Below are 71,625 nucleotides of genomic sequence, written 5' to 3' on the forward strand. Positions count from 1 at the left end.
GTTTATATGTACACGCGAATATCAACATATAAACTGACCTTCCCCTCAAACTTCAGCGGAAAAGTAGTGAATGGTGAGCTAACCACCACCATGACAGAAGTTACTTAGTAATGGTATAATCTCAGAGAAAAAACACAGTCACAAAGAGCACCTTAGTGCTGATTGATAATAGTGTTAATAAAAGATATGCAAAAATGTACATTATTAATATTCGGATGAATTAGGCTTGCGTGGGGTTCATGCGTTTTAATGATGACAGTATGGAACGGAAGTATATTTCAGCATATATAAGAGTGTGCTCCTCGATTAGTAATTGTATGTGAGAGCAACTGCGTTAGAAAGTGAAATGTTAGTTTGAAATACAATCATGATGATGTCCCGTTTCATCTTCATGTCGCTCAGTTTCATTATCCTCTTCACAGGGACTAAAGGTAAGAATGGTCTTCTGCTAAGTTGGTGCTTTTGTCTTTCAGGTTTTGTTCTTTTTCATGTTTGACTTCAACTGCCATAATTGAAAGAATTTTAGGTGTTAGACTTTAATTAATCTATATCACCATTTGTACTTCACGGTTGATATTATGGATATAATTTGTTTGAAACACCTTAAAAATTGAGTTCGTTAAACAACTATCAATTAAATGAGTGTGCATGGGTAAAGATCATGTGGGTCATACTCAGTGCTACTTAATGCCTATCTGGCTCTTCAATAGGCGTTTCACGGAAAAATAATGGACCTTTGAGCCTGACGAACAAAAATATGGGATATCACCAAGTGATCATGGGATTAGATGACTATGACGGGTTGTGTACAAGGACGGTTGCATTTAAGGTATCGGCCAGGAAACATGTATAAATTATATTGTCCACGGAATTTTGCAAAAGGATTTTTAAAATGGAAAATATCACTTGATGATGTTTTCAGATCATCACTGTACGACACACAAACTCTTTCGATATATTCGTCCAAAAATTCTGATACCTATGCCAAAGTCCAACCAATCCACACATGAAGATGTCACTACAAACAGGTGATCGGCAATTTACATATAGGTTCTATAACCTCTGATATTTGTGTCGATCAGACTTTGCCTAAGATGTACTACTAAAAAATTGAAATTTTGAAGACCTGATTGTAACGTTGCATTTTCCAAATGAGCCTCAAGCAACGGAGTCTACTGTGGTCGGAACTTAACTTCGCTTCCTTACGGTTGTATGGCTACTCACAAAATGAACAATCCTGACCAATATAGATCTTTTCAACCGACGGGGGTGCTTCTGCTCGAGACGAGGATAAAGCCACCCACCAGCTAATACACAAGATAACATGGGTTGTCAAGATTCGCACACAAAAGATACATTGCTTTGCTCGGAACACAACACAGATCTAAAAACAACCCAAGTTCAGGATAGGAAATAAAAACATGAACATGAAACAATACGTGCAATTCTTAAAAGTGCGCGTTGTAGGAGCTGTTAACGGCGAAGTCGTGCTTTCTTCAGTTCCCTCGGCACTTACAAAATGGCAGACAAGATGTCGTACTGCAGTTGCATGCAATTGCGCTGAGGGTAATAATTTTTGTTGTTTGTTTGTTGGGTTGTTTGTTTGTTGGCTTGTTGGGGGTGTTTGTTTGTTTTTTCTTCCACCACATTGACATGCATTTATTGTCAAAGTGTAGGGCTTTCCTTCCCAGGGACATAAATCTTGCTGGTCCATCGGGGCTGCAGCTCGCCGTCTTTTACCTCCCAGCCCCACTCATCTTTTTCTGGCAGTACTGGGCTTGATTGATCTGCACTCTGTAATAAATGACCCTCTACATAAACAGCCCTTTGGATATGCTGTTGAAGTACCCCACGTGATGGAGGCAGTAATGTGAAGGTGAGTGAAACAATGATGTATGAGTGTATCAAATCGAGCATTATGGACAGCGGCCAGCTCTTGGCAGCCGTAAACCTTCAGGTTAAACTTGACGATAACATCTTCTTGTGTTTCGGTTAACTCTGATGGCGCTGAGTTAAATACCCTGAAAACCTCATTCACACCATCTTCCTGCTTTTCTGACAAATACTGGTCCCACTTCACTTTCCCAACACCAAAAAAGCTACTTGTGCAGTCACAGCCAGTGAAAGAGTGGAAGAAGAGTAATTTACGGCAGCGGTTTAGTCCTACTTGGTCTCACAGAGATGATTCAAGTTCATTGATGCGGTTGAATTTCCGACACCAAAAATCAAGGTTAGCTTCATTTGTTGTTTCATTAAGAGAAATGCAGGCATGGAAGCCAAAAGAATGAAGAGGATATCTGTGTCACTGCCGGGGCAAATGAGACCATTGGACTGAACTGCCGCCGTAAATTACTCTTCTTCTACTCTTTAACTGGCTGGGATTGCACAACTACATGTAGCTTTTGAATTCCACATCTAATGTGGTAGTCTACCTCCAGAAGGGAGAATGGAAGCATACTGATGATATTAGTTACAACCTCTCTGCCCTTTTTGAAGATACAAATGGGGTCAGCAATTTTTGAAGGTTTTACAAGAAAGCATTGACTCATTATGTGATATGGGAAGGCTTTTTTGCGACCACTCCTGAGAAAGTCACCAAAGTTCCCAGGAGGTGGTCCATCAAGTGACAAAGGCATTACAGTTCCTAGGCCTCTGTTCTTCCGGGTCTGCACTTTAAGGGGATGGCTATCTACAGTTGTCTCCAAGTAAAAGTGCCAATCCCCGTTACCTTGTTCCACACCCTGTCGCAAAATCCCTGACACTTCTGCATTTTTTGCCTTGTGCTGCATGAGATTCACCAATGCTCCGATCAAAAACTAACTGTGACTGTGTGGATTTGGCATGAGGGGCTGGAGCTTGAGGCAGGGTTTGAGATGACTTTTGGACTGAAGACAGTCCTGCAGCACCACTGAAAAGGGTCCTACTGCTGCATCATTGATTGGAGATTGAGGCAGGGTCAAAGAAGACTCTGTGACTGAAGAGGACCTGCTGCATTAGTGATGGGAGATTGAGACATCGTCTTCAGCCGACGAAGGATGCTCGATTTGGGGGCTTGATACACATTACCATCATTTACAAAAGTTGGCAGCACGTTTTTGGCTCATATTCTGTAACTCTGACAACCTCATATCTGCGGTACGCAACCACCACTTTGAGGTTCTGTACCAGTTTTGTATCCCCTGGGCGATAAACACAGGATGATATATTGATGTTTTGGAGGCACTGATGGAAAGTAGGAGGACTCTCTTAGTTAGCTTGTCAACGTTGTACATCTAACAGGCACTCTGATAGAAACGTGTGGTAAAGACTTTACCTTCAGCCTCCATGGTCCTAAGCGATCTCGACATTTCATCTTCTCTCCCCATCGGCTGGCCGCAATTGATGTACCTTAAGTTCTTTGGGACATTGCCAAAGAGGCTAAAGTCGGCTCAATCATCGCTACAAGCTTCTCAACATCAGACTTGAAATTCCTCTGGAATGCATCATAGCCTTCATGGTGTTGGTGGTATCCAGCTTAGGGAGAACCGTCTTGCTGTATTGAGTGATCCTGACAAACTCAGGTGCCAACACGTTCCATCGCATTGCCATCGTCGTTGTAGGTCAAGTACTCCATGTGCAGACTTTACTGCAGCATTGTTCTGCTCGTGCGCCTGATCAAAGGCAATTGACGAATCCAAGCGATTTGACTTTGTTACCACAAAGTCCCCCTGCAGAAACTCATCAAATACTGATGGCGATGCCTTCTCACGTCGGAGTAGATCCTGAAGGTGTACAGCTAGCCACCAACTATAGTTGCAGTGATCAGCGATGAAGATGAATGGCACTAAACCTTGCAACACAGCGAAGTAGGTCACAAAGTCCTCCTGTCTTTGGGAACCACTGAGCAGGAAGCAAAGTTTCTCAAAATACAAAATTCCTGTACTGTGTTAGGAGTTACAATCTTGGCCTAATTAACATTAATTACCTAATTATCCAATCGATCCTCAGGCCAGAGAAGTTTGGACTTTAGACAAAAGTTGTTTATATTGAGTAGAGTGACAGTTTAATCCTAGTCCCATTGTTCTAGGACCTATGGATCAAAAGTTACAATTTTGCCCAATTGTCAATAATTAACTAATTATTTAATTGATCCCAAGGTCTGAGAAGTTTGGACTGTACATAAAAGTTGTTCGTTTAGTTGATTAGGCCTAATTAATGGCCAGCTAGAATTTTTCTCCTACCCTAAATTTGATCCTTGCATCATTTTTGACCTTTTCTGAGATTTTCAACATAGTGAGTCTTAATTTAATGCACGACATTGCCTTTTTTTAGGCTAAGAGCTCCTACTTAAAGTTTGCTACGCGTTGAGCAATCATAGTGCGTGAAATATGTCGACCCGATGCGCGTTTGGAAAGGGTCGACAAATTCGTGCACTGTGATTGGTCAGCGCGTTGCAAGCTCTTGGAGGCGCACCGTTGTGAGTCGCTTGTATTCACATGACGCTGACCCTGCGTAAAATTACATTTGACATGTACCGGTACAAGTATATCGATCAGGTTAGTATTAAGTTTGTTTTTCTCTCCGTCAACAGGGGGATCTCAGCAAGTCTTACCGTCGACACCATATCGCCCAACTCCCTTACCAGGTAGGATATTTTACGATTTTGGCCAAACTGTCAAGATGGATGACGATCTACTACACAACCTAAAGACAATTAGAAAATCAAGAAGAAAATTAATTTTATTTGCAATAATCTGTAGTTTTTTTGGTACACCACTGTATCATCGGCTGTGCTGCTCGCTCCTCCCTGTAGAGAGAGTTATGAAGGCCTTGGTAGTTAATCTGTATGACAGAAAATCTATGTTTGAAGTACGCAAATATCGGTAAATGTCGGGGAAAGAGCTGGACGTGCGAGGTGGACATGTTTTTGAGAAATACATTACTAATAACATATGAAGTGCGGTTTGTTGAGGAGCATACAGGTATAATGGTTGTGTTCATCGTCACGTACATGTAATCGTTACTTCTACTAGTGACTCTATACAAAATGTTACCCCTTAAAGGACCAGACGCTGCTGAAAAAGCCCAGAAACTAAAACGAAGAAAAAGGAGATGGTCGGTTTTAACACTGGTCTAATAAGGTATCGATGTTTTTCTAAAAACGAACTGCTCTGGGATGTAAGAGCTTTATTCCTGTACAGTTTAATATAGGTTTCTCGGTGAATTGGATATTTTCCAGGCAGAATGATGAAAGCGTAAATCATTTTCACCATGCAGTTTTTATTGAATGAATTGATTTACTGCTATCTGCATGTTCGTACAATCGAAATCATCTTGGTCCCGTTGCTTAAAATATTAAAACACTTTTTAGCATTATTATTACTATTTTTTTGGGAGACGGGGAAAAATACAAATACAACGTGACAAACATAAAAAAATAGGTGGATTGTTTTCAAGCAGATTGAGATTTCCACCCATTTCGTCTCTCTTATTTCATTTTTTTCTTTTCCATAAAAAAATCTAAATTTCAAAATTTGTTACACGAAGCATGTTCGGGTTGTTCTTGAGTACACAAAGAAACAAAATACACAGGTTGTGTAAAAGTTTACACAGCTGCAATGTGCTTTACAAACCTTCTGCTAATTACGTAAATTTTACAAAACAGCTGTTAGGTAAGTTTTTTCTTAAAGGTTTGGTAAAATTTTACTTTGAAAACAGGTACGTAATTTTACCTTATAACTTGGTAAAAGCAATTAGATAAAATTCCGCTGTTAAAAAGTACAGAGACTCTATGTAGAATAATTGGAGGTTACCTGGTTCTATCGTAAAGTTACATTTATTTCTTTCTAAATAATGGAATCAGTTTCTCAGACATTAAGTAACTCAACACATGAACAATTTCTGATATTGAAGTATAACTGTATGTTAATTCTCAGTCCATGAATATTACAATTTATGTAACACTAATCAAATATTTCCAATATACTTAAAACATAGTTTTTGCATAATATTTTTCCACAGTTGGTTTATGAGAACAGTACATGCAAACACAAAAGTAAGCTTAAGCAAAAAAAAACTTTTAAAGGGCTGTCATTAAACTGACATGCAGATATCTGTTTTATTTTATTAATGCATTGTAAAATTACAAATGGAGGAAGTTCAGTTTCTGTTTTCTAAAATGATAAGAAAAGCAGTCACATAAACATTTCTCATTGTTCTCTGGTAAATTAAGCCTTACCCCTAAATCAATGTGCAGAAAAAGCCATATTTATGAAATATGGTTGTCACAGTCTATGGGAACTTTAACAAGGAGATCACTTCACACAAAATTTTTATATTTACACCATATACATCTAAATTTATTCAAAACAATAATTATGCACAACTTGAAATTGCAGGGGAAATATCTGAAAATGTCCCTCAATGCAGAACTTGGCCCATGACCATAGAACAGCAAATTCATCAATCGTACTAGATTTATCTTACAATTAAATTTCCTGCCCAATTCTTATTTTACACAGTCAAATTCCGCTATACGAATTATTCAATATTTGCAATGCTCAACCATCAATTCACGTTAAAAAAACTGTCAGTTTCTTGTACATCCTTTCTTCATATGAACAGTTCTAGAATCCTTATTTTGCCGATCAATTCTCAAGGCTCAATGTTAAAACGTCTAACCACACAATCCGTCCGCACTGTGGAGGATATATATATAGTAAATTAGCCAGAGTTACTTCAAACTGCAATTCCTTACTTAATATCTAGACAAGTCAAATAAGTCGAACAATTTATACGTTTATAACCAAAATATCACAATACCACGAGTAGTTCACCACAAGGGGGACATTTATACAGCAAAGAATCAGTACATTTCCCACGACGTGTGACTTTTAAACAGGTGCAACAAACCAAATAAATCAATTTCTCGAACTTTCAATCCTCTTCACAAGATAAGGCCAAATACAGAGGGAATCAAAAAAATTAATCAGAATATTATACAACAATAAGAAATTATTTATGTAGGGGAGATTTGCAGTGGTGCTCGTCACAGCTACGGTAGTTCCACACCCATCGTCCAGATCGCCAAGGCTAGTTGAATTGCCAGAGCAGGACGACGCTGTGGAGAACCGCCTGTAGTTTCATTTACACAGGTTCGGGAACAGCGAGGCTTCACTCTGCCAATGGAGTTCCCGGCAGCTAAAACTCTCTCCAGGCTTCACAGATTAAATGGTTGCCTATAACATCAGGGATCCGCTGATCCATGTACATCATATAAAGACCATCTACAATAGAAAATCATCAAACTATGCCTTGCCAAAACGAGTACAACAACAACTCTGTCAAGATGGCACATTAAATCAATTCCAAGCAATTAAAATAGCAAACCATAAGGTATAACTTACGACTGCCGTTATTCCGCCGACATATGCTTGTCCGAGCCACCCCCAAGACTTCACAGAGCCTCAATCATCTGTGCCAATAGCCAAGGGACGGCACAAGCTAACCAAAATGGCTAAGTCAGCATAAATCAGAACACCGTGTTCCCTCTACCGCAACATGTAGCAAATCTCACACCACACCCTGTTTAATCAATCCTTATATACATTCACACCCACATTCAGCAAGTGCCAAGGGTGCACTCATGCACGCCCCTGCATTCCGAACCTGGGCTAGGGCTAACACAAAGGTGAACTAAGTTAATAAATACAAAACTACAATAGCCAACAGCAATCATGGTCCTGCCAGGGAAAGACTAAAAAAAAAATGGTTACTCTGATTCAGCTGTGACAATGGTCTTAGTAGTTCTGACGAGAATCTTATTTTGACACTCCTACTGGCACTTCTAACGAATGTATTTCCTGAAGTTCTCGTGGGCATAGTGAACACGTTTCCATGTCAGATGCATAATCTTCCCGGACGATCTTTCTTCGTCATCCTTGCAGGTTGAAAGTTTCAATGTCAAACCTCCACAAGTTAAATTTTTGTGACCAGTACAAAATCCCCACCTAGTAGCGCACCATGACCACAGCCGTATAGATCTTGTAGGCCTAGATTCAGTGACCCGAAAGGCACTTCATTTTGAGCACGTACTGTTGAAATGCCGAAATAGCTTAATCGAACAATTCTTAGGGACTGATGCCACATCGCAACAGCAGTTGTTTATTTATAGCAAAGATCACGGTTCATGATAAAGATGTGCAAAAAAGGGAAATTATTGCAAGACATTAAATTTGATTTTTATCCATTTAGGCCTACACGCAGTTTTACAGAACTGCATCATTTTTGCTTTTACAAACTGTAACCGAGCTTAAACGCATTGAAAGAACTCTTGTTCTCACGATGGGAATTTTGTAAAGCTAAAAGTAATATTTGTCTTATTTCCTGCTTTACGTATACCCTGAGACCCATCGATGAGCCTGTCCGGGTACAGTTTAAGGTCAAGGGCAGTCACCATGTAGCGATAGCCCTGGCAGAAGGGCCATTTGATTGTACCATCTTTGCAGAGATAAGTAAGGCCCGTTTCAGACGTCGTGCCTCTGCCGTGTCGAACTAAATTGCACCTGGCGTGGCAAAAGCACGGTGGTGGTTTCAAACGTCGAACTTAATGTAGGCCTACTTGTTTCGTTGTCCTCCGCCTGTGAATCGTGCGGGGTGCACCCTCGCACAAAGGCCAGAAACCTGTCCGCCGAGCTCATGAATAAAAGTTATACTCAACTATTCTATATTAGAGGGTCCTGAGAGCCATGGAACTGGGGAAATGAAGAAATGTGGCACTGAACCACTGGGCCGGATTCAGAGCTTCAAATTCTGAGCAATTTGGATGCAATCGGGTCCAAAAGTGGCACTATTTGAGCAATTTTGCAGGGGATGCATTTTCAAAATGGCTACTTTCCGGGGAAGTTAAATTTCCTTCATGTTTAGGGTGGTCTGCTTTAGGTGAGAATTTCTCAAAAAGTCAATGGTTAACCCAATAAAAATTGAAAGGAAAATGAAAGAGGACATGTGGAACATGAGCACCCTGAACACCTGTGAGAGTTGTGAGTATTTTAAAAATATTTTTGAAGTAGGACCTATGGGGATTTATCACTGCTGTCTATGGGAATTTATTTGCAGTGGTGCACCCTGCGTGTCCTCCATGTAAGTCGTCATGTTTGTTGATAGGGATAGTTTATTCACATTTCCTTCCTCGCGATGGTACGCTCGTTGGCGCATGCACAATTCGAATTAGGTGCCCCAACTTCGAATTTAAATTGTATCCGACACGGCAGAAGCACGAGGTTTGAAGCCGTGCCGTGCTTGTACCGTTCAAGTCGAATGGTTTCAAACGTCGTGCTTCTGCCGTGCTAAATTTAAACAAAATCATTTTTTTAAAGTTCGACTCGGCAGAAGCACGACGTCTGAAACGGGCCTTTAGCTGATTTAGAACTGACAAGCTCAGTACTCAGTTGCTGCAGACAGCTATGGCGTGCTAAGTTAAATTTAATCCGCGATACAGATATGTCTAATCTTAGTAGAGGTATCTCTATTATTCCGGGATTAAATGTTTACTTTGCACGCCATAGTTTTGGCGGCTATATGCATGCATTATGTCAACAACGCTCTTGTTCTTTGGATTTCTAGTCTTAGTCCGGGAGCTAGCAAGGCGAGGTTTACGTAACATGGAAGGTACAAAGGTTTGAGACGCTAGGGGTGTAGCAGTTGCCTACCCTTACACAGAACTGCCACTTCTGTTCCGCCAGTGGTGGGTGTTGGAGAGGGCGCACCTTGAAAATCCTCCAATGTAAGGTTCCATTCCATTTCTATGCTAAATGATTAAGGACACTTCTCTTAATGCAAATCAGCAACGTAAGAAAAACATTTTCGGTGGAACGACGCTAAATAGGGTTTTAATTAACATGAAAATTCAAGTTTGAAACCAAGTCAGGAAGTTAAAGGGTGGTGGCCTCATTCAGATTCACAAGTATAAGAATGAAAACAGTAGTGAATCTAAATTCAGGATAACAAGGTTTCTTGCTGAAATCAGTCTAATAACCATACTAATTAAAATGAAATACAAAAAAGCACTCTCGTGATTGTTGTCTCGTATGTTCACATGTAAATTACACAAAACATGAAGACCTTTCCTGTCATATTGATCAAACTGTTGCCTTCAGAAGCAAACGATTTACGGTACAAGTTGTCAAGGCAGTAACGCGTGGTAGGTTTGGGCTTAACGTAGCCCTCTGTAGTAATGGATAAGGTATGTTTTGCTCCAATTAGTCTTCCAGTTCTTTGTCATTGTCTGATGAAGAAAGCTCTTCGTCTTCATTTGAAGACGACAGCTGGAAAACACCATTATTTTCCTCATCATTGGTCGCCTCTTGGTACCAATGCGTCTGACAGCTAATGACCGCAGAAGCACACAATCTCATACAAATCGTCTTCCACTTGCCAATCATCATCTCCTGTAGGATGCGCTGCTGGATCTCTGTCGAATACGCCGCTTTGCCCACATTCTTGCAACAAACGACGTCCGTCCTATGTTGGGAAATTTCTGCAGTACAGGGTGGGATCACTGTCGCGTCGATGCCCTTTAGTTTCACCAGTGGGTCCTTGCTTGTTGATCGCTAGCGGTAAGTTAAAACAGTTTAATGAGTTAAAAGAGAAAGTTCGCAACAAGGCAGATACTCCGATGAGAGTCAATCCGAGATCGAAGAACGGGCTAAAACGCTGGCTAGAGGCATGTTTGAGAAAGAAAAGAAGCCATGCTAAAGAAGCTGAGCAGAAGCGAGTGAGTGGTTGGTCCTTGAAATTGGTCAAACACCAACATGGATGGTATTTGGGACCTTGAATTGCATGAGCGAGCGAGCCACCGGGGTACCAAGAGACTAATCCTGAAGCAAGCAAGTCAGTTGCTACGGCTCCACCCGAAAAATGATTAATATTAAACCATAAACGTTATTGAATCTTCATCCGGTGCGTTGTCTTTATAATATTCACAATTGGTCAATCCGTTGCAATTAACCCAATATAAACAGTTATCCCGGTTGGTACAATTACTACACGCTTGACATTCCGAGCATTTATCGCAATTGGTACTCGCCACACAGTTATAACCATATTCGCATTTTTCAATTCGTACACCTTAAGCATCTATAGCAACCTTCGTAGTCCATAGGCCTACAATCTTTGCAGTCGATACAGCTATCACAATCGATACAATATATACAAAACGTATTGTTAGTTTGTTGTCGTTCATATTTTTGTCACTTTTTAATATAATGCCACATTTCTTTAAAGGCAAAAAGGTTAAACTCCTGAGTTCCGGTTTTAGTACTCGGGATTTTTATTGTTTTAGTTGACCAACTACCCAGTCTACTGCTCTCAAGCCCCATTTGGTCTACAATTTTTAAATTTGAGTGCGTTCAAAAAGTCGACAGTAGGTATACACTCTCACCACACTCCCGCCCCACTCTCGACCTGTCAGAGTCTAGAGATGAAACCACTGAAAGAGATTAAAGGGCTACAGTAATTTTAAGGTTTTTAAAAAGGTCTAGTAGGTACCCACAAAAAGGGTTGGGTAGGTACCCGAAGTTTTTGAGTCTCCAGAACTCTCATATATACTACTACTATAACAATGGCAAAAAGTAACGTTACTTCCGAGTTTATTTTCCCGTTTTTGTCTTTTGTGGTGATGTGTCGAATTTCTTAACCCACCAGCTATGGAGATAAGGACGCATAGGAGTTACACACATGAAACTGACTCCTTGGAAAAGGTAGAAGTGTTGGAACTTTTAGTTATTAAACTTTTCGCCCCATTTTAGACCCGTCATATCCTGGGCTCCCTCCGCAACGTAGTACGGTCAGGGAGTCCACCTGGGATACTTGTGACTGGTTTTCAGCTGATGTTCGCTTATCGTAAAAATGACATGGATTTTTGGCTGGTAACCTGTATTTATCAAGGAAAAAAAATCATGCGAATAATCCATAAAATTGACCCTGACCACTCACAAATACGATGTTAAAGTCGACTTTCAAACTCACAAACACGACGTTCAAACTCACACTCACGAAATTTGCCTGTCCGCTTTAGAACACCATAGTCGTCCTATTTTCCGTCCCCCAAAATGAAATATTCCTCTTTTGTTAAATTGGCTCCAACATTTAATTACAGAATATCACATTTTCCTTTCCTGATGTTTGGCTCTAGAGGATTTTTTAGGGGATAATTCCCTGGGGGGGGGCTGAAATTATGAAATGGTTTGATTACCACTTGATGAATGGGAAGTCACAAGGAGAGTGTTGGCGTACATGCAGAACTGGACCAGGAGATTGTACCTTTAATTAAATGAAATATGTATGAACACCCCCTTTCTAAAGAATGGAATAGGCGCACAGGCCGTTGAAAGCATACACGCGCAACCCCCCCCCCCCCAAAAAAAAAAAAAAACAGACTAAGATTTGCTACGGTGAGAATTTTAAGTCCCCAAAAGAGTTACTCGGCGCATGTCCCCGACAAAATATCGTATAGATAATTTTGCCAGTGACAGCTAATTTATGCACTGCCTAAATTAGTAGGTTAATGTTCCTTCCTCCATGGTCAACCGAAGTTTTCGTTTTCAGGAATGGACAGGCACAGCTACTACTTAGTAGCTAACACATTGTGTTCATTTTTGTTACCCTCTCAAAGAATGATGCGGTTTCCTTACAACACACAGTTAAACTAGTAGTTTTGCAGTTAAAAAAGGAGAACTTCTTTTGCCATTGCCCCTTCGTGAAAACAGTGACGATAATCATGGGTTGACAATTACAGACGTCTCGTAGCAAGACTACGTGACGGTATGCTGCCGCGCCGCCCGCACGTTGTTATGGTATTGCGCAGTACGTCATTATTTTATTGTAGCTAGCAAGAGCCAGGAAAGTGTATGTAGGCCAGCGCCTATGCGTCAATTTTGTACGTGCCCGGTCCGTGTAGGTTCCTGTTGGTCAACTTCAACGGCTGCTGGTCAACTTCAACGGCTAGCAACGTCTGGAAAGTAAACAAGCAATTCAAATTGAAGAGGCTGTCCATTTATACTTGGTCGATATACCTCTTGAAGTTCACTGTCGGCCAACTGGTTCGCTCAGCTTGAGTACACAAGGCGTGACATGGAGGTATGGAAGGAGGAGATTCTACCTCCATGGTTTAAGTGGTTGCATAACGTTTCCTTCAAGTTCCACCGTTCAGTACAGTGGGTTATTCCGTGGTGGTCTTTTCCCACCTCCATGGTTATCCTTAATAAGCCTTCATGCATGCTGTTTTACGTTGATGTACTATTAGGCTTATACTGGGAACTAGAAAGGGGGTATTTGGACGGGAAAAATTGAAAGGAACGAGCGTCATTAATCCAGATAGACATCAGTCATTCAGTGACACCCTGTGAGCAAACCATGGGAATGGTCCGCAAAATTCCGTGTTAGGCCTATCATGATGTACTTAGGCCTAAAAGTTGTAGGCTAAATAGTTCATTTTCATCAGTGCCAGGCCTAGGCCCTACACATGTTACAGGAAATTTGACTTTTTTAGGAAATGTTACAGAAAGAGTTCCATGTACACACATTAATTTAACGTAAAAATGTCCTAACAGCCATCAGAAAGTAATACATGTAGTAACATTTCGTATGTTTTTGTTATAAAATATGAAGTAAAATTTAGCAAAAAAAATTCCCAAGCATTTTGACATGTTCAAAACACTTGGGTTTCGGGGTTTTTTCAGACAAGCCTCATAGGTTTGTGCACTTTGGCTGCTACATGTACATGTATCTGTTGTCAGGTTGTGCTAGTCCGAGTAACTTGAACCCTACAAATCACCTTTTTAATCTTTGGATATGGTCAGCCTTCATGTTCCATCACCCGACCATATCCAAATGTTAAAAAAGGCAATTTGTAGGGTCCTAGTCACCCAGATTGCTGTTGTGCACAGGGAAATAACAAAGAATCATGAATGCATACATTGTACATGTGTCATGTGCATACAGCCTGCGGGTTTTCCAGGATTATTAGTACCTCAAATGCCCAAATGGATCTTTTTACCACGAAAATAACTGCTGTCCGAATATTTCTTTTTAACAGGCAACTTGTGTTATATTTTTAGCTTCCTTAACAATTTTAAATCACAAACCTTGATCAGATGAAACTGAAAATACTCTTGGTCGTATTTTGTAAACTTAATTTGGACAAAAGCTTCGTTACAACAAAAGCAATTTCACTTTGTTTCAAGTACAAAAATGCCACCTCTTACATACATGTACAGGTTATTTCAGTGTACAGGTAACCGGGTGTATCTTAAGTTTCGCTCTACCAGTTTTCATGATTTTAATTTCTTCTAGCAAAATGTTAAGATGCAAGAATGGTTAGTGAAAAATCAAAACCTACTTCAGTCCTTTTCATGATAAAGAAATACATGTAGTTATAAACTTTATTTTTGTTTCTTACAATTTTGGGACAACCTGGTTTTCCTGCCTCCACAGATAGACTATACAGTGTACCTGAGTACACATACATGTAGCTTGTGACTTCAAAGGTACAGGTAATCTTCAAGGGGTTTCCTATTACACGTAACTTGCATAATGACATGTAACTTGCATAATGTGTACATGTACATTCTGGGTATGTATGCATGTAGTGGTACGTACATACATGTACATGCACATGCACTGTACAGACAGTACATGTACCAGACCGCACAACATGAATAGTACATGCCACACAGATGCAGCATATACATGTACATGTATGTGCTTAAGAGGGTGTGACTAGATTTCAGAACTGGGCAGCACAGGCAGGGGGGAGCATTTCTTTGCTTAATGGTAGGAGGTTGTTATGGCATTATGTAATATTGCATAACTCCTCTGCTGTCACTTATGTACATAACACTGTTGAAGCATAGAAGTGATTAATTCTGATCACATGTAGGTACCCAAGCTCTATGTACTGACTGTTATCAGTTCACATAATCTGGCTATCAGGCTGTTGCTGACATCATGGAGGTAGGAAAGAATGTAACTCACTCTGTACATGTACACATATTGGTTGTATATTTCAAAAACTTTTTTGGCTGTTTGCATTTTAAGAATGAATGATAAGCATTGGGGCAAAGTTGGAATGGGGTGAAAAGTGGGGATGGGGCGATGGACGTGGGGTGGGGTGAAATGGAAATGAGGCGAAGTGGTTGGGGGTGTTGTGGAAAGGAGGCGAAGTGGTTGGGGGTGTTGTGGAAATGGGGTGAAGTGACCGACACCCGTGTGGAATTCATGTACAGTATGTACAACTTTGCACATACATTTGGATACCTGTTGCCCGTGTGTTCTTTCAGGAATTGCATTTAGAGAATTCTTTTGCCAGAATTTGTTCCTTCTTGTTTCTTTACTAACATACCACATGTAAATGTATTCAAATTGTTCATTCAGGACAGCAGTATGGGCAAAGGAATTGTACATCCATCATGTACATGTATAAAGCGCTCTGATACATTAATGACATTAATACTGATTAACATATGTGTTACAGGGCAATTCCATCTTCACAGTACATTTATACATACATGGGTACCTTCATGTATCTTCCAGTGTTTGATCCAGTTAAGCCAAGCTAGCAGTGCAATGACATTAGGGTAAGGGGTACTCAGAAATCCAGGTACTGGTAACTGTGACAGTTAAGCTCAGTTCTTGGATTTTTGGAAAAAAAATTTTTTTTGTCGTCACTCATATTACAAAAAAAGACATGGATATATGTCCATGCTGGATTGTTTTTAAAGTCTCCTCAAACTGTGTTGTGAAACACAACGGCTACATGTACCTTGTCATTCGATTGGTCCATCCCATTGCTGTAGATACAGCCAAGTTTATACTTTTGATTGACATGTACATGTACATGTACATGTAAAGTACATGTACATTATATTACAGGGTGGTACCGTCACATAACCTCTCTCACATTACTTCCTCCTCAAGGTTTTGTAGCAGTGCAGACAATTTACATTTCAGAAAGGAAAGAGGTTTACAACAGGTTTAGGGATGAAAAATCCTTTAAAAACTTTCTGGTCTTCCTTCTTGGGGTCAAATGAGCATTTTTCCAGTACCCCATGAGGTTAAAACTTAAGTAAAAAATCAAAGTAAAAACAATTGATAGCAATCATACATGTAGCATGTTCACTGCGGGTCATTGTAAACTCCAGCTCCATGAAAACAAATCAGAATTTGGATTTTTGTGCAGTGTAGATATCAGTGTACTTGGTCGGTCACTGGTCGGTCACTGGTCGGTCACTGGTTAGCCTTTCTCCTCTTTTCCTCAACTTCAAGTATTTTCTTAGCAGACTTTGGCAACAGCTCCTTTTTTGAGTTTCACAACTCTTTTTCACTTGACTGACATGATCAGCTTTATACAATTCATGAAGATCCATTTTTTTCTCCTTTTTCTCAATGTAGAGCTTCTGTCGTTCAGTACCAGTGATTGGCAATCAGGAAATAAACAAAGGAAATGCAACATTGTACAGTTTATCTTTTCAGTATTTCATAGCATACCGGAAGCATCCTGGTAGCCAAAGTACCTATTTATAAAGTGTGAGACAGATCTACATGTATGTAACCAGATTCTTACTGGCCGGGGAGGGAAGTGTATACATGTAGGTCCATGGGTGATATGTAAAACTGCTCATACATTTGCTTAACCATAACCCCCTAGGTATATGTAAAATCATTTTGTAATTCGAGGATTTGGGACTGTTAGGGTTAATTACAAGGACAACTCGAAAAGTGGGGAAGATATACATGTACATGTACTTCGTATGTTACATTTAGATGCCATTTAAATGTACATTTAGTGTGAAAAAATATAGCTTGTAAGCATGCAATATAGCTTGTCTGTATGTATGGCATGAATTTTTATTGATGATGAAGCTAAGCTTGATTTTTTTATTTGAATTTGTCACAGTTACTGTTCATTAATATTCATTTTAATACTTCTCAATCTTAATAATAATAATAATAAGTTAGTATTTATATAGCGCCCGTCCATGATAAAATCGTGCTCCAGGGCACTTTCCAAAAAGTTAAGACACTGGTTAAAACTACAATACAATTACACGAAAAACAATAAAAAATAGTAAAACAAATCATTGTAAACAATAAAAACTAGCAATTAAAAAGTTTTAAAATGATCCAAAGATCTGTAAAATATGCCTACCTCAAAAAGGGAATTTGGACAATTAGATTAAAAAACGCTTGCTTAAAAAGATGAGTCTTTAATCCGGATTTAAATTCACTGACAGACTCAGCTTCCCTAAGGGTTCTATTCAGCTTGTTCCACTGTCGTGGGGCAACAACTGAGAACGCTCTGTCACCATACAAAGACAACTTAGCTTTTGGACAGTATAACCTCGTTGCATCTTGGGACTGGCGAGTGGATCTGTGGGAAACAGATCTAGTACTAACAATTATTTCATTTAAGTAGTTTGGACACTGACCGTTAATACATTTATAAATCTTGAGGATGATGCTCCCAAATATCAAATGCCAGTGGATTTAAAACACATCTGCATGCTAGACAGTGATTTTTTTGCAGCAAAACACTGGAGGCTAAGAGCAAAGCATTGTGGGTAAACTACACAGAATTATGAGTTAACATACTCAAATGACCTGCATGACCTGTGGTTGATGAGGTGCTATACACCCTAACACTGCTTGTATGATTCTAAATATCTAAGAGATGAAATCATTACGTAACTGGCATTACCTATTGTCACTTTTATTACATGTCACTCACATTACATTTGTAATTACAAAATTTGGTTATTAATATTGAAAGACCAGATAACTCTACAGATCAGATGAGATTATAATATTGTAAGTAGCACCACAAGGAGAAGGAAAAATAAAAGTGTTCTAGTTGAGTGACCCTGCTTTTTGTAAAATGTTTTTCTGTTAAAGATATTCTATTTTTGTCACTCATGTTACATAATCCTGGGGCTCTGGTCAAAAAAAAGCAGAGAGAGTTATAGACATTACCTTGAAGGTTACTAGGTTTCGTCTAATATTAAAATGAATGTGGTCCTTAATCAAACATGTGGAAAAAGGGTCTACTTTTAAATTTTACAATTTGTGGTGAAAAATGAAGAAAATAATACAGACTTTTCAAAATTGTAAAAACTCTTATATACAGGAAACAAAAGACAGGCGAATTTGGGATTTCTGAACTTCAGTACGTGCTCTTTTGAAATCAAGTATAAAATACATGTAGTCACATACATGTACATGTAGTCACATACATATACATGTAGTCACATACATGTACATGTAGTACACCGAAGTTTCAGTGTTAGGGTGTCATGTCCCATTTTTCGTGGAATTGCCCTACATTTTAATTTACTAGTGGGTTGTACTTGTGTCCAGTCTTTCAAAATATATAAGAGTACATTGTGCAGTCTGAATCAATCAATTAAAACTTGTAAACAGGCCTACTACTAGACAGCTTCATTGTAATATTTTTATTATGAAACTGAATTTGAATCAACAGAGCAATGTACATGTACATGTATGCTTGTGTTTGTAAAAGGACTTGGACCTGAGTCTCTTTACATTTTGTACAATAAATTTAGCTCAGATTGCATTGGTATCAATTATTAACCCTAACTCCGTAGGGTGTGTGCAAAATCATATTACAATTGGAGGATTCAGGGCTGTTAGGGTTAATGTGGATTCCCACAACACTACATGTACATCTGTACATGCACTGATAGTATACAGGGTATTCAATCCAAGTTGTGGTACATGTACATGTATGTCATGTGACTCTGAGGTACATCTGAAAACGTGGAAAAGAATTTTCCCACATGTGAAAAGCTGGTGCTTAGGCTACAGGTACACAGTATAATGTGAAAACGCCATTTCTAAAGATTGAATTAAGTGTTCGGGATTTTTTTTATTCTCATGAGGGCATTTTAATTTTCAATTTATACCAGTACATGTACATGTAGTCCAAACATGTCGGGTTCTCATCACCTGACTGGGGAATTTTGAAGGTCAGCCTGCATGAATTTGAAACACATTACAGGTGTCCATCAATATCCTGAACATCGCCTTGATGTACATGTAGTGTAATTAAATGAAGCCCCCACCCAACTTTTTAAATTTCCATTGCCAGGCATGTCATCTCCCCGCCTTTCCCCTTCCCCCCCCCCAAATTTCTAGCACAGATTTACAGGATTTTTTCCAACAAACTACAGGTGGAAGTCAAGCAACCAGTTCCTAACCAGGGGGGCCAGCAATGGATGGCCATGCCCCAGCTGAACATTCCAGGAGTACCGCCAGGCCTGGAGTACTTGGCTCAGATTGATCAACTTCTCATGCACCAGCAGATTGAGCTCTTTGAGGCACTGACCAATATAGAGACCAAAAATCGCTATGCTGTCAAGAACTCCTTGGGTCAACAGGTGTATTTTGCCTTCGAAGGTAATTGATTTTCTGTGTGTAGGTACATACATGTACATGTAGGTCTATAAGTACATTTACATTGGTGGAAGTCTATCAGCAGGGAGGCTTTGGATAGCACTTTACATCTTTACACCAAATGTGTTCGTCTAGAACGGATTTGGCTGTTTTAGAGCATTTTGGACATTGTGGGTACAGAAATGAGTTTTTGATGCCTCTGCATTTTGTGTTAGGTGCTGTAGGTTGAAACTGGAAAACATACATATGCATGTATGCAAGTTGTGGATTCCAAAGATGAACATGACTTCTTGGGGCAAAAGTACTGGGAATGAAACTTTCCAGATTGAAATTTGGATAGCTTGGATGTTGGTAGAGTTGTGATATAATCTATGAGCTTACAGAGTTGGGATGGCACACACACTTTGAATATTAATGTTTTGTGTTCCCTATTTCAGAGTCAGATTTTTGCCACCGCATTTGCTGTGGGCCTCAACGCGGATTCACAATGCACATTGTGGACAACCAACATCGGGTGAGTCACAAATCAATCCATGTACATGTGAATTTACATACGAGGTGGAGACCTTGAACAGATACTGAGAACCTTATGCTTCAGGATAGCTGAATGATTTTGTTGTTATTCTTGTAGACTGATTTAAGTTAATTACCTGATGTTCTTTCATGAGCTTTTGTATGCTGCACATACATACCTGTATGTACCGCACATGTACGTAACATGCATCCAGTTCACCATAGAGGTACTACACATGTACATGTACCCAAGTACCGGTATTCAAATACCACTCACTGTTGTGGATTATCATGGTTTGGATCATTTTTGGCGGCCAAAACTCAGGCAGTGACTTTGAAGGTTTCTGTGTCCATGTACAGGAGGTGATCCGTCTGGAGCGTCCATTCAAGTACTGTGCTGGCTGCTGCTGGTGTGCAGACACTGACTGCTGTTCCCAGGAGATCCATATCCAGTCTCCACCGGGGCAGGTCATAGGCTACTGCAGACAGATGTGAGTGGAGCATTGGGGCACTGAGATGGCCGCTCAAGCTGTAGATGTGTCGAGAGCAAGTTTCTCTCACTTTAGCCTCTGCTAGAGTTGAAGATGGGAGAACTTCTTGAAACTAACTTGACAATGGAAGCGTGGCTGGAAAAAAGAACCTGGAGAAGTTAGACCCAGTCCCATTGTCTTTGAAGCTTTGTACAATCAGCCTACTTTGCAGTGTGCTGAAATTGGTTGTGACCTTTTATTACTTTTGTTGCGTTGGCAGTGGAAGTAAGTGGAAGGGCATGTATGAAGTGCTGGATGCAAACAAGTCGGTGGTGTTGAAGATACGTGGACCCTGCTGTCCTTGTCAGACCATCTGCTGCACGGGCGACGTGGATTTCGTTGTAAATATATAATATTTTCTCATCCCTTACCCCTCAATGCATCCTTGGGAATCCCCTGCTAAATATGTTCACGTCCATCAGGAACTGACAGTTCCTTTATGAATTTGGTGCTCTCTTCATCAACTCTCGACTTGAAATTATAAACTTACCTTGCTCAATCCAACCAAATCCAACTCGGCATTACATGTATCATTGTATTGTCAGTGAAGGGAATCCATGAAAGAGGGAGGGGCGAAGGTGATCATATCCTCCCTCCCAAAAAACCTAACTTTTTTCTTTTCTCATAGGATTCAGCAAGATTTGAGAATTTACAAGTAGCAAAGTGGTCCATGAAATGAATGAGCATATATGTACATTCTACACTTTTCATTTATTTATCTGTACATGTTGTGGCCTATAACGTTAACCAAACATATTACCTGTCTTTCCGTTTCTGGCTTTCTACATTTGTATTTTGCTCAGTTGATTTGCCATATTGTAAACGAGCTTCCCAGGCTGACCATCTCTCAGATCATTTTGTACTTTGTGTGAAAATAATAGTGTCTACAACACATGTACTGTAGTATCAGGGCCCATTGGGTTAGTGTCTACAACACATGTAGCATCAGGGCCCATTGGGTTAGTGTCTACAACACATGTAGCATCAGGGCCCATTGGGTTAGTGTCTACAACACATGTAGCATCAGGGCCCATTGGGTTAGATGAGTGTCTACAACACATGTAGCATCAGGGCCCATTGGGTTAGATGAGTGTCTACAACACATGTAGCAACAGGGCCCATTGGGTTAGATTAGCAGCCAAGCAGTACAAATTTCACATGACATAAAATGGAGAAGTCTTTTCATAATTTCTGTTCATTCTGAGTGGCTGACTGTTGTGATGGGAATTATGCTCTCCTCTAAGAATGACCCATAAACTCCCATGTAAAGTGCTCAGAATTGGAGGTCTTGATTGGTTTGTTACAGGAGAGGAATGATTCCAAGGAATGAGTCCATTAAATTGTGAAAAATTGCAATCAAACACAGTGTAGTTGTCAGTATGGGTTAAGTTTCAACCACCTCTGTTCATGTATATGTGCTTGCAGTATGTGCATTTAGAGATTGATCCTTAAGTGTTGGTCACATCACAGGTGCTGGGTACAGATGGAGTGACTGAAGTGGGTAAGATCTCCAAGCAGTGGGGTGGCTTCTTCCGTGAGGTCATCACCAGTGCTGACAACTTCAGCTGCTCCTGTAAGTGGAAACCTTTAGATGTAGTTTATGTATTCAGTACTGGCCCCATGTTCTAATGATGTTCTAATCCAAGACAGGTTCCCATTTCTGCAACTTGAATGCACCGTGCTGTGCAGGGAAGCATGTGAAACACCTGAAGTTGCCAATTTGCAGTTGACTGGGAACAGTGCAAGACATGATAGGCTTACTTTTGAAAGGACTTACGAGATGCAAAGTTCTATATAATGCACACAACTTTAATCCTGAACCCTCCCCCCCCGGCTATTTTAGGGTGAAAGTGATGGAGACTTAAACCTTTTTGACTATGCAGTTTATCATGGGATTGGATTATCGGCAAGCAGTCATTCTATTTACTGTTGTATGGATGTAATGAATCACTCTTATCAGTACACTCTGACATGGGCCATTTGAAATTGAAGTCCAATGCATGTACATTACCGGCTACCAGTTAACCCAGATTACAACTCTGAAATATTGGTTTTGACAAGTGCATGCACTGCATATGATTGCCCAGAGTTATTCCCAAGAGTTAAATAGCATAGTGTATGTCATCCCTAAAGAACTCTTCACTCCAGCAACAAAGATCTTCTCACTCCAAATCCAGTTCTCATCAAATCGTGTGGCCAAAGTGTCTTCCAATTTTCTGCTCCTGAACTTCGGAATAGCCTCCCATACCACATCAAAACTACCCCACCCTGGAACAATTTTAAACATCAACTCAAAATGCCTCCGTCCAATTTTTTATCACACACATACTTAATTATATTAGGCACTTTATAAGAGCTACAAGTACATGTACTTATGGCTATTATGTACATGTATGTACATGCACATGTATGTGGGTACATGTACATGTATGTCAGTTGTTAATGTGGCCAGTCAAAATTAGAATCCCAAACTAGATTTTGATAGTCAAGCTCATTCATCTGGTATCGGCCAATCCTATTCATTTTTCAGCGTATGGTGAGTGATACCCTTTCATAAAAAAAATCCAAGGGCGTTTAAAATTTTGCGTTTTTACTCTCAAAATACTTCTCACGCAGTATGTATCCAACTGTAACTTGATGAAAATGCACAATAAGAAATAGCACCTCCCCCAAAAATCTGAATTGATGTTTGAGTCCCTTACACAGTGTACATGTAGGTTCAAGCATAAAATCTATGACCATTTGTTGTCACCCAAATGCATGACACATTGTGAACATTGTGCTTTGTTGAATACTTCAAGCTTGATTTACATGTCAACATGCTGGAATTTTCTGTACAAATTACCTAGGCAGCTGTATAAACACATCGTCCAGTTCTATATGCAGCAGCATATATAGATGGTGGTTTTCATGCATGAGTGATTTCTGTTGTGTGGGTACACAAACAGGTTCAACATCCATGGGTGGGTGAGTTTGTGTTGAGCCCATGTACATGTACTGTACATCAATGTGCTAGGTGTTGTAGCAAAAACATGTACATCATTCGGTGATGTAAAAGACAAGGAGTTTCAGCATAGTGACAAAGCACAAAATAAATGCCACACAAACCTTTGACTGACAACCCCAGAAGGCTACCATCTGCCAACCCTGTAAAGGACTGTGGCTGTGGAATTTGGTGATTTTAACATTGTCGCTTTCAGCTGAAAATAGTACCACGCTTGGACAGATTTATTGTGGACCATGATATCTACAAGTAGATAATAATTCCAAAAGCAAAGTTGCACTCGTGGCAGGAATATTTGTCTCCCTCAGTAATCCTTACTCAAAAATATCTCTATTGTCCCCTTCATGTATGTATTGGACTGTTCTTTTTCCCTTTTTTGCCCAGTTCCGATGGACTTGGATGTCAAGATGAAGGCCAATATGATCGGAGCCACTTTCCTCATTGTAAGTTTGTGCCTTCATTTGCACTTAGTTTTAAAGGGTCTAGGTGATAAGAGTTTTCTTAATCACACACCTCTTGTGCAATTTATACTCTTCCTGGATGCATGAAAATAAATGACATGTTTGGAGTCAAACATTCACCGTATTAAATGTCTCAAATTATCTATGCTTTATCTGACAACAGAGAAAGGCACTGCTCAGTTTGTAGTTATTTCTGTTCAAATTGTGAACGCAAACCTTGTTTACTTAAAAAGACTTCTGGAAATAGTTGCGTGCTATCTTATTACCGTGTACTGAAATAAAACAGAAATTGTTAGGTTGGGCGGGCCCCTAACATTTTTGGACTTTAGATGCTCTCAGCTGCATTTTAGAGCTTTTCCTGGGCTTTTCAAGTAGCTTTTCTCAGGAAAACACATCAGAGATTCAATAAAAATTTTTTTACATTTTGGATTTTTGATTGAGTTTCTGCCTTTGTGTGCGAGACAAAACGAGGTGAAATGGCAAAGAGAAATATCGTCCCCGTCGTAGATGCCATTAATACTGTTACACAGGGCTACGGCTGCCGCCATGAAAAAAACGTGTGTGGGGTCGATGTTGTAAGTTCTGCGAATGGTGACTTATACAATTTTGACGTTCGTAAATGCAGCCCCACTAGTGTATTGAGCACACGGCACAGAGAAAACACACATGCGTGCGGGTGCATGTACGACGCCGATGACGGAAGTTCAGATTTCATGCGACACCGGCCACAAGGAACGTTCGGTGCCGATGGTGTGCAGTGTGGCCGCCGTCAAGTGGTGCACAATGCATGTACTGTGTAGGCTACCTATAGTCTGTACATGTACACAGAAAAATGCAGGACTATTAACTGCTTTTTCGTCTAGATTTTCCGGACATCCAATCTGCATTTTGTAAGATAATTCTGAGCCATACTGTCATAATTATATTGTGCGTATCGGGGATGAAAAAATGCTTATCGGCCGTTTTTTGCATGTTGGGCAGAAATAATTGCATATCGGGGGAGAACCCTGGTCTCCAGATGGCATGCTTCCAGGGCCGTTTTCCAATACTCAACTTCGGCTCCGTCTCAGGCTTCAACTGTTTTTTTTACTAACTGACTTTAAAGCTGTAAGCGCAGTAATCAGTCTAATAGTGCCACAAAACATCAAATAAGATGCAAGAGAGCAAAAACTTACAGTAATCCATTGCAATTTAACGCTTCAGTGGCATAGCTGTTTTGGTTTCCTTTTGTGCTTTTTCTGCATATCTTTACATCTGAAGCATAAAATCGGTAAGCTTAATTAGTGTTACTTGATACGTAAATGAGTAATTCGGCGTTCGATTTACTTCTTGTATTGTTTTTCAGGACTACATGTTCTTTGAGCAGAAGGACAACAATTCCTAATTCTACCATGGAAACCACACACCAGCCAGTTTCATACTCACTGAGACAATCAGGGAGAGGAGGGCAGACACGATTCTCACCTTTTGATGATGGCACAGGTTTTTTTTCTTGGCTGCAATTTGTCTTCATTTTCATGTTTTCCATTGTTTCCATCTTTTGGTCAACTCATTGGTTTAATTGAAGTTGACGTCATTTGGTCAACTCATTGGTTTAATTGAAGTTGATGTCATTGATTTCTAAAGAAATTTTCTATGCACTGCCTTTCAAGTATAGTACAGGGTCTTACTATTGTACATGTATGTCACAAATAGTTGCAATTGCTCAAGGCAAAAAGTGTAGTTTTATATGACTGAATATTCAGGGTTTTTGAAGGAGTGAAAACTGTACTTGTGAATTGCGGCTTAACTAACGAAGCAATTCATATTTTTTTATTTTTGAAGAGAAATAAAACAGTCCTAAGTACTGAGAATGAAAGTATTCAATGTTGAAGAGTTCTTTTTACTATGCTGGGAGGAGCAGAATCTGTTATGGACAAGTTTACGGTAGATAGGTTTAATCATCTCCTGGCAACAAATGTCAGCGAGCCTCTTTATCACTCCCAGGTGCATGTAAATGGTAGGGACTTGATGCATTTGTAGTACAAACAAACCAATGATATGTGGGCTCTCATTCATATACATGAATTCTGCATTTCCTGGCCATTGAAATCTGCGATACAGTTACATCACTTTACCACACGTGTACATGCTCACTTACACTGTAGACTTTCCTGCAGTTGTGCCTGTTCGTAATTTGTAAATTACTGTATTCACATCATGATAATCCCAGCATGGAGTCATGTCTCTTTGGGATAAAGAAAAAGCAGTGGGAAACCCTATTTTTATACAACATTCAAAAAAGTTCTGATTGGTTTTTTTTGAAGCACAGGGAGTTAAAATGAGCAGGCCACTTTAAAGTGACAGATAAAAAGGTATATACATGAAAGCGAGAGCTAAAACTGTTGCTTTGTTTATGCTGCACATTGATCAAGTTATTGATTGCCAGAGTGTCATCTTGTGTGATTGTAGCTGATTTGCATAATCAGTGGGGCAGTAACGTGTACATGTATGCTTCTAATGTGCACACATTGCATCAGATACTACTATGTGAACATGTGCTAATAATGCAACAAAGTACCAGCACACACACTTTCTTCTGCTTTTTAACCTCAATATTGAAACGCACATAGTAACTTGAATATTCTTGACCACGGTATCTAAGTATTAAATATTCTTCAACAGGGTATCTGAGCCATTTGAACAGTGTATTTCTGCACTGTATTTTGTGTCTGTAAAAATAGTTCATCTAAGGCATCCCATTACTTTTAAATTGAAGCACTGTTCGTAACAAGAAGTTTGACTAAGGTTTTTTAGTACAAGAATTAACCACTTCGTGCCGGGGCGTTTTCAATGTTGATGATGCTGGGCCGGCATGACTATCATTTTTTCTGTTTTTAAAATCCTTCAAAAATTCATCATTTCATTTAACGGTCGTTTATAGCCGCACAAAGTAATCTTCAGGCACTATTCTAAGTTGAAAGGTGACCTTCATTGACATCAGAGTGTTTCAGCCAGGCCTGCAGCCTTGTAAACAGAGCCCAGATTGTGCGGTGTTATATAACTGTCTTTTGTTCACAAACCTGGCTCAGTGCACTGCTGACCTCTTTTCAATAGGGGCCAGATTAGCGTGCAGCGGTGCTGTGTGGCTCATCGCTGCCGTGGTGGCGCGCTTTTGTCCCCGGTGGTAATCCGCTCGCTCTCAATGCCCCAAAGCCTGGTATACAGTTTCAAAACAAGGCTGGATTATCACCACTTTTGAGAGTGAAAAATGCCGGTCATGCCCAGCAGCCTGGTCTTTTGTTCGGAGTACAGTCTTTTGTTACAGGGCACTGTTTCCTTTGTCTGAGTTCGGAAACCTCGGCCACGCATATAAACCATACGTCTCCGATCCCGGAGTCCCCGGCTGGTAGTGGTTAATACTCAATTTAAATATCTATTGAAATTTAGATTTCCACCGTTTGGTGACTTTCTCTTAATGTAGCCACTATAACAGCTGTCTATTCACTGTTTTATTAAGATTTCTAGCTGTAGTTTGTATAAACAACCATTCTCCCAAGTATTGCTCGGAAAAGATTGCAGGAAGTTTCCTTCCTGTATCAATGTGTGTATCATATGTGAGCCCAGTGATTGATTGGTCAGCTTACAAAACTTTGCAGACACTTCTCAAGATGAAAAAGGAAGACTCAAGTTCTAATTGCTAAATTCCTCAGAAAAAGTTTCCTTGTACTCTGTTGTGACCTTTTTTGCAGTGTATAAAAACCTCTGAAGAATACATAGAGTGGGAATGCCACTTAATGAGTTAAAAACCTTGTATGTGACATGGTAAAAGTTTACACACATGTTGACTGGACCCATGGCTGGGTGTACATGAGTTTGTTTCTGCATTCAATTGGGGACCCTAAACAATAGAGGACAATAAGGTCCCCGATTGACAGAGGGTCCCCGATTGACAACTGTGTACAAAACATGTGGGTGGTCTTCTAAAACAGTTAAAGTACAAACAAAAGAGGAACAATAGGGGGTCCCCAGTTGCAGGCAAATACACACTTGGGTGTGTGTGTATTCTGTGTATAACAATTAGTTTAATTTCAAATTCACTGGTACATGTAGGTAACAGTTTTACTGTTGTGGAACATAGCATATTTTAAGAATAATGCAGCTCTGAAGTAGACTTTTTCAGTGTAGAGTTTACTGGTTCATGTAATCAAATTTATAATTTGTTAGTTATATTAACATTGTGTGATGTACTTGAAGAGAATGTAGAAGTAAATACTACCAGCATATATTAGAATTTCCAATGCCACATAGTGATTTTTACCAGGACGTTTGGATTGTATATATGAATGCTTGTTTGTATATCATGCTCATTCCCATTTTGACAAGAACTCCCTTGAAGTGTGTGGTGGGTTATTCCTCTTTCTTCATAGTGTAAAATTTGTAATACCAAGCCTGGTGAAGTGTGTCCGATCGGGTTTTCTCCAGTCTCTGTAGAGAATAAGTACCATTACAGAACAAGGGTTTTTAAAAAGGACTTTAATCCAAGTATTGTAACATTGTAATTCCAGAGATTATACTCCAGGATCCTAGTTTGTTACGAATTTCATATGACTTGAGACAGTCTTCCTATTCTATAGACTACACTAATATACAAAGATATGTTTTGACACTGCAGTCCAGTGTTTGTTTAACCCTAACCCCTAGTGACCATTGAAATCCTGCATAACCTTGTTAAGTTCAGCATGGTTAGGATAATGGTTTTGCTCGTCAAAGGCTTCGTGTTTCCATAGAGCCATCTGTTTAATTAAAGTTGTTGATTTACATGTCTTTCATATGTTATATCATTTGATTCACTATTCCATATACAGGGTATTTAATGTTGTAATGCTGCAACATTGTGTCTCTGTCAACTTTGACCCCAGTTTTCAGCATCATTTTTTAATGTCAAATCTCCTTTGCGGTGTCTTTTGCAAGACTAATGCATTTTTCAAATTGTGTTAAACTTACACCAATTAGTAGTTTCTTGTTAGTACTTTATTATTGCATTGTTAAACTGACTTGGGGTGAAGAGTAAAGAGTATTTCCAAGAATAAACTTTGTATTTTGATGCCTATTTGGAATTCACCTATCACAGTGGAATCACGCGAGTGCAGCTTGTGAATTATTGTCCAATTACATTACATACGAAATTGATGCAGGACGCGCAGAATCTGAGACAAATTTCAGAGTAAAACACTCCATTAGTTTTTCTATTATGTGCAATGTGCATTTGAAGGGCCCAAGAATTTAGGAAATAGGAACACAACCAAAAGCAATAATAACGAAAAAAGTACATTGGAATTGCAACAAACCCATCAAATATCCCATCCAGGAATTGCCACACCCAATCATTCTCTTTTTTGTCTCATAAATGGGGCCCTACTTACATGCTACTTGGAGTAAAATATGACAAAGATGGGACATATTAGCAGCCATTGACAGTCCTCAGTTGTTTTCTGGAAGATCAATGTCTCATTTTTTGCGACCTAGCGCTAGCGATAGCGGAAACGATTCTGAAACATTACGTGACACAAATTCTTTATAGTGGTATTGGTGCACTTATCTTTGTATAATTTATTTGTTTTATTTTCCCCATTTTTTATCTTTCGGGGTGTTTTTTTTTTTGGGGGGGGGGTATTTTTTCTTAGAGCAGGGGATTCCGACCTGCCGGCCCCTGGATCTTAGTTATCAGCGGCGCGCCTGAACTTCCAGAAAATAATGGGAGATTTTTGATTGACAATGTCAATAGAGGGCAGCAAACAGAGCGGTCCAATCGCGCTCGCTGACTCGCGGCGCTGTGGCAGATTACCTACGTTTTGGTAGGCCTTCAAAGAGAATTTGAAAATTAAGTACAACTATCAATTTAATCTTTAAATAACTTATCTCACTCTCTATGACAATAGCCTCTATGAAGAAGGAACTGAGAAAAAAAATGCCAAGACGTTTGTCTGAAGAAAAAAATCGTCGCTCGATAGAGGGCGATGTACAATCTTATCGCAAATGTCGCGCGCGCCCGGGGAATTAGGAACGGCGCGACCGCCACAGGCCTGGAGCTAGGAGCGTCATGTTTGACAATTAAGAAAAAAAAGTCGTTATTTGTTTCAAAATTTTCCTCAAGTTGGACGTCAGTTGAATGTAACTGAGAGACATGAGTAGAGGACGTGGAGGAAAGAGATCCTGGGGTGACAATGGCTGGGGAGAAATGGTGAGATTCCATGTAACTCTAAGTTTCAAGCTTGCTGAGACCCGAGTGAAAATTTATGGATTCGCAGTAATATAGGCCTGCATGCTATGGGCCCGGCCTATTATAGTTAGAACACGTCTCGTATGTGTATACGAACATGCAAAAGTAGCCTAGATTATGATGAACTGGTGAACGTTAACTTTAGCTAGTGAAAGTTGATTTGTGCGAAATATTTTACTTTAATACCCGAAAAATTGTGGCCAGTTTATGCACCAACTTGGGGGTCGGGGGAGGGGGGTGGGGACAGTCCTGTCATGCGTGCTGGCATGCTACTACTAGTACTAGGCCTACTAGGGTTTTCAGGTCAAAATTGTTATAGGGAGTACAGAGCTGCTTTGTGTCAAATGATAGGAAATGAAAGCTACATTAATATGCTTTCTTAATGAACTCAAATGGCCATTTACGTTTTGAGTTATAAAATTTTTAGTGTCGAGATGAGACATATACTGCAAAGACATTTACAGTGCACAGGTTAAGCCATGAATGTGGCCCCAAATAAGTTAAAAGAACAAGTAAAAAGTCGCACTTTAACGTAACTACAGAATTCATTTATATATCATCACCAAACTTGCAGTACATAAAGTTTTACATAAAAGCTTCAATAAAATAAAATATCCAGTGGTACGTTGCTTTGCATTTTCCATTAGTTACCGTGGTATTGGCATATGGTCGGCTATATTACTGATTTTTTTCCCCAAAAGACCCTTATTTTAATCTATATTTTGCAAATATTTTAAAGATTTTTGTCTTTAGTGTGACAAGAAATGGACTTGGCCGAGCAGATAAAAAAAATGAGACATTTAAATGTGTAATTTAACATATTTCCAGTGGTTGCCATGTGAACAAAAAATCAATAAAATGGAAAGAATTAATAAAGAAGCAGAAAAAGTATATCATTAAGAAAAGATGAGACTGCCTTGCTCACTTTATTAAAGAGAGAGAGGGGAGAAACCCTTTTAAATGTTTGTAAGGACATAATTATTCCAATCATTAAAAAAACATCGGTTAGAAAGTTCAAGCAAGCAATTGAAAACGGAAAATTTGCAAGCAAACTTTTATTTACCTTTCCCATCAATGAATGACCCTCCCCCCCATTTTTCAGCATGGAATGGCCCATAAGACGAGAGTTGCAGCACACAATGATCTACATGTAAAGATACCATTGTGTTTTGGTGCCTTCACCTCCAACTTAGGTCTAGCATTTTAACCAAACCCCCACATTCATGTTAGATATTTTATTTTTAATCGATCATAATTATTTCAAAAACCAAGTTAAGCATACACACTGTATGCACGGAGGATGACTTTAAAAATGAAGCACCCAAAAGTGGGCAAGCCGTTGGCCTGTTTTTGACTGTGTTGTGAATGGTGGTGTTGCACCACCATTCAGTTGAGAGTGACAGCTCCTGATGCATTGACCTCACGCACACGCACATGCAAGGTCGAAATCCTTGGTCAAAAGAGTTCAGGAATAGCTATAAAAGTTTCATTCAGGTTAGCATACACAAGCAACTTGCACGGTGGTTATAAGAAGTACAATGTACGTGTACCAAAACACACAAATTTATGGATGTAAAATGTACAGACATGTATGGTGACTAATCTGAAGATGCCAGCAAGAGTGATGTATCAAAACAAAGAGTGCAGTTTACTCTTTGGAATAAACATGATAAAGATCCAAGGCTAATTCGTGAATGTACATGTACATGTACCGGTATTCGGTGCGAAGATTAACATACATGCATATTGTGAAGGCAAATCAAAGTAGGCCTATTTATCTTGGAAGTGGCAAAAAAGGAAAACATTTCAACTCAAGCTAATTTTGCCACAAGTGTTTTGTGACATCAGATTTGCCTTGCTTTTTCATTTGCCTGAAGCCTGAACCGGCCTTAAAACAGTTAATGAAATATTAGACCATATCATTTAGTTTTGGTATCAGGTCGCATTTCAAACCAGATACAAGATCAGATTGATCTTCAGCAACTGGCTGGACCGTGACAAAGACATTTTTTTTTTTTCAGTTCAGTTAAATGGCTTATGACTTAAATTCAGATTGGAGGTTTGGTGATAGCCTTGTGGGGTCTTGTTATGGTCAGAAGAGGTCTGGACGACAACACTGACAGAAATATCTCGAGACAAAACATCAACCTCAGGTACGTGTAGTGTACATGTTCTGAATGTACGTGATATTATTATTATTTATGTGGCCAAAACAAAACAACACAGAAGAATATTCATTGCAGTATGTTAACAATGAATACTGTACATGCAAATAATGAATAAATTAATAAGAATTGAAAATAAGGGAAAGGAAGGGGAATTGAAACAGGGACGCTAGGACAAACCAATCTAAGTCGGTCAGGATGAACAAAAATGAAATTCACTGTGGCCCAGAGGCCTGCTCATCCAATCCTAGACTGGGGTAAAAAGCACATGAAAATTAAAATACATGTAAATAGTATTCTGAATTAATATTGTTTATGTGTCAAAATAAATTAATATAAAAACGCAATATAATTCAAAAGTGGAAAAACTGTGCTCTTGGATGCACCAGTATGTTTGCACTAGTACATGTACATTGTACAGAAAGAAAAATGGAAAATAAAAATAAAGTTCCTAGAATGAAAAAGAAATTCAAAGCATTAGAGTGTTGGTAAATGAAAGCAATAAGATCTCGCAACTAAACAAAATAAATGGAATAATTAAAAATGGTCATCAGTTTATATAAGAAAAATAATAAAATTCACCTTAAGAGAAAAGGAGAACTTAAAATACATGTAACTAAGAAATTGGGCAACACAAGGAAAAGACAGGTTTAACGATGACAATAATACAGAGGGTGAAACCTGTTCCACATTTCCACAGAGATTCAATATAATAAAGTGTAATAAACTTAGGCAAAAATATTATGCATCTAAAACACTAAATGGAGTAATTAAAGAAAAGAGATAAAAAGTGAAGTACATGTACATGTAATTAATTAAAAATTTAAACAGTTTATAAAAAGAAAACAAGTTAATTACCGAACCTTGAATAAGTATGAAAATTAGGCAGGGAAAGCAACCTCTAAGAATCTTGATATTGATGAATATTAATAAATGTATGATAAGGTTCTTTGATGAGCACTGGCAAATTGTTCCATATCCGGGGAAAGTGTGAATAGATAAATTCTTCAGGCTTAAGGTTCTCGGATAGGGATATACAAACAGGACCCTATCTAGATGCTGGGTGTTGACTAATGTGAGGGAGTTAACAATGTCACATTCGCTAAGTCCAAAGAAACACTTTGTAACAAACTGCACAGTGAGTTTTTGTCGTCGAGCATCCGGACTAAGTCAGTTCAGAGATTTCAATATGTCCTCATACAACATGGCACCTCTGTGTTGCTTGAGGATCCTTCTAGTAGCCCTCCTTTATACATGTTCAAGTTTAGCTTCTAGTCTTGATGTGTATGGGCACCAAGCAGGTAAGCCATACTCGAGTAGGAGAACTACGTGTATAAAGGAGCAATAGAGTGATCCCAGAGCTGTGGGATATACATGCAAGTTTTCTGTAACATGCCATATAAATGCTAAGGTTTTGTTAGCTTTGGCAACAGTGGCACTGAGGTGATCTGTCCAGGTACCAGTGATGAAGTCGAGTACTTTTTGAGAACCAAGCTCTCTACCAAATATTTAACTAGTTAGGAGGGAACAAAGCTGAAGTACATCGGCATTTGATGGTACATGCATAAAGGTACCGGTAAGATTACAAAGCAACATAATGACTTCAGACCTTCACTGTTTGATTAAAATTAACTTTTTAGGACAAAACTACTCGAAAAGTACTCTGCCAAGTACTTTCCGAGTACTTTTCTCCTTAAAACTTAAATTTTACACAACTTGGAGTGTCTGAAGTCTAACATTTATTTTGCAATCTTACATTTTGCACATTTACCATCAAATGCCTGTGCACTCTGGCTTTATTCCCTCTTACCCAGTTCAGTATTTTGCGGAGAACGTCGATACTCGGAAAGTACATGTACTCGACTACAACACTGCCAGGTACATGTACATGTAAGTGTACTGTTGACTGTTACGCACAGTTACATGTACTTAAAGGTGGAGAATTCATGGAGGGGGGTTCCTTGAAGGGTGTACTGTGGGTAGGTACCTGCTTTCCAAGATTGTGTCATGTGCATAGTCTTAGATTTAGGCTGTGGTTGAGCTGCATTCCATTTTGTTGACTCCAGTTATCAAGTTTGTCAAGATCAGTTAGGAAGATGTGGTCATTGTCATGGGAGATAATAGACCTGTAGATGAGGGCGTGATCTGCAAACTAGAGGCATGTTGTGGACAGGTTTTTGGGTATGTCATTGATAAACTGAATAATAAGGGACCAAGAACACTTACTTGGGAATGCCAGATGTTACAGGTGACCATGGTGAAAACAAGCCGTGATATGTTGCACGTTAATTCGCCCAGTCAAAAATGATTTGATCCAGTTCCATGTTTGGCTTCATATGTTGAACTTTAGAGCTAGTTTTTCAAGCAGGAGGGGGAGAGGCATCTTATCAAATGCTTTACTGTCCAAGTCCAAGCAGGCAATGTCAATTATAGGGGGTTGAGGCTTGTCTAGTAATGGTGCCCTGTCATGAACTGCATTGGTCATCTGTGTTACGCAAGATTTTTGGGCTATAAATCCATGCTGGTTGCCATTGCCTATGCAGTACAGTGTCACGTGGCCTTGGATAGCATCTGCTACAGTTCTTTCAAGCACCTCGCAAATGACTGACATGAGAGAAATTGGGCGGTAGTTAGTTACATCATTTCGGCTGTCAGACATGTAAGCTGGTGTGACATTTGATAGCTTCCAGCTTTCTGAGATATTGAGAGAGTGATGAGTTTAAAGACGAAGTAAGGGTGGAGCGATAAATGTAGCTGTAGCTTGAAGGATTCGAGGGGATGTTCGGTTGGGGCTTGGGGCTTTCCAAGGATTCAGTTTCTTCAGTGATTTGGTCAAATCACTCAAATGTAGCTGAACAGGTGGAAGTTCGAGGATAGCAAGTGGACATGGAGGAGGCATTTCCTGGCTATTGACAGCACGTTAATGAACTGAAATGAAGAAGTTGTTAAAAGCTTCGGCGATGACATCAGGTTTGTTGATCATCTTCCTGGCATGGTGAAAGACAGGAAGTGAGCGGAATTTTCAATGGTCTCTCACAAATCGCCAGAAGCTCCATTTGTTGTCTGGTGTGGCAAAGAGATCATCACGTACTTGGAGTAGGCCAGTTTTATAGAATTATTTACCTGGTTATGAATGTGTTATTATTCCATACATTACTAAAACCAGTCCATTTAGCTTAATTAAACAAAAAAAATGTTTGAGGCAAATCAACTTCTTTAGTTGGGTGGATATCCAGGGTGAGATTTTATTGCGCTGGCATTTCTTGCATGGTATGCAGTCAAGTATGATAGCATCTTGATTTTCTTTCTTTGGTTGCACCAGGGTGGATACATGAATGCCAAGAAACAGAAGTTAGCAGAGCAGTTTACTGCAGACACCCCACGAAATATTGAGATTGCAGGGAGTGCTTCTGGTTCACGCATCTTTGATGGGGTCTCTATTCATGTCAACGGGTATACAGGTAAAGACTTCTTACTAAGAAATATTCAGCATACCGAACAAGATACAGTCATTAATGAGAGGTCCCCTAGACTTTGCAGATGACTTTGTTGTTACAGGAAAGTTGCATTTGGAATGAAAACAATAAAGAACACAGGGGTTGGGACCTACAAATATCCTTGTTATTAGCAGAATGCTGTATTAACAATGCATTAAATTAACTCTAACCCCCAAGGGTGTGTGTAAAATCGTATTGAAATCGGAGGTTTTGGGAGTGTTCAGGTTCACTGATCAATGTCAAATTTGCATTTCAACATTACACAGTTTTTTTTGCTTGGGGAGAGTTATTGGCGTGTTAGTAAGTCATTGTTTGCAGCAACAGAACCACAACAAGATCTTGGACTGAAGTAAGGTTTCATTCATTTCAGAAGCCTCAGTTGGCCATGTGTTTTTCAGGGGTTTTTTCTCCTGTATTCAAGTTAAACTTCTGAGTGGAACAAACATTGTGGAATTACATGTACATGTAGATAGGCTGCCACAGACCACATGCACTTATCTGCACCCTTCATTATCTAAAAAGATTGCTAGTTGGGAAATGCCAAATTCATTCAAAATGTGTACGGATGTAAAGCACACATAAACACTGTCTTCCTGAGGGTTCCATTGCAGTAATGTCTGAGGATGTAAGGCACACACAAACACTGTCTTCCTGAGGGTTCCATTGCTTGATGCCTAAGGATGTAAGGCACACACAAACACTGTCTTCCTGAGGGTTCCATTGCTGGATGTCTGAGGATGTACGACACACACAAACACTGTCTTCCTGAGGGTTCCATTGCAGGATGTCTAAGGATGTAAGGCACACACAAACACTGTCTTCCTGAGGGTTCCATTGCAGGATGTCTAAGGATGTAAGGCACACACAAACACTGTCTTCCTGAGGGTTCCATTGCTTGATGCCTAAGGATGTAAGGCACACACAAACACTGTCTTCCTGAGGGTTCCATTGCTTGATGCCTAAGGATGTAAGGCACACACAAACACTGTCTTCTTGAGGGTTCCATTTGAGTAATGTACATGTTGCCACTTCCGTATGTAATTTCACTGTCTAGTTTGCTAACATTCAGAAAAAAGGTTAAGAGATATTTCAATTTTGGTTAGACCTTTTTCTTTGTGTTTGACTGAAATTTAAATATTTCTTTATGAAAACTTCATGTTTTGTTTGCATGTCACCTACCCACAGTGCCTTCATCTGATGAGCTGAAGCACTTAATGATGCTGCATGGTGGTATGTATCATCACTACTACAGTAAGACCAAAGTTACCCATGTCATAGCAACCAGACTGCCCTATGCTAAGATCAAGGAACTGAGAGATGAGAAAATAGTCAAACCAGAGTGGATTCTAGACAGGTACCTGCCTATGCATTTCATACAAGTTGCATGTTTCTGTTCAAAATCTAAGCCAAGTTGCACAGTATTTGCTTGTTGGTTTCAGTCACTTCGGTGTCAAATTCATTTTCCATATTTGATTCTTTCTAAGTGTATGCTGTCCTCCAAATTTTCAGAGGTACATGAAATTTTCAGTTGCCTATTCGAGCATCAGTTGTGTGAGATTTAGAGCACAGTGTGTATATGTAGGTAACGTCTTGTGTACTGTAGGGGCAAGGAAACATTTCCTTTTGGGGGAGTGTTTCCCACTTGGAATCTGCTCTTTTTGTTTTGAAATCCAGCTTGCTGCTTACAAGAAAGTTTCATGGTCTTACAAGTTTGCAGAGACGTGATTCAAACTTTTATCAAAAAGCAGCATGCATTTACACTGTACGTAGTGCACTGTTAAGGCCGGTTTATTGACACAAAATTGAATGGGATATATTTGTGAAATTTTTGCTGCGAATGTTTTGAGACATCAGATTCAATTTGCAGTTGCTTTTGAGCAATCTTGGAGGGGTTGTGTTAAAGTAAATTGAGTCATTTCTATTTCTCGGTTCATTTTTAGTATCAAGGTGGGGAGGTTACTGCCAGATGGGCCTTACCAACTGTACACCAACAGAACAAATTCTCAGGATACACTCAAGTTCACGAATTTGAAGAGTTGTCCTCAAACAATGGGAAACAAGCCCAACACATCCACATTTGCAGTGGAAGAAACGGTCGGTGAAGCCAAGAGTACAACTCACAATGTTTCCAGCTATCAGCGAACCACACTGAGAAGTCCTGAAGGTCACAGCATGGTGGAATTTCTAGGCAAGAGTTATGAATCAATTGGCTCACCAGAAAGTCGCTCTTCAGCTTCCCATGCCTCTCAGACTTCCTTGTCTGAAAATGGAGTCAATGTCAATTCCATGAATTGCCCGCCATTGAGAGCCAGTGCCGTGAAGGATCAGTCTCGTGAATCCTTTGGAAACAGCAAAGGTCCTGCCAAGGCAGGCAACCCTAATTTTGTGTCAGAGTTTTACAGCAACTCGCGTCTTCATCACATATCCACTTGGGGGGCAGAGTTCAAGGCCTTTGTCAACAAGTTGCAGAGCCTTGGCGACATAAGCTTCCCAGGACGGGAGAAATTGAGACGATTTATCGAGGATCACAACGATTCACCACCAAGCTCAGGAGAACTACTTGATATAAAACCCCAGACTGACGTGGTAAACGAGGAACATCAGATCTCAAGAACCCCAGTGCTCTTCCAAACTCATTCTGCAAGACCAAATTGTGGTGAAGTAGATAAGCCCAAACGTGTCATCATGCACATTGACATGGACTGCTTCTTTGTATCTGTTGGACTCCGCAATCGACCTGACCTGCAAGGGAAACCAGTCGCTGTGACCCACTCTAAGGGTAAGGGGATGCCTGAAGGAAACCAAGAAGCAAGGGAATTTGAGGCAGCTTACTATTCAAGCAAGTACAAGCAAGATGGCAGCAAAGGCTTGAAGAGTCGACACGTGGATCTGGCCAAGACTTACATACAGGAGACAGAGGGTTGTTCAGAAGGCAAAACGTCAGCAGAGAATCCACCGGTTCCTGTGGAATCAGATTTGCCAAGTGCACAGACATATCTCGGAGAAGCGTCATCATTGCCAGACCAGCCTTCCAAGTGTCTCAAACAGTCAGCACCATCCCCTTCCCAAGCTATGCCACCCCCTGCGGCCAAGCCAGAAGTAAACAGGGTACACGTGCATGCAGAGACTTTCAATTCCATGGCAGAAATAGCCAGCTGCAGTTACGAGGCTCGCAAGGCTGGCGTCAAGAACGGTATGTTCATGGGAGAGGCCAGGAAACGTTGCCCAGACCTGCTGACCATACCCTATGACTTTGAGGGTTACAAGAGTGTCTCACAAACCTTGTATGAGACTGTCGCGAGGTAAGTGTTTACTTTCTAAAAAACCAATTGACACGAGTTGTACACATTTTACGCATGCATCGTGCATTGCATAACTACTAGGAGATATTTCAGAATCATTAATGATGATGTACAATGATGATATGTTAATACATACCTGTGCGTGTTCATGTGTTTATTTACTGGAAGCTGTACTGTCATTGGTATGTGCATGTGTACATGTAAATATCCTGAACGATCCTCGTATAATAATTTGCTTTTTAAAGTCTTGCTCATTTGATGAATCAATCTGCCATTCATTAACTGACAGTTAAATGCTTGCTTTTTCTTCTTTTCTAGTTATACACATGACATAGAGGCTGTGAGCTGTGATGAAATGTTTGTTGATGTGACCAGCATCCTAGAAGACACAGGGGCAGCACCCCTAGATCTGGCACGGGTACTCCGTAGAGAGATCAAGGACAAGACCCAGTGTAGTGCTTCAGTGGGACTCGGTAAGTAAATCTGCTGAGAAATTCTTGGACAGATTTCATTTTCAAAATGGCCCTTTGGTGTCATGTTTCAATCAAATGTGTATTGCAAAGACATATTTTACAAAATAGACCAGTCTCCTCTACTGATCCTACTTCATGTCTGGAAGAGATTGCAAAAAAGAATTGTTAGAACAGACATGTATGAGAAGATGTTTTGTGCACTGCGTTTGTGCACATGTACATGTATGTGTTTGTGAAGCCTGTTGAAGGCACCCTCTTCCTGAAGTTGTCTGTTCCAGATCCCACCTTACTTTTTCAGATAAAGTTTTGGTGTCTCTTTCGTTAAGAAATTTTGGGGGTTGTAAATTTTAATTTTGATGGTCGACTTAATACTAACTGCTACTGTAAACGCTCTGCCTCTAGCTGCCAATATTCTGTTGGCCCGCATGAGTACCAGGAAAGCCAAACCCAACGGCCAGTTCTTCCTGGAGTCAGAGGATGCCGCTGAGTTCATGAAACAGCAGCCAGTCAAGGATCTACCTGGTGAGACTTCACAAGCTCGAGGGGATGCAAAGAAGATTGGGGGATGTTATACACCATGACCATGTATGCTTGTAGGTTCATGACCTTCGTGCATACTTTGCATGGAGCGTACATGACCAATTTTCATTTAAACCACATGCTGCGGGGTGGTTTGAAAAATATAGTGCACGCATACGGTCGAATTTCAAGATTATCAGTTTTCAAAAATCTTCAAAAATTCATCATTTCAATTAATGGCTCTTTACACATGAATTACTGCCTGGTGGCCACTGTAGCCTGACAGACAAAATCTGTTGATGCACGATTATTTCAGCCAGGCCTGCAGCCTTGTAAAAAGAGCCGAGATTGTGCGGTGTTATGTAACTTTCTTTTGTTCATGAACCTGGCACAGTGCGCTGCTGACGTCTTTTCAATAGGGGCCAGATTAGCCTGCAGCAGTGCTGTGTGGCTCATCGCTGCGGTGGTGGAGCGCTTTTGTCCCCGGTGGTAATCCGCTCACACTAAATGCCCAAAACCGTGGTATACTGTTTCAAAACAAGACTGGATTATTTCCACTATTGAGAAAGAAAAAATGTCGGTAATGCCCAGCAGCTCAGTCTTTTGTGACGAGCATGGTCTTTTGTTACAAGACCCAGCTCTTTTGTCCTGGTTTTAGGCTCCCCGTCTTCGTGTATAAAGCCTATGTGCGCGAAAACGGGTCCCCTGGCAGCAAGTGGTTAATGCATGGTCTCTGGGTTGGTCCAACACCCAACCTGTCTTTTCTTCCTATGTGACGAGAGGGTTCTTATAAGGTGGACATGTTAGATCACACTTCCTGAATTAACTTAATTTTATAAACATTACATCTCTGTGCATGTAATGAAAGGAATCCTTGGCTTCATTACCAGGATAGTAGTGGTGCATTGACCTTTTATTGATTATTTATAACTACCCATCAGGACATAAGGAATCTATAATTTGACTCTACTTCATCATCTTTGTTCTTACACACTAACTTTCCAGGGATTGCCTGACTTTCAGTTAAGTCTGACTCAAACTTTAACTAAATGTCAAGCTTGAATTTCACCAGAACCTTTTAGAGATTTTCAGGACAAGAAGTTGTAGTCCTTCTGAGTTGGTACCGGTATTTCATTTTCAGTCACAATGAATCAGTTCAGTATTCCAACAGCACATGCCCAAAATGAATTTTTTCTAGGAGCCAGTGGCTACTCATTTTAATTTTCTCTGTACAGCGCTGGTGTGGCCCTACAGACTCATGCACGCTTTGTTCCAGAAGGACCTTGGCATTTAGAAATGCAAATCTGGCTCATTGTGCTTGCATGTTATTCTTTTTTCTTTCTTGATGTTAAACCAATTACATACATGGATCATTGGTAGTATGTTGCATTTACTCGCTGTACATTCATTTATGTGCATGTATGACTTTCTACTGATTCAGGAGTTGGATGGTCCACAGGTGCCCGACTGAGGACAATGGGCATAGAAACCTGTGTCGACTTGCAGAACCTGTCACTTGGGGCCCTACAGAAGGAGTTTGGACCTAAGACTGGCCAATCATTGTACAGCTACTGTCGGGGCATAGACAATCGACCAATCAGAGCGGAAAGGGAAAGGAAGTCAGTCTCAGCGGAGATCAATTATGGAATTAGGTTCACTCAGGTGAATCATTTTGTTAGGTCATTGTGAAGTTTGTATCGCTACCAGTCCACATTTTTGCTTTCAATATTAGCCTGTTCGCTTCTTAATTTTGTCGTTTACACATTTTAAAATTCAGTTAGTGCCATATGAGGGATAAATTTGTGAAACCTTGTGGTACAGTCAACTCTTGATATAAAGAACAGTGTTGTAACAAAATACTGTTATAAAGCGCAAATTCTCAGAATCTGAATTTCTTTAATTTTCGTGTTTTCATTGTTTTTCCACTCCTTTTAGGATAAAGTTGTGGTTACAACAGAGTAATTTGTTCGGTCTGTGTAACTTGTTATAACCTGAGTTGACTGTATTCATTGTACTACAATCATTATTAATGTCTTCTAGAGGTGTGTTCCACATGAACCATGGCAGTAGCACACACAATAATGTACACATTTATACCTATGCAAATTTTATTTTTAAGCAGTTGACCATTTTGTTTGCTTAAGTTTGAAGAATGGAAGCTATTTGTTATCAGCGTGGCTTGTTTATTAGGCACCTGGGGTCAGGTTGCCGAAAATGGAACTTTCCACTTTAATCTTGGTCACCCAGGTTTGAAGCCCACCCAGGCCAGCATATGGAAAGAGTTCTTTATCTCTGGATGGGTTTACTAGCCTCTTAAAAGATTTTTTTCTTCATCAGCTTTCACTCAGTCCAGGTCACTATGGGTTGAAAGGCATGCATATGGGTCTTTCTGTTTTTTGAAGGGGTCCAATGGAAACCTAACAATGGTATACTTTAAAGGGTGGTTTCGTAAACTGCAAGGCCACAGTTAAGTCTTTTAGCATGAGTTCATAATACATAGTGACTGCTTTTGAAAGAAGCTGCACATTTCTTTTTCCAATCCCAAGCCCAATCATGCATGATTTGTTGAGATCTTTTGCTTTAATGTGTATGAAACTTTCCCATCTTCAATCTCAATGAACAGAACAGTGAAGCCACAAGGTTTGTTAGTGAATTGGCTGAGGAGGTCCATCGGCGATTGACCGCCATCGCAATGGTAGGTAAGACCATCACGCTCAAGCTGAAAGTGCGGCAGGCAAGTGCCCCCAAGCAAACATCCAAGTTCATGGGTCATGGGATCTGCGATAACCTGGCTAAGTCCACCACCTTGGCACAGGCCACGGACAAACTGAGCATCATTCAGCAGGAGAGCCAGGTGCTGTTGGCCCAGATGAAGACAGAGGCATCGGACCTAAGAGGGGTGAGTGAAAATGACCAGAAAACTGACGTATCTGCATAGTGCTAAAATAGGCCATATTGTTTGCAGTGCAGATTTTAAGTCCTTTGTTTTTTTCTCAGGAAAAGCTGACTAGCCAACCTGCTACAGTAGATTCCCGTTATAGCGCTCCCTGATGTAACACTCTTACCGATGTAACGCTTTATTTTCATTTCCCCAGCTGTACGCCCATTCACTGTGTACATTTTTGTGTGATTATGGTGCGTTTACAACACTTCTCTGGATATAACGCTCACAATTTTCGGCCCGGAGAACCATTTACAGCATGTGAAATGATTCTGGTTACAGCACTCTTTACCTTGGAAAATCAGATTCTTGGAAAAGCAACGCATTGAGTCTGTTGCATGTAGCAGGCTCAGGGTTAATGAGGAAGTACAGAATTTTCAGGCCGAGGTACCCGCTACATGTACCTATCCATCATCTGACCAGTGGCATTTGGACCAATTATGCAGGTGCATATTATGCCAGGGGAGGCACTCACGTTGATGAGTTAAGGTTGCAATTAAATGGAAGAGTTTCTATCAGTGTTCCCACAATCATGGAAATCCATGTAAAAATAAATGTGCTGGAAAATCACTGTGTCATCACGGAAAACTGGGAGAAAAACAGTGCCCGTGAGTCCTGTTTGAGGAAACAGGTCATGGAAAAGTCATGGTAGTTAAGATCATGCAAGAGTTATATTTGGTGGGTCACTTTTGATATGATAACGGAATAGCGATCAATTTATAAGCTATCCTTGTCAGTCCATAGTACATCTAGTGGCTATGGCAGTCTTCCTGTTCATAATACCAAACAAGTTCTCTGCAAAATGACATCAAATGCCAAGGAGATTGTTTGAGTCCTACAGAGGCCTGGAAAGGTCATGGCATTTGGTTTTCCCACTTCTGTGGGATTCATGCTTTATTCCAAATAGAATTGTAATCCATGAAACCTTTACAGTCGCAGAGATTCGAAGGACCCAGTAATTGTCAATAGAGATTCATTGTAATATTGGTAATGGGGCGTTTCTGACACTATTCTGTGAAGCCGTCCATCTACTTTTTGTCATGGATTATACAATGAAGCCAAGTTGAGTGCTCTGTTGACCCTTGTCAACAAATTATACACTTTTTAAACAACACAGTATCAACTTTTATTGCTGTGAAAGCCCAGTGTTGATACCTCTGGCCCTTTGGTTCAAAAGTAATGGAAGACCAAACATAGCAAGATGTGAGTTTACAAATTACTTGGAGATTCTTAATCTCAGAATAGAAAATCCCAGCAAAGGACTTATTTGCTTGATCACATCGTGGTTTGAAAAACTTCTCTCCCAAGTGTTCAGCATTCTTGAGTCATCCATGGAAAAGTGCCGAAAAGTGTCCATTCTTGTTATCCTTAGGTTGGCATTCAAATAAGCCGACTTTCTGGAGCCAGTAGCACAGGCAGTTCCTCCACATCCAATAGCAAGTTGCTTTTGGATTTTGTAAAACCATTGGCAAAATCGTCAACCAACCCACCGTCCACAGCGACAGATCCCATCAGAGACCAAGCAGTGAAAGAGAAGAGAATGGCAGGCACAATACTTGACTTTGTCTCCAAACAGGTGAGTCATTCTTATCCACTATGTGGACGATCAGGAGTTGGCATGTGGGTTGCATAGTAATGATGTCCCTCCTGGATAGAAACTTGCTTCACGTCAGCAAAGGTTCACACACACTCTGGGCAGGGTGTGCTGAGCTCCACATGACTTAAGTTCTGTTGAAATGTACAAACTTTACATGCACCAGCCTGTTTCATCCTTACCGATGAGAAGGTCTCTCTAGTCAGAGCAGAAAATTGAAGTACTATTTCATTTCAAGATCATTAAATTTAGAGAATGCATCCAAAGGGTGTTTTTCCTGTAGTTGCCTGAACTAACAAAGTTTATTTTTAATATGTGTGATTTGATGTTGAAACGTTGACTCATTCATCTGGAGTTTCTATTGATTTACATGTAGTTGATTTTGAGTATACCAGAATATCGTGGATGATGGATGAATTAATACATAGGCAATTAAAGGTTGGAGGCGTCAGAAAAATTGTCCTGCATTGTTGCTTTGGTTATAATCTGTTTGCTTGTGAAACCATGCCTGGAGTATACAGAGCATACTTTGCCAGGTAGCATTTTCAGATAAACAAAATTGTTCATGTGATGTACTGTGATTCAAACTTAAAGCCTCCACATTTTATAGCTGAAGGTTAGCTACGTTGTTTTGGTTCTTTGTTATTTTTGTCCATCAGTTTGCAGGTGTTGCTGCCTATAATTATGGATGGTCTAATTTAATTTCAATCACTTTGACAAAAATACACGTGCAAATGTGCTGATGACAAATTTTATAATTTTTGCAGTGGTTTTCATGTCTGTGAAATTGCCCAGCTACAGTAAGTCCCAAATGTGATTCCTCCCAGAAATCATTGGCTTCTTCTGTCCAAGAAGTCCCAGCATCAAAGCCTCTGTTACCCCAGCCAGAGAAGACCCCGCTTCCCCCTCTGCCTACTTTCCAACTTGCCACACCCACGCTGCCATCAAGACAAGAGCAGCTGGAGCAGTTCTGCTTGCCCTCCCCATCTCAGCTGGACCCTTCAGTACTTGCTGCTCTCCCTGAAGACATCAGGCGGACGATCGAAAGGACTTACGAATCCAAGAGGGAGCAACAAGACAGGTGGGAAGAATGGGAGAGATGCAAATGAAAGAAATAAATTCCATCCACCAGATAATCCTAAATTCTTAAGTCAACGTTGCAGTGGAGAATGTTGTCAACCTTTAAGTCAATCAAGTATGCACTTGTTTTATACAAATAAATTGTAATATGGATGTTAAAAATGTAAATGGGGACAGGTTTTTGTCCTTTAAAATCGTCCTGTGGGTTTTTCAGGAGTAAGAAATATAGATATACACCAGCATCATTTTTACATGAAAGAAAATGTGGCTGTTTTCCTAATTATTGTTTTGGTCTTTAGGAAGAATCCTGGAAAAAACAGGAACTTGAGGGTCAGCGTTAAATCTCGAGTTTTACGTGTACGTGTACTGTTGCCACTGAAAATGGCTATGTGAAATTACAAATTGGAATATGGAGGTACATTGTGTATCATCAAACACATCCTGGAATCAACCTTTCTGAAATGTTTTTCTATAATTTCCAGAGGACATTGTACGTACAAGCTGTAAAACTGTCGCACAGCAACAAAGCATACATAATAAGGTGAAGTGTGAAATGCCTTCAACAAAGGCACGGTACAGTTTCATACACAGATGTAATTGTGTGTTTTGTGTCTGCAGCAAAGCCCGAGGCCCGTCAGTTGTGCATACATCGAGCTCTGTCACCAATGGCACACCGCTTGACGGAACAAAATCCCTTGACTCTGAGTCGTCTAAACCTTCATGCAGTGGGCTAGCTTCCGATGCTGGACCATCAAGGCTAAGCAAGGCCAGTAGCAGAGAAGAAATTTTGCACACTACAGATGACCACTTCACTGGTGGTGGATGCTCAGCTGCTGCTGAACCCGGAGTAAAGATGAAAAGGCCATGTCCTGAGCACAGTCCAATTCCTGTCACTGCACATTCCTCTAAGAACAATATGAGCAACAAAGCAGCTGATTGTGACCAACCTATTTCATCATTTGGTACATCCCATGTTAGCAAAGACCAAAACCAACCCAGCACTTCATCTGGGACAGACCATTCCAGCCTTAGGTATGACCCAAGTGTCCTGAAAGAGCTGCCACCAGACATTATCCAGGAGTTAATGGAGCAAGGAGGTGCTGAGCACATCCAACGGGAGCAAGTTGAAAGCCACTCTGAGTTGATAGAACATGAAGATAAAAAGGTCTTGGGCCCCGTAGAGGCTCTGCCATCATTTTCGCAAGTATGGGATTTGATCAGAATGGTTTGACCTGTATATTTTGGCAGAAAAAAATGCTGAACGTAAAGTAGTATTCCCTGAACAATACAAAACACTTAATCTGAAAGTCATGTCCTCCACTCCCTAAATCAAAGCCTTGAGTTCTCAAATTTAAAAAAAATCTTGTTCATCGTGGATTGAAACCTTGATACGTGCAGCTCAAATTGTTATGCTACTTGTTGAGAAATGATGGGAATGTTTCAGGCAGGGAATTAAAGCACCAATATTTCTCATGTAGCCAGAAGGGAGCTCTTGCATGCTTGTCACATAGCATACTTCTCCTTTTTGGCACTTGGAACAATGCATATAGCGAGGTCTCCATGCCACATCAGAACTCCTGTAAGCACTCACTTGTGGAGGCCACCATGTTTTTAATTGCAGTGGAGTCAGCTGACAGCTATCGGCCAATTATGAGTCTTGCTGTCATTTTTGACATTGAGCTCCAACTTGCTAGTAAACAGGGTGGTGGACATTTGCAGCACTGGGCTCTGTTGAACAAATAAATGTTAAGGCTAAAGTAACACTACGTGAAGGGCAAAGTTCCACAGTGCAGGGTCTGTTTAAATGCCATACAGAGAAAGAGTGATATTGCTGGGAACTTTGGGGACAAGCAAAGTGATCTACCAAGGTTACACGGATGATGAATTCCGCAGTGTGATTGTGATGATAAAATCTTTCAACCAGTGAAATGTTTTAATTCAGTACAGCTGTTGCAAATGTTTCAGATCGATCCTGCCTGCATGGAAGCCCTCCCATCTGAGCTACAACGGGAACTGCAGCTAGCCTATCAGAGGCAGCAGAAGACACCCCAGGATACAAGCCCAAAGAAGGCTGTATCTGTCTCCAAGACCAGCCCCTTCAAGCTGCATCGGAGGAGGGGGCGACCACGCAAGGGAAGTCCTCGCAAGGGTACCAGGCAGGGCTTCAAGATACCAGGAACAGTAGACATCCTGGAGATGGTTACTGGTGTCAAGAGTTCACCAGTTGGGAAGGCTGGAAATGTCTGTAGAAGCCCTGAGGGGTCTTCTGCCAATAGTAAGCACCCCACCATGGTATATTAGCTCTCAGGAGTAGCATTATTTCTGAAACGTGTTCCTTAGAGGAGTGACCACTGCCTCATTCTCTCAAAATCCTACGGTAATTCCTGTCAGTATGTTTAGGCAGTGACAATGGTATCCTGGAGCAGTGCAGATGATTAGCCACAGTTCTGCCATACAGCATCAGTCCTCTAAAATCCAAAACCACTTCAAGGATTTTAGGAGGACTGAGAGCGATTTAGGGTTAGACTGTAGGCCCTGTGCTGTATCAAAGCTTGTCAAAGAATCTCTTTCACCCTTTCAAAACCTTCTGGTTGCAAGTGGTTAGAAGGTCTTAGGAGGGTTATGAACTTGCTTTTAATTACCAGTGACACAGGTGCATGTGTTCGTGCACTAGTTTGCGAATGTTGACGGAGGAGAGCACATGCAGACAGTTCCCACCTGAAAATGCATAAACCTGTGTACATTGTTGGGTTTCCTTGTGAGCATCCAACACAATGTCATTGAAGGTCTTGTGTGCAGGAAATTCATTCAGCATACACAGTGACTATGTAGGGCTGAACTCAGTAGTGTGTGGTTGAGAATAGTGTTCTCTAAATCATAAATGTCTGAAATCGATGATGACTGATGACAAATATTGAAATGGATGGAGGGCAGGGCAAGGCTTAAGAGTGGAGTTCAGGGCCTATTTAAGGATATTCCAATTTTTTTTTCGTTCAGGTCTTGTGCATTTCTGGGCATACAAGAGGTAGATTTATGTCATAAAAACTGAAAGTAATGTTACACATTCAAAGACAACTCTATTTTTTTCTGTTTTTTTTTCTCAAAGAGATTGTAATAGAGTATTGAAGAATATACACATTGCACCCAGTACTTATTAACGTGGCTAGATCGAGTTAAACCTTGGTGGCTACTATTTAATCTTGGTGGTAGAGAAGCAACACTTAATGGGTCACCATGCCACTTCGCAAGGTGGAAAAACACTGGAAAAGACTCCTGCTTGCCATTAAGTTGCCTCTCAAACTGCTGCAGAAAGGTTGTCATGAAAGACAATGTACATTTTACAGGGAATGGGTTTCAAAGTTTGTGCTCTTAGCAAAGAAAAACACTTTTAAGAATTTGGAAGACAACGGGGGGGGGGGTGATCAAAAAAAGGAGAGATCAGAAATGGCACCTGAAGTCACTACCTTTTGAACAAACACTGACCTTTCCCCCTCCCCCGTACTGTAAAGGTTTTCCACCATTATTGCCATAGCGGCCCTGTTTTTGGTTGGTACATGTACAAATAATGTAATTCTCCTGCGTAGTTAGAGGTTTCTGGAATATCCAGGAACCTCTGTAGCTGAAAAAATTCCCTGGGAGTTCAAGTGCAAGATGTTTTACAGAATCTGGCTCTCGTTATTTTATGCAGAGGATGCAAATGAAATAGATCGTGACGTGCATGAGGACGGTAATACTAAAAGTATTGCAGCTAAGGAGACGGTGAATCTTTGTGGTGCTGTGGCATTGTGGGATGTCAAAGCATTGCTGAAAGAATGGACTACATCTGTTGAAGGTTGGTGGAACCAATTTATAAACTTGAACCCATTTCCGAGCACCAAGGGTGGCCTGGGTGGCTAGCGGGTACAGCACTCACCTCTCACTACTGTGATCCAAGTTTGGTTTCCTTTCCCACACTGTACCTGAGAAGAATTGTTCACTGGCTTTCTCCTGTACCATGACTTTTTTTCCAGGGTCTCCAGTTTGCCTCTCTCTTAAAAAAGTCTACACATTTCATCTCTGGCTCTGCTCTGTGGCCAAATATGGGCTACATGTGCCAGTTTTTGTCTTCATCAGCTGAACTTTGTAGCTTCGAGTATGAACAGTTAGCACTCCTACATAAATAAAATCCATTTCGAAAGATCAAATAAGGACAAATAGCCAAAGAAATTGTTCCCTGCTCTCAAATATGAAATAAAGTAAAATTCACAATACCAAGCATTTTTTCACAGGATTGTTTTATCAGGATTGTATAGCCCGTCTTAAGATGAGCTTTAGTTGATATCAAATCTTACTGAATTTATTCTTTGATGCATTAATTTGTAGGAAATCACTGAAAAAGATTACTTTTATGCCAGTTAGAGAAAAACGGTTACTGCTGCAAGTGTGTTTTATCGGTGCAAAAGATCAGGATCTTGCATTGCAATGACTGAGTGTTTTTTCCACTGCATCAGAGCCAGGGGACGAAGATATTGAGTATCTCATGCAATACCTGAATGATCTTGTTCTGGATAGAAACCTGGAAATGGCTAACCTGGTCCTTCGAGCCATGAAAAGGTACATATATGTCATCTACTGAGATATTGGCCACACCAGTTTGAAGTTGTTCTTTATTGGGCAATGCAATCAACTTTCCTTGTGTGGGTTACTTAATGTTGCTACTTAAGCACTCAGCCGGATATTTGCCGTTTTACTGAAGAAGTGCAATAGTCAAACCTTCATGGCAAGTTTAAATTTGCCAAAATTGTTGACTTCTAAAATGGACTGATCATCGAAAACTTACTTAACTCTCATGAAAAGTAATTCTTCACACGATACACAAATATACATTATAATATTTCCCTTCTATACCTTTGAGAGACTTTCCTTTTAACCAAATATGTACTTCCAGTCCATATTAATCAAGTAACTTTTACAGGTTTGCAAGATGAAGTAAGATTAACGAACTCCAATACCAGATCTGTACCTCAGTCAATCTGTAGGGTGAATTTTAGCAGTCACAATATATCACATTGTACTTTTTTACCTGGCATGCCTGATTATTGGTGACATATAGGCCAATGTACATGTACTGATGATTTCACATTTTGTTTTATGCCCTTTTCAATTTAGCTGTATGGGGCCCATGGTTTACGTGTACTTAGTACCTTAGGAAAGCACACCAATAAACTGTGGCATCAGCAATACTGGGTCTTTTAGTACATGGAGACAAAGCAAGATTCGATGCATGACTGTGATCTTTTCAAGCAGTGAGAAAATGAATCAGAAAGTCTGACAAGATGAAATTGCATGGGACAAATTCTCTTTTAATATTCTAGTCCCCTCTGAAACCAGGATTTCATTGTTTATCTTGGCCGCAGGGACCTTGACATTATCAGCTTAAGCTAGGAATACTGCAGGTGGCCAGTCCACCCTTCTGAATATTATCAGCCAGATGTACCAATGTAAACAGTGGTCTAGTTCCAGGGTGTATAAATAGGCAACTTCACAGAATCAAGATTTGCACTGACTCAGGTGTTTGTGCACTGATTGAAGTCATTAAAGGACAATGTGTTTTTAAAACTTTACAAAATTGAATTCAACATTAGTGATTAAATTTATGAAAGTCCACTTGTGTTGAGAAAATTATAAGCATACCCCACACAGTGTTCAGTCAAGCAATAGCAGTAGTAATTGTTCACTGCTGTTGTTTGACACTTAACAGTAACAAATCCTTAGTGTCAATACAGTTACTAATAATGCTCAAAATCCTGGTTTCACCTAACTGAAGGCTGAATATAGGTTTTATGAAAATTTATAACATGAATCATTGACCATCAATGTGGTCATTACAAAATGAATTTAATTTCTGCAGTACAAAATTACTAGTGGACATGGCTTGATCTCTGTAAACCTGAAGGTAATCTTTGGCCTTATACTCAATCAGGCTGGCTAATCGAATGGAGTCCACCTCGCCATGGAGAGCTGCCTATCAGACGATAGAAGACAGAGTCCAAGATATTGTCTCACAGATCTACCGCAGCACACTCAAGATAATGTAACCTTTTTTTTTCATTCTAAATTAGACCTAAAATTTCCTTTCCACTATGCACAACCATGCTCTGCAGGAGTGAACTTGTCAACATCACTGCTTTTGCAGGCGAAGGTATTTGAGAGCCAGTGTTTGTTAAGGTACACGTCTCAGTTTGCATGGGTAGAGTGCACAGCAGACTGCCCTGGCAGATCCAGCATTAACGAAAAGCAGGGCATACAAAATGCAAGGGCAACCCAAACAAAGCAAAAATAAATGACGTGAAGGGTACATTCTAGGCTAGACATTGCTTGAACATGAAATCCTTATCAGTGTAAGGATCATACAGGAAGCCAGTGAGACATACCATTTATTGATAGGGGAATTGTTATTTTACTGCCAAGGGTGGAATTTTCTGACTGTTCATGAAGTGTACATGTACATACCACATACTTCCAGAAAAGAGTTTTGGGGTAAACTTAAGTCATCTTCACTCTGATACATAACAGTATAAAAGTGACTCCAATCCTGCATGGGTATCTATGATTTTGGTGAATTCTGTGAAAGGTGGAAGACTTTTTAAAAGAGCGTTACAGGCAGGCTTGGTCATGCTCATTCAAATGCAAAGTCATTCTACATGTGGATTACATGTGGAAAATTCTTTGGCAAAGGAACCACTTCACCCTTGAAAATTGATTCGTATAAGTTTTCCCCTTCAGGTTCTTGTCCAGAAAACAGAATTAGTTCATGATGCTTCAAATTTCTTCATGTTGGATGTGGATTGTCTTTATAACTTATATACGTACTGGTTGTAATTTGGTTGTCCTCTGTACTGAGCTATTAGAAGAATTTTCTTGTCACCTTTGATCTTCTTACTTGTAGGTACATGTACAGATGTAGTGGATCTTGAGTATTGTTCATAATTCAAATGATTGCAAAGGTAGCCAGGGAACACTTCTTTTTCCTCAGACGAAGATGTTTGTCAATTTCATTTGTTTCACAGATAATCCAGGCTCCTTTCCTTGCTTTCACCTCTGATCATTTCTTTGTAATGTCCTGAGAAGTTCAATACTCTTGCAGAAAGAGCAACCATTAGTGCTTGTTGCACACCCATTCATTACATTTAAAAAACCAATCAACATTGAAGTATTGTTCTTCATTTTATTGTTTTTTCTTACTGAACTTCTGAACCTCCAAGAGCCACATTTACAGTATTGTATTCGAGTCCATCACAAGTCCCTGTAAGTCCATCTCAAGTCCCTGTAAGTCCATCACAAGTTCATCACAGGTCCCTGTAAGGCCATCACAAGTCCCTGTAAGTCCATCACTTGTGACTGGCCTTGTAAAGGGACTTGTGACTGGCCTTGTAAAGGGACTTGTGACTGGCCTTGTAAAGGGACTTGTGACTGGCCTTGTAAAGGGACTTGTGACTGGCCTTGTAAAGGGACTTGTGACTGGCCTTGCGATGGACTCGAATATAACTCTGCAAGTTTATGAAGGAGACCAGATATAGTTACCGTACTAGTTTCAACTACAGAAAATCTTTTCCCTGTCAAAGTTCATCCTCCCCCCTTATTTCTAACCATTTCCCATCCGCTAGTTCTATATGCACTGTTGATAAGTCTAAGCAGTCATCACTGGGTTTTCTCCAGACTTTGTGGTACATCTCTGATGTAGTTTAGTTATGTTGTTTTCCTCTTCAAGTCTGTGTAGAAATTTGTCAGAGATTGGCCGGAGAGAGTCTGATATTGTATAAAAGGCCTTCAGCATATTGAAAAGTCTGTACAGACAAACGGACAAAAGTTCCACGTGTGCGTACATGTACATGTACTTACTGTTCATGTGCGTGCATGAACATACATGTACAACGTCCACATGCGATGCGATGTGTGTATGTACACCCAGTGCCAGTAGTATGTTGGGGTTGTTTTGGAATGTTCCATTTTATGGAGGGGATGACGGAAAGATTGAGGGACCGATCAGCCAACTTGGACAAATTACATACATGTACATGACTTATTTGGTACTCTCCCTGTACACAAAAACGTTGAATGCAGGCCGAGGCCTGTGAAAATAGTAAGGCACACAATATTGAATTCACAACATTTTTTAAAAATTATTTACAAATTGGCAACTGATGATTCAGGGCAGATTGTGTAGCCAGTGGTGAGCAGAGCACATTCGTGAAGCAATGTGTGGGGGATACATGCCCAGTATATCTTGGATAAAACCCTTGCCTCAAAGTTCTTTTTAACAAGAACTGAAAATTCCTGGAATTAATTTGAGACTCCTCATTACCTGCATGATGCAGAATATATATGCTGCTCAAGCAATTGGTCAAAGCCTATTGCACAATGGGTGTCCCCCCTAACCTAACAGAAATTAATATGCTATTTACGCTAACTTCTTTTCTCTTGTTTTGTTTTGTTTCTTTACCTATGAATGTACCTTCGATTTCTGGTTGTCATAACAAAGACTACCAAAGTATTAATTACCAAGTACACACCTCGTACTATGTAATTCCATGCAGCTGTTTTGGCATTCCTGCCGAAACAGCTCTTGTTAACGTTCAATTTTTTCCCCTTTTTTTTTTCCTTTTTCAGACGTTTTCTTTTTCTCAGCCAATCGACTTTGGTACCATAATAAATCCGATCAACTTCAAACTTGGCACAATGTTAAAACATTATCCAAGGACGGTCATAGAAGAAATTTGGCATGATGACGTCATCGCGTTTTTTATCACTGATTTTCGAGGTACCATTTTCGTCACTTAGCAATCTTAGATCTTCATCAAAGTTACAGTAAGAAACTAGCCTACGGTTAAGAAGATACTAGAGTAGTGACATTATGATGAAGTCATCTTCTGATTTATTTTTTGCATTTTTGCATTTAATTTTTCTCCATAGGTTTGTACACATTTTTCTACCACGCAATATTATCGATCTTAATGAGAGTAGTCCTGAACTTCGAAAGAGAAACGAAAGAGATTTTTTTTTTTTAGTTTGTTTATTTATTTCATTTCTCAGGATATACAGGTAAAGAAAACAGACAGTAAAGCATAAATGTACATGATGGAACAAAGGACATAACCCAATCAGTTCGCGATGGCTTACCCAAGAGTCCAAATATGAAATAATAGTTAATGATTTTTTTTTCAATATAAACACAAATCATGTGACACGACTTCAAAAATGCAGTTTTTCTCCATAGGTTTTGTGCATGTTTTTCTGAAGTCAGACAGCTGCATTCATACATCTGAGTGACTTTGTATTGGGAGCATACATAGTCCATCAACCTGTGGGGCTGTCAAAATTGTCACAGTGACGTCAACAGGGCGGCCCTTATATGGCAAAACCACCTTACTCGAAAAGTGGCTTTTTGAGATAATTGAGTTTAAAGTTTGAGCATGTGCTTTTTAAACACGTAACTCTGTTGGAGATGGAATAACGCATGACCATTGAGGTCATTTTAGTCTGCTATTTTGCAAATTTCTTGCAAAAGTCGTCGAGTCGTTTTTAAAATGAGATAAATTTAATGAACATATGTTCTTTTGCTGATATTTTAAGCAAGCAAGTTTTCTAAGCCTTTTATGGCAAAATGGTGTATCTCAAGTTATATGTAATTTCCATGAGACAGTATTTGTGGCAAAACACGGCATCTCAAGTGACATATCTTAATGCCACTACATTTGTATGGAAATAAATATAACTTGCAGTTATTGATTTCATTTTTGTTACTTTTTTGTGGCAAAACTATGTATCTCAATTGTTTTCATTAAAATGCATAAAATTTCATTTGGTGAAATAACAGAATTATTGAACAAATATTATATTGAAGGAAAATGTAACTGTAATTATAACATAATTATTTTGGATATAATGATGTTAGTGATAAAAGGAGGATAGTGATGACGACAGTTAAATGATGGGATTGATAGGAACAATAATGATAATGCTACATTTGGATTAACTAAACAATGAAGACTAAAAACTCCCACACGACCCTTCTCTTGGTGCTTCCACAGCTCTTTACTCAACTCAGCCTCATATCATATTCATCCTTATTTATAAGTTTGTAAGCTAAGACTTCAACAACGTTTTATAATTGGAACAATTATTATCATCATAAACAACAACTGCTTTGTCAATAAAAACAACTCTTTGTCCCATCCATAAGTGTACTGAAGAGTTCCGCCAAGTTATGTCAGGAAATATTAAATATATTGGAAAGTTTTTAAATAAATTTAAGTCCAAGTAAATCATGCTCTTCCAATAAGTTTCAAAAAGGCACATCACTTAAATTGTGCCGAATGATTTGAAATGAATCTGAATAGTGTATTTTAAATTGTTTTCAGTAATAAGACTGAAATTTGAAAGTTGAATATTGATGAGTTTCTAGATTAATAATGAAATAAATAAAGGAATACAAAATAACTGAAAAACTACATAAAGATTGTGTCCAACGTACATGTATTCATGCACTCATTCCACTATAAGGGTTTTTTGACAAAAGTAAAGGTAGCAATCCCAGTCATTTAAATTTTCCTACATTGTCTCAGGAAAACAAGCCAACTATTCTCATACTTGTTCGCCACAGTCTGTTTAATAGCCCATTGCAGTATTCTGGAAGTACATGTACTTTATTAACATGAAAGCTCCCTGTGCTCACTGCACAAAACTGCAAGTCTGATAATAGTCTTCAACGGTTTCCAAATCCTCTGAAACATCATTTACTGGTAGTTGTTTAAAGAAAGCTGCCTTCTAGCTGGGGATAAAACTGGCGTCATCAAGTCAGTTTTCCTCTAAGTAGGTATTCCCCTTGGACTCTCCGTCAGTGGAATTGAGGCTAGTGGGTCTTCAGCATTCGCTACCAACAATGCCAATTCACGTGCACACACTTCCTTTAGGAACGATAGCTCTAAGAAGTCTTCCTTATCATGAGCCATTTTGTAGAACATTTTAATGGAACCCAACCTAAACTGCACGACCTTGATATCCTTGAGGAGTACTGCCGTCTTCTTGGCCTGGTTTTCAAACACATCTGTGTGTGATCGATAGTCACACACTTCAGCTGTCTGCATGACTTTTCTATCAGCTCAACATCATCTTGAAGGTCGTAAATGCTCTTGCTCTTGCTTCCCAATGTCATGGTGATAGACCCATGCACACTATCTGCTGCCTTGAATGTGTGGCCTGGTTACTTTAAGTTATAAGGTTGGTGCCAACAGAAGCATTGTTGACTATTCGCGGTAATGCCGAAAACAGCGTCCAATTCTTGTTTTGAGAGCTACAGTTGTCTGCAAAGAGTATGGCCTCTTGGACATCCTTGTTGAATTGCAGAAAAGTCAAATATGCACTTGCAATATTGAAGGCTTTTCTCCCAGCTTGTCCCTCATGCCACAGAACAGCTTGTGCTGGTGCATCTTTGCCTAGTGATGTGAAGGTCTCATAGAAAAGCATCAGCTTTCTACTACTAGGTAATAGTCCTTGATGCGTAATTTGGGCATGCAAATCATCTGTTGCATGTCCACAGTTGTTACAAGGACTTGTTCATCATGCCCTATTCATTCCACGTCTGTGTCAAGAGCTATTTGAGCTTGGATAGCTCTGGTTTTGTGTTTAACATATCCAGTGCAAGCATGGCAGTCACAGGTACTGCAGTCATGGGGAAGGTCATCCGCTGGTGCTTCTTTTAGTGGATGTGCTTGTTCGTGGGTGAGGCATGTTTTACTCAGGTCATTTTCTGCAGTTCAAAATGAAATATCCATCGAGTTGAATATCTTATAGCAGTATTGGAACATTGGTCTTGGCCAGATGCTTGTTGACTTTCATTGAAGACCTGATGCATTGAACTTATTGACAGATTGGACGGAAGGTACCTTCTGTTGGGAGCATGTTCCCTCCTGTAATGGCAAACCTGAGGGTGAAAAGACTCAATGTGGTCGGTAACATGTGTGCGGTACCCCTCATCAAATTTATTCCAAGGTGCATGTTGACCACATCCATCCCCGTGCGCTCCAACTACAGCACCCCACATCCAGATTAATCAATTTTTCAACAACTACACTGTTAAAAAAAATACCGTATTTTTACAGGAATGTCCTGGCAGCTGGGACGCCAGTACCGTCCCTTAAAAAACGGTTATACTGAAATTACGGGACGTTCTGTTAATTAACAAGTTCTATATATATTGTCAATTAACGGTTTGTTCCTTTAAAATAACGGAATCCACCCTGTCATTTTTTGACCAATTCCTGTTTTATAACAGTACACCAAACCGTTATCTAGTGTTATCTATGGTGTTATTTAGCATTTTTTTCACGTGACATGCCGTTGATATTCCAGTAAAAGACCGGTATTTACCACGTTATTTTCCATCCACTTCCCGTTTTTTGTAAATGCCCAAACCTGTTTTCTCACAGTGTGTATACCGTCATTAAACGGTTCGTCTCTTTCAAAATACAAGTGTATTAGTAGAAAATTATTATCAAACCTGTAATCTTAGAACAAATCCAGTTTTATGGACATTTTTAACTGTTAAAGCACAGGGACAGTTTGTTATAACGCGTCAGTGGTGGTAAATAAACAGACAACAGTTGCTATTTTACAGTCACTGTCTGGTTTATTCTCTCTCACATTGTCGCTTAAGAGGCTGACAAACCTTGAACTGGATGGCTGGCCTATAAATGCTGACATCATATGGAGCATCTTAAGGCTTGTGAGATTTCCCTTTGAAAAAAAAAAAAAAAATTTTGAATTAAATTTTGTTAACGGCTTTTTTACACAATACCTCACGCACATCCTAAACCTGTATATAACACTGAAAAACTATAGCAGTATTTTATGCTTAACACTGGGAAACCCTGTTTCGTTGAATAATCAACACAAAAATACTAACAAAAACACTTCTCATAAAGTCTGCCTTTTAGCACCATCCAAACTTATAAAAAAATCAATATCTGAATTCCAAAAAGTTAGCAAGTTTTTTACTTTAATCTGACCTTATAATCAGGGCAACATTAATTTAGGAAAGAGTTCCGGTATAGAAGTTCAGATGACTCACTTAGCACAAACTATGTGGCCCTAGTCTGAATAACTGTTGTCAAAATACTTCATTTTCGTCATACTACATCTGACTTTTGGGACCTGATGTGGGTTTACGAGGGCTCATACACGTTGTGTGGTACAGGAGAAATCTGTTTACATCCAATTTAGAACTCTTTCCGTAATTTACAAAATAGTTGTAGAACGCATAACATGACAATGACAACATCTGCTTGTCATCAGATTAATTTTGCATGGTTTCTGACAAGTAAGTGTCATCAATAATAACAAGAAAAATGGCAATTCAACATAGTCTTTAGTTGGACTTTCTTTTCGTTATTTTTCTTGAGATTTATTGCCATTTAACATCTGTTTTATTCTTTAAACCATATTTTCAAGCCTTTTGGGCAACTTTAACTGCAACAGTAACCTCACTAACACTGAACTCAAACAAGAAAAGGTGTAGTATGTCGAAGATAATTTGCTTTCTCCATTATTTCAGTATTCCGCACTTTTGATCAGAGACTGCTAGTTTTTTTAAGTGTAAACTTGTTTTTTTCTTTCAATCACACTTCAAGCTTAATGAGCGACTTAATTTGAACAATTGCCTCATTTAATACCGAACTGAAAATAACGGCAAGGATTGCCAGTTAATCAGTGACAAGGTCGACCAGTTGCAAACCAGAATATCCCTTTAATTGAGACAATTACTTTTCCAAATTAGGTGTGGTTTTTTTTTTATTTGTCAGTTTTAAAAATGTAAGTATGCAACGCCTCTTCTTTTTTAAATTAGTTTTTGATTACACGTGTTTATTGTCTAGCAACAACAGTTTGATTTACGGTTTGCCTGTCATTGTGGGGGGTCTACACATTCCATTCAAAGGCCTTTAATGCACCGGTCAGCTTCAAGAGCCCGGCATGCACTGCTGTCTTCTTCTTTCTTCCTTTAGTTCCTGCCTGCGGATTGATTCCCACAATGCATCTTTAAAGATGAAAAAAGGAGTAATAACTTTTTAATAGAAATATTAGCTACAGCTCTTACATGTATTTACATCAAAGTGTGGCGAAGAAGACAATTTTAAGCAGGATAAGATAATGGGTTGGTCCCCCAGGATGAAAGCTATATTTTATGCATTTTTCAAACAAAATTGCACTTCTGGGGAAGAATTTCCTAATAAGCTGAAAACTTTCTCTTAATCTGCAAATTTTAAGGTTTTCAATCATGCTTATTTTGCAGAAAAATAGGCTTTGTCCTCTGGAGACCTTCCAGTGGGTTTTTGTAACGCACCATCACTGTACAATTTGTATTCATTTAGACCCTCTGAAGAAGTTCCTCACTCAATTTCAGATGTGTGTCACACTAGTTGGGTGAATCCCTCATGTTGTGGGAAAAAAAGGTGATGTAGGTGGGAATGGACCATTGCCTGAATGCTCAAGCTGGAGGCTCCAGTCATTGTATGGCTAGAACTGGACGTTAATGTGCAAGCTGTGGGTTCAGCCAATGGACGTCCCACAGTCAAAATTAAGAGAATGTCACACTAGCGAGCTGGAAACTCTGACACAAATTAGTTAATCCTGCCAGTGACTGCATCAGAGAATACAGGGATGGGAGAACACATGAACCCCAATCACAAGACCATCAGAAGAATGGACACAAAACAACTTGAGACCAGCATGAGACAAGAAAAGTGATAGCTATGCAATGACAATAGAATCCCTTTGTTGCAGTATGTATTTGAATGTAGATTGCAACTTGAATTGAGACTGCTGGTTTTGTAGTAGTCTTGTATTGGTCTCATGTTGGTCATGTGCAGATCTCCAAAACAACAATGGCTTTGATTTGTTTACCTTCACTTTACTAACCTCTGAATGAACTCCATAACTCCCCCTGAGCTTGCTGGGTACTGCAAGTTGAATATGTAGTAGAGTGACCATTTGGTAGCCTCCAGTAGCTTTCCTGAAAATCAAAATGAAACCAAAACTAATTTTTGATGGAGGTGGGTGTTACATTTTGGGCCGATTTGAAAGGTACACCTGGTGGAGACAGTAACAGGATGTATGGTAGCAAGGTGTATGGTAGCGTCAGGAGACATTACATTCTTGAAAGTCTGAGTTTGAAAAAATGAAGGGAATCAAACTTGATGTTCTGCTCCTTGTCTCCATCAGTATAAAAAAAACCTGAGTGTGTGAAGTGATAAACTAATCTAGAGGCTTGCTCTATTGCTGACCAACAAAAGGGAGTTTTGTCGGGGCAGATGTAGCTGTCAGATGCCTTTTGTTTTATTCTTGGACATGATTGGTGGACATTACTGCAGGCGCATACAATTTGCATATGGCTGCCATTTTCCAAGATCAGCTGCTGTAAATTACTTGGAAACAAAGAAGTGTGGAAACTTTTCTTGGTGTCAAATTTAATACTACATATTTTCAGCACCAGACCATCACCATCTGATTCCTTGGCCCTATAAACCTACATGATATTTGACATAACAACAAACAAACATTACCCTTGTTGCCATGTTACTTACGTCAGCTGACAAATGGCCTCCATCTTGGAAAATGGCGGCCATATTCAAATTGCATGCACCTATGGCAATGTCGTCACAAAGTTTCATGATTCCTCAGAACAAACAATTAATTTTAGACAGGACAAATTTTGAAACCCACATGAGTGGAACAGCTTTACTAGTTATCCAACAGTTTAAATTGGAACCAAAATATCACTATCAAATTTTAAAGGTATGTCTTTTCCAATTCAGGAAGTAACATTTATTTATTTTCTCTGCTGGAAACCTAGAGGAAAAACACTGATAAAATGGTCACCAGTGTACAATACTCAATGATACATCACACAGCTAGGAGACAGACTAACACAAACATGCTCTAATGATGAAATACATGTAATCTAGCACTTAACCATACACGAGTAAACAGGGGTTACCAGGCAGATCCTCTTTGCTGAAAGCAGGTTTCTCAAGTTCCTGAAAATCAAGAATTTGATCGGTATTTTGATTTAACTTTATACTACTGGATTGGGGTATAAAAAAATATGAGTGAAATTTGAGACCTAATGGAAAGAGTTCCATGCAGGCATGCCACTTGACACCAAACTCCATGAGACTGGTCCCAGAAATCCAAGTGTACAACGTTTTCATTTTTTCACTCCTTGAATTTCCTTTAATGACTTTTTCTCTAGGGAATATACATAATTTAAGAGGAAAATTTGCTCTTACTGCTCGTCTTTTCACCTCATAACCTGGATGTTAATGGAGTGACATAGACCTTATTTTACTGTGACACCACAAGAGTAACTGCATTGTTTTGTGATGTTGAATGGCCTTTTGAGATCTCTTGATCTTACACCTTGCGATGTTTTCCTGTGGGGTTACTTGAAAAACAAAGCCTTCACCACTCCCCTTATATCCAGAAGTAAAGAAGCAAAATTATGCATGAAGTTGAAATTTGGGATACTTTTTTGTGAACACTCTGTATTTAAAGTTTTAATTGCTTACCTCCGTAGAAAGAACGTAGCATTTCCTGTCCTCACCAAAGTAGGCACACAAAACAGCAATCAAGCCAATCACTTGTGGTGACTTGTTGCCCACAACATCAAAAGCTGCCTCAAGTTGCTGGACTGTATCTTGGAGTTGTCTGTTTCGTAGACAAGGAGGGTGCTGCCTAAGAAATCGCAACATCTTGGGAATTTTGTCCTTGAAGCTTTCTTGTACCTTGTGCATTATGTCAGTACCAACCAGCTCTTTGAAGTGCATTAGCATGCACTGTTCATCAAATAGATAGGGCCAGTCCTCAATAACATCCAGAAGAGCACAGTTGGCTTTGTTCAGCACTGTTCTTTGTGTTGCATATGTAGCTGACATCATTTTCGTGATTCGGGTTTTGTCTGTGTTAGGCTCAGATGCATGGAGAATCTTCAGCTCCTCTTTTAGTAATTGCTGACTCTCTTCAGTTTCTCCCTCTGGGAGTGATGTGGGTTGCCAGTTGATGCAACCATAGCAATCCCGGGGCTTTTTTGCCGAGCCACTAGCTATTTCATCCTCAGTTGAGAATCTTCTCCGCTTCATTGAAGGACCACTTATATTGTCCACACGGTTGACCAACTGTGAAAGTGGGCTGTCATAGCCAGTTCCGATTTTTTCTCCACCAAGTTCATCGACAAAAGAATCCGGATACCTCCCAACTATTTCGGCACTTACTGCACGCAGCTCCTTTGTACGGGGAAGTGCTGCAGATGGTTTGTCCAGATCATGTACAATGATCGGAATCATTTCTTTGCGAAGACTTGGTGCTGGTCTTTTCTTTGCGTTTAATGCTGCCATCAGCTGTGGGGGCATCTTCTGCCATGGAACACGGCCTGGGGTTCTACCTGTTTCAGCAGATAAACTTGATGAGGATGATGGGATAGGGTTTCCCAGAGCAATTTCTACACTGGACTGGCTGCTCTCAGTTGCTGAAGAGGTACTTTTTGAGGATGGTGAATCATCAAGTGGATGTGTTGCTTTGACAAGACAATTTTGGGAGCCACCATCTGGGAAACATCAAAAGGGTAAAGTAATACTTTTTTCAGTTTTGACAATTGGAATACCTCTGCTAATTAGGGGCCATCCATGTGAAACAACCCCCACATCTCTTGGGCACTCTGCACTACCTTGGTGAACCCACAAATGCATTTCTGATACATGTATTTGAGTGCCACCATATGAGCCCCCAACTTGGCAAGCATCTGTGGTAACCTACCTGCCCCAAACACCCCCAACACCTCTAGATGATTACACCATTAATTGCGGACTCCCACTTCTTTATAGCAGAAATCGGAATAATTGGGGGTTTCCATGTCCCACAGGGCAGAGCGGAATACTTGAACAGGAATGCAGTATACCTTATTCCCTTTTTCATGCTTCAGCCATGATCAATATCCTTTAACTGGCAGTTGATATGGAATAAAAACATGCTTGAAAGATTCAAGCGCACTCCTACGTGCGTGAATTTTCATGGTGCAGAGTTACCGCATCAATTAGGCTCTCCCTGACAATGGCAAAGTGCACATCTCAGGAATGCACACAGGTGACTGTATTTTACTTTGGTGGCAAATATGGCAGATTGGGTGTAATGCAAAACTTCACAAGGCACAATTAAACAGACCAAGTGGAATTTCACTTGTGCCAATTGTTCAAACGTGCTGACCGAGAGTTGTTTAATAACCCATTCAGGGCACTGGGATTCAAAAACCATATGTTGGACTCACCAATGCGTTTTAGACGGTCTAGCAGTTTTCTTGCTTCGATCGGTGTCAGGGTCTGGGATACATCCTTCTCATCAGGTCATTTACAGTCTCCACGCCCATTTTCTTAAGATGCTCAAGGAATGAATAGAAAATGAAAAGGCATAAAAAATGCCCAGCCACATGTACCAGTGGTATCTTTCACCAAGACATACATGCCCTTCTTATAACGTGCCAAAAACTGATGTTTCATCTGAAACTTTACAGTTATGCTCATGTAAATCCATGTGTTGCACAGCTTTTTGAATATTGTCTGCATACATATATGGGTCAAATGCCATTCCATGCTTCACCTTTACATCATCTGGGAAAAAATTCCCATGAAAAGAATATGCCTGCATTAATTGATGCCTCTCTGACATCAAGGAAGTTACATGTTTGAAATTCTGACTGATCCGAGTGCACTTTTTGAAGAAAGCATGCTTACTTTCAAAACGCAATGTCCACACTCTGATTAGTGGACCAAACATCAGTATGAGCCATGGGTAGTGGCAGAGAAAGTGGTGTTTTGGTCGAAGTTTTTTTCTGGGGAAATAACTCCTTTCTCTGCTCCAGATACTCATCAATAATGACCTTGAGATAGGCTACTTGAGATGAATCAACACTAGGTGGTACTATTATCTCCACAATCTCCTTCAATTTCATAAGTAACCCCCAAGTGGGATTCCCAGTGTCAAGAATGTAGTCATTCATCACAATTGGAAAAAATCGTAGAAACCAATTTTGGACAGCATGCCCTCCAACCCTTTCTCCTTTCCTAACAACAAACAACATATTCTTTGAATCACAAGCACTGAATGGAATCCCTGCCAGCTGTGCATTTAAGCATTCGTATGTGAACCAGTTCTTGCCAACAACAAAATGCTGGATATACAGTGCCAAGTCATAGTCTACTACTCCTTCAAAAAGATCATGACCAAGGCATGGAGGTAACCCAGGGTTAATTACATGAAAGAAAGACAGAGAGTTGAAAACTGAATTAAATTTGATGCCTTGCACATGATCAGCATCACCTTCATTCAAAACTTGAATGGAATTATTGTACATCTCTTTAGTTCAGTACAATCCCTCAATGTAAGGTGGGTTATCTGCAATCACTCTTACTTCGGAGGCAGTAACGGCAGTAGTAACTTGGACAGAAGCTTTCAGTAAAACCTCCGATATAATGAGATCCTAAATTGTCACCTATTATAGCCAATAAAGTGCCCTTGACAACTTTCCCACCATGTACAGAAATTCCCTCGCATTCTAATTGCTGTATATCTTTAACAAGTCTCAACAATACTGCTTCTGGCCCAAATTCCTTGATTGACTTTTCTTTGCACACCATAACCAATTGCATAGTGTCAATCTGTGACCTACATCTAGGATCTATGTTACCGAGCGTGTAATAAATGCCAAGTACCTTGTGTTTACATCTTGCTGATCCAAGTGGGTTCACTATCTCGAAACTGTCCTGAAACAGCAGTATTTGCAAAGCATCGGGATTGCTCTGGAAAAATGCATTCTGTTTGAACACTTTCCCATCATGAATATCATTCAGGCAGTTTCCTTGGTTACTTTCTCTATTTGGCACCCAATGTCTGTGCACTGATGTGTCTTCACACAAAACCCTCAGAGTTTCTAAAATTGGAACATAGTGGCAGATATGTGTTTTGCCCGAGGAATCTATCCCGAGGTTGATTTCTACTGGACTCACAAATTTGAATGTATTTTTGTAGTAATTCTTCCTGAGATAACTTGAGCGAAGTGTACCACATTGCTGGGACTGAAAGTGGTGTGAATCTTCTGATGGTGCTAAGCTACATCCCAATTCAGCTATGCCATCCAAAATATCATCTGCCACTTTGCATACGACATCACCAGAAACCCCAGCTTTCATGAGTTTACACTTGACATTTTTCTTGCCACTGTCACGAGTAAGTTGTTGCAAAATGTTCATTTCATCTACTATTGTTTGAATAGTTGTTTCAGGAACAAGTGACTTTGAGTGCAACTTCAACAAAAACAATGCTATTGCCTTAGTGTATTCGGCCACACTATCACCTTTTTCATCTGCACATTCATCATCCTCATCAGAACTGTCTTCACAAGCATCAGTGCATGGTTCTGTGTTACTTTGTGGATTACTAAAATGACTGTCAATGTCCACATTTGAGCAAAGTAGTGCTGGTGTTAGTGAATGCACTGTATAATGTCTGTGATATCTAGATATGTGTGAAGAGAAGGAAGACTTTACATTGAATTGCTTTGTACAATTTCCAAATGGGCATGCTACAGTCAATCCTTCCTTGATGTGATTCTTCATGTGTGCCAAAAATTCTTGAATATCAGAACACTGCTGTTGACAAAACTGCATCATGCATTTTACACTAACACCTACACTCTGATATCTGGCACTAATTCCATCATTGCCATGAGCTATGCCTGTTCCATGATGTCTTGATACATGTGACACCAACCCCTTGTAAGTAAAACATGTTTTCATACATCCTGGGACACAGCAGGGAAAGTGCATATTTCTCTCATGCCTGTGAATTTGATAATGTCTTGTGTATGCCTTTAAATTTTTTACACTGCAGGCGTACATTACAAATGTGGCAAACAGGGTGGTTGGACATGTCGTTTTCCAGTTTTCTCAGAATGAAACTAGCCTTGGCCCAACACCTGATTGTCAGATTGTACACTTAAAAACACGGAATCCACATAGAAACACAGATATATGACGTCAATCCGATTGCCTCCCTACAGCTCTGGTTCAATCTTCAGTAACACAAATGACGTTAGGATAGGGTTCTAGTACGGTGTGTTTACAGTCATGATAGGCCTAGTTAACGTTACATGAGTCATGTGGACATGTCATGTTATGACATGTCAACATGCGATTTCAAAAGTTCCATGATCTGATGATCAATCTTTGCAAAAACACGTCATGGGTCCTCCATATGCTCAGTTGACAAGTAACAATACCTCACCAAGTTATAAAATTCCAATAATTAAAAAAATGAATTAAAAGGCCAACCTTGTCACAGAAATTTTGAAAGTGAAGTACAACAAGAAGTAGGCCGGTTGTCAGCAGCTGGTGGCAATGAATGCGGGTCGCGCGTGTGTACAGCCGGCCCGTCTTTACCAGTAGTCTGGCAGGGACAGTGCAACCGTTATCACTAACTTACAAGTGTTTTTTTTTTCTTGTAGGCTGAAACCAGACTGAAGCGCGAAACTTCCCAGATCTTCCAACTAATGAAGGAATTTAAAATTAATATTACATAATATAAAATCGAAATAAAACCCTGAACACCTAAGACTTTTACAGTCTTTCTAAAACTATAGATTTTAATATAAAGAACCAAACCCGAAACAAGATAGAAAATAATATCTCCGACAGAGACAGGTACTGGAAAACAGAAAAACTTGTAAAAAGAAAACGATGACGGAAAGGATCAGGAACGTCCTGTATATTTACATCATTTACATGTTACATCGCCCTGATTCTAGTGATTTTACCGATCGAACTGTTAATATAAGGACTTAAGCTGTTAATATAAGAACAAATGTAGTTTTACAGGAACACGTCCTGTCATGCCTGTTATTTCACAAGAGTCGACACAAACCAAACAGAAAAAGTAGTAAAAATGCGACAAGAAGTTGTAAAAACACAACACGGTTGTTAATTGAAACGAATGTCCTGTAATTTGACATCATTTTTTGTGCAGCTCACGTTTACAGCAAAAATACGGTTGGTTGGCAGTATAAATACTTAGCGATTCTGTAATTTCACCAAAGGAACTGCTAAAATACGGACTTACGGGAACAAATGTTTTTTCACAGGGAAAAAATCCCCGTTTTTTAACGATTTTTTTTACAGTGTACCTTCTTTCGGTTTGTGAGGAGGGAGAGTTTTGCAACTTGGCAATCAAATGATATATTGTCAATATTGTGAGCTGTATGTGTGAAACAAATATGATGTCACTACATAAAACTGCACTTCTTCAATCATCATCAGCAAAAAGATTGATCCACAGCCTCACCTTTAGATTTAGTTATCCCTGTCTCATGTACAGCCTCTGGAGTTGGTGCAGGCTCATCTGTAGAGTCTCGTGGAACTTCTTTGAGCTGCTCAGCAATACCTGCATAAGTGATAGATGGAGATATGTCTGTGTGTTTTGTGACGAGTACTACTCAAAGTACTATTAAGGAAATACTAGTACTTGAAAAATTAAATAACTAAATAGATTGATGATTACATTACCTTTTTGGTTATCCTCTTCTGTTGTTACTTGATTAAGAAGTATGTCGATATCAGACAATGGCAGACCGCCGTCTTTTTTGGATGGAGGTTGATTTACAACTTCTTGTGCAGCATCTGTTGTAGTGCCTGCATTTTTATCAGACAATGGCAGATTGCCATCTTTTTGGGATGGAGGTTGGTTTACAACTTGTGCAGCATCTGTTGTAGTGCCTACATTTGTATCAGACAATGGCAGATTGCCATCTTTTTGGGATGGTGGTTGATTTACAACTTCTTGTGCAGCATCTGTTGTAGTGCCTGCATTTTTATCAGACAATGGCAGATTGCCATCTTTTTTGGATGGAGGTTGGTTTACAACTTGTGCAGCATCTGTTTTAGTGCCTGCATTTTTATCAGACAATGGCAGATTGCCATCTTTTTGGGATGGTAGTTGATTTACAACTTCTTGTGCAGCATCTGCTGCAGTGCCTGCATTTTTATTGGACAAAAGCAGACTGCCATCTTTTTTGGATGGAGGATTGATTTACAACTTCTTGTGCAGCATCTGCTGCAGTGCCTCCATTTTTCTCAGACAATGGCAGACTGCCACCTTTTTGGATGGAGGTTGATTTACAACTTCTTGTCCAGCATCTGCTGCAGTGCCTGCATTTTTATCAGACAATGGCAGACCGCCATCTTTTTTGGATGGAGGTTGATTTACAACTTCTTGTCCAGCATCTGATGTAGTGCCTGCATTTTTATCAGACAATGGCAGACCGCCATCTTTTTTGGATGGAGGTTGATTTACAGCTTCTTGTCCGGCATCTGCTGCAGTGCCTGCATTTTTATCAGACAATGGCAGACCGCCATCTTTTTTGGATGGAGGTTGATTTACAAGTTCTTGTCCAGCATCTGATGTGGTGCCTGCATTTTTTAATGTTTATCATTTAATATTAAGTACAAAATTATTAATAACACCAAAGAAATAATGCCACTGTGACACTCCAATAAAGTGCAAGGGACAAATTTCAATGTGGCATTCATTGCCCTTGAAAATGTCAACATTCCTGAGCCATATGATTTTGTCAATTCAATGCACTCACCAGTATTTCCATAACTTGAACACATTTGATGCATGGGTGTAAATAGAATGAAAAGTGCATGTTATACCTTGGTCACTCTCCTCTTCTGCCACCTGTTCCAAAAGTATGTCTGTATCAGACAAATGCAAGCTATCATCTTTGTTCAGATTGCATAGGGGATTATCTATCATTTAAGAAATAAATACAAATATAAAATAAATAGAAAATTTACCTAAACCTCTTGGCATAATAAATTCAAGGAATAATGAATACAACTTACTTAGATCAGAGTTGTTGATGCAGTCTAACAGCTCACTTAATGCATTTTCGGTTGAGTTGCATATCAGCACAATGTCCTGTTGAAAATTGTCTGCAATTATCTGTATTTAAGCAAAAGGTATGACACGTGCATTGTGCTGCTAACAAACTCAAACAGTACTCAGCTGTGCAGCTGCTACATTGCAGCTTTTGAAATAAATGAAGAGAAGTTCTGCAGTAACTCCGAGTTAGGGTGTTTGAAGTGCCAGTAAGTTCTCTCTATAATAACAAAAACAACATACCCTCTGCATTGGACAAACTCTCCATGTCAAATCACTCACTCTCCATGTCAACATCACTCAGAGCATCATTCAGTCCATCATTGTTTGCATCTGTGTGAATTATGACAGAGGGCAATTAAAATAAAACTGTTGCAAATCTGTTGTCAGTAGGAACTACATTTTTGTATAAATTTACCTATTACACAGTGTACATTAATACTAAAGTACTGCAGAAACTACTCGTTAATGAATAAGGAACATCTAAATAAATAAAACTATGAATAACAAGTAACCTTTTGGATCAGATGAACTCATATGCACAACAGTCTTCAGTTTGTCAGTGTTTGCCGCTGTATATATAACTTCAAATTCTTGAAAATACATCAATAGTTTACATCTATGCATTGCTGAACACGCTTTCCCTGGTGAACCGTAAATATAACAAATAACTTACAGTCTGAATTAGACACCAGCTGGGTGTGAACACCCTTCTGTTCACCTAGCACTGTAAAAAACATGAAAGAAGTACAAATTCAAAAACAAATAAAACTGAAGATGCATTGAATTTGCATAACTACTCTCAAATTTATTTATTCAACTTCATTTGATTACCTTTTGTAAGTTCTGTGTCATCATTCCTCGGTTGTTTCCTCGCTGTTAACAAGATAAATATTAGGAATAACCTATTTTAAATGTGATCACAGTCTCTTTTAATCTTTATTAGAATGCACAGGGTTTTAAAGTTTCCCCATCTTTCAAACACAACACCAACTCTTCATTAAATTGATATTTAAATGTTTGCTGACTGGCGTTATCCTGGGTTCTTGGTCATGTTTGAAATCTGAAAGAGCCAAGGTTACTGTTTCCAACTTGTTTTCATGTCTTGCTAGCTGTCGAGCAGTATAATGAGTTTCATTCTTGCATCGTCCTGTCTCACCTATTTTCCGGATTTTTTTTGTTGTTGGATTAGCAAGTCTGTTGACGGCACGTTTCAGCTCATTCAGTTCAAACTGTGTGTAGCATCCGCGCCGTTATCGTCTCTTTGTCTTGTCTTTGCTCTTCCTTTGTATCCTAGCTTCCACCTTTCTCGTCCAAATCTTCAGCGAGACAGTTTTGGTCATGTTCATATGTGGGGATCCATCCTGCATTTCAACTGTCCACAAGCTTAAGTCCTTTCTGCATAATATCAGTAGTTCTTGCTTCTCCGCCGCTGTAAGTCCACACCAAGCATAACGTCCACTTCCTTCATTTTTTTTAATGACTGTAGTGTTGACTCTGTACTGGTCTTCATTCCCTCGTTTACAGAATTTGTACGAATCTTGCCAATTCCTCTGATTTATACTTTCACTGAAGGACAGTGTATTTGTGGTATGCTTGGAGGCCTTTCATACTTGGTGCAAAAGTGAATACGAATGTAAAACTGTGACATCAGATCAAATGCTCATGCAGTGAATTCACAAAATCTCAACACATTTCAAGTGAAGTGTAAGTGAACTGTAACTGTTTTGTGACATCAAAATTCTAGTTTGCCTGAGGTATGAACCGGCTGTATCACCGACTTTGAATCATAAAAATCCAGTATATCATGCATCTGTGTTTAA

General features: G+C 39.7%; 3 protein-coding genes and 2 long non-coding RNA genes across 5 annotated transcripts; 2 read left to right on the top strand and 3 right to left on the bottom strand.

The window, feature by feature from the left end:
* Positions 1 to 6,308: 6,308 nt before the first annotated feature.
* On the bottom strand, positions 6,309 to 7,766 carry LOC147796410 (uncharacterized). The gene is made up of 2 exons (XR_015427919.1): positions 7,386 to 7,766; positions 6,309 to 7,265 (listed from the first exon to the last, which is right to left on the bottom strand). It is a non-coding gene; the product is annotated as an uncharacterized LOC147796410 (long non-coding RNA).
* A 5,083-nt stretch (positions 7,767 to 12,849) lies between these two features.
* LOC110984274 (phospholipid scramblase 1-like) lies at positions 12,850 to 29,072 on the top strand. The gene is made up of 8 exons (XM_022244289.2): positions 12,850 to 13,116; positions 19,224 to 19,449; positions 19,884 to 19,960; positions 20,320 to 20,450; positions 20,710 to 20,830; positions 21,960 to 22,062; positions 23,878 to 23,936; positions 25,300 to 29,072. Exons 1-8 carry the CDS (start codon positions 13,111 to 13,113, stop codon positions 25,336 to 25,338), a joined length of 762 nt encoding a protein of 253 aa, XP_022099981.1. The 5' UTR covers positions 12,850 to 13,110; the 3' UTR covers positions 25,339 to 29,072.
* A 905-nt stretch (positions 29,073 to 29,977) lies between these two features.
* On the top strand, positions 29,978 to 54,703 carry rev1 (REV1 DNA directed polymerase). The gene is made up of 15 exons (XM_022244290.2): positions 29,978 to 30,177; positions 35,704 to 35,842; positions 37,064 to 37,232; positions 37,819 to 39,180; positions 39,499 to 39,653; positions 40,056 to 40,175; positions 41,614 to 41,834; positions 42,796 to 43,071; positions 44,486 to 44,689; positions 45,535 to 45,788; positions 46,406 to 46,991; positions 47,753 to 48,062; positions 49,476 to 49,619; positions 50,278 to 50,380; positions 51,750 to 54,703. Exons 1-15 carry the CDS (start codon positions 30,121 to 30,123, stop codon positions 51,862 to 51,864), a joined length of 4,215 nt encoding a protein of 1,404 aa, XP_022099982.2. The 5' UTR covers positions 29,978 to 30,120; the 3' UTR covers positions 51,865 to 54,703.
* Positions 54,704 to 58,566: 3,863 nt separating this feature from the next.
* On the bottom strand, positions 58,567 to 63,197 carry LOC110984279 (uncharacterized). Its single transcript, XM_087147431.1, has 4 exons — positions 62,389 to 63,197; positions 61,794 to 61,857; positions 60,740 to 60,833; positions 58,567 to 59,858 (listed from the first exon to the last, which is right to left on the bottom strand). Exons 1-4 carry the CDS (start codon positions 63,160 to 63,162, stop codon positions 59,741 to 59,743), a joined length of 1,050 nt encoding a protein of 349 aa, XP_087003557.1. The 5' UTR covers positions 63,163 to 63,197; the 3' UTR covers positions 58,567 to 59,740.
* Positions 63,198 to 63,290: 93 nt separating this feature from the next.
* On the bottom strand, positions 63,291 to 68,856 carry LOC110984287 (uncharacterized). Its single transcript, XR_015428026.1, has 4 exons — positions 68,425 to 68,856; positions 68,204 to 68,302; positions 64,140 to 64,250; positions 63,291 to 63,422 (listed from the first exon to the last, which is right to left on the bottom strand). It is a non-coding gene; the product is annotated as an uncharacterized LOC110984287 (long non-coding RNA).
* Between the last annotated feature and the right edge of the window lie 2,769 nt (positions 68,857 to 71,625).

This window comes from Acanthaster planci, linkage group LG16 (genome assembly GCF_054643075.1).
Source record: "Acanthaster planci isolate LZ-2023a linkage group LG16, COTS_SCS, whole genome shotgun sequence".
In the NCBI taxonomy this organism is placed as follows: domain Eukaryota; kingdom Metazoa; phylum Echinodermata; class Asteroidea; order Valvatida; family Acanthasteridae; genus Acanthaster; species Acanthaster planci.

Coding starts and splice junctions, on each gene's coding strand:
- LOC110984274 (XM_022244289.2), top strand. Junction 20,831..21,959: donor CGGGCGACGTGGATTTCGTT/GTAAATATATAA, acceptor GTCACATCACAG/GTGCTGGGTACAGATGGAGT. Junction 22,063..23,877: donor TGACAACTTCAGCTGCTCCT/GTAAGTGGAAAC, acceptor TTTTTTGCCCAG/TTCCGATGGACTTGGATGTC.
- rev1 (XM_022244290.2), top strand. CDS start 30,121: ATGAGTAGAGGACGTGGAGGAAAGAGATCCTGGGGTGACAATGGCTGG. Junction 37,233..37,818: donor CCAGAGTGGATTCTAGACAG/GTACCTGCCTAT, acceptor GTTCATTTTTAG/TATCAAGGTGGGGAGGTTAC. Junction 41,835..42,795: donor ATGGAATTAGGTTCACTCAG/GTGAATCATTTT, acceptor CTCAATGAACAG/AACAGTGAAGCCACAAGGTT.
- LOC110984279 (XM_087147431.1), bottom strand. CDS start 63,162: ATGATTCCGATCATTGTACATGATCTGGACAAACCATCTGCAGCACTT. Junction 60,834..61,793: donor CCCCTGTTTACTCGTGTATG/GTTAAGTGCTAG, acceptor TTTGATTTTCAG/GAAAGCTACTGGAGGCTACC. Junction 59,859..60,739: donor GTTATGGAGTTCATTCAGAG/GTTAGTAAAGTG, acceptor TCATCTTTAAAG/ATGCATTGTGGGAATCAATC.